The sequence below is a fragment of the Perca flavescens genome, chromosome 1 (assembly GCF_004354835.1).
Source record: "Perca flavescens isolate YP-PL-M2 chromosome 1, PFLA_1.0, whole genome shotgun sequence".
Classification (NCBI taxonomy): domain Eukaryota; kingdom Metazoa; phylum Chordata; class Actinopteri; order Perciformes; family Percidae; genus Perca; species Perca flavescens.
In genome coordinates, this window is record NC_041331.1 from 11,622,504 (window position 1) to 11,683,451 (window position 60,948).

The 60,948-nt window shown below is 43.1% G+C and overlaps 3 protein-coding genes across 5 annotated transcripts; 1 reads left to right on the top strand and 2 right to left on the bottom strand.

Annotated features, from left to right (window-relative positions):
* Positions 1-8,131: 8,131 nt before the first annotated feature.
* On the bottom strand, positions 8,132-20,454 carry rasl12 (RAS-like, family 12). The gene is made up of 5 exons (XM_028583476.1): positions 20,295-20,454; positions 19,761-19,817; positions 14,782-14,855; positions 12,802-12,977; positions 8,132-9,382 (listed from the first exon to the last, which is right to left on the bottom strand). The coding sequence occupies exons 1-5, from the start codon at positions 20,404-20,406 to the stop codon at positions 9,079-9,081; spliced, it is 723 nt and encodes a 240-aa protein (XP_028439277.1). The 5' UTR covers positions 20,407-20,454; the 3' UTR covers positions 8,132-9,078.
* An 8,551-nt stretch (positions 20,455-29,005) lies between these two features.
* On the top strand, positions 29,006-30,493 carry kbtbd13a (kelch repeat and BTB domain containing 13a). Its single transcript, XM_028577965.1, has one exon. The coding sequence runs from the start codon at positions 29,006-29,008 to the stop codon at positions 30,491-30,493; it is 1,488 nt and encodes a 495-aa protein (XP_028433766.1).
* Positions 30,494-33,098: 2,605 nt separating this feature from the next.
* ubap1lb (ubiquitin associated protein 1-like b) lies at positions 33,099-60,533 on the bottom strand. 3 transcript variants are annotated; one of them, XM_028584337.1, is made up of 7 exons: positions 60,446-60,507; positions 58,378-58,486; positions 58,156-58,261; positions 52,109-52,702; positions 41,999-42,202; positions 33,637-33,738; positions 33,099-33,516 (listed from the first exon to the last, which is right to left on the bottom strand). In XM_028584337.1, the coding sequence occupies exons 3-7, from the start codon at positions 58,258-58,260 to the stop codon at positions 33,382-33,384; spliced, it is 1,140 nt and encodes a 379-aa protein (XP_028440138.1). In that variant the 5' UTR covers position 58,261; positions 58,378-58,486; positions 60,446-60,507; the 3' UTR covers positions 33,099-33,381. The 3 variants fall into 3 exon arrangements, with proteins under 3 accessions (XP_028440138.1, XP_028440152.1, XP_028440145.1); XM_028584351.1 differs by lacking the exon at positions 58,378-58,486 and having other exon boundaries at positions 60,446-60,533; XM_028584344.1 differs by lacking the exon at positions 60,446-60,507 and having other exon boundaries at positions 58,378-58,524.
* Between the last annotated feature and the right edge of the window lie 415 nt (positions 60,534-60,948).

A 60,948-nucleotide genomic window follows, 5' to 3' on the forward strand; every position in this document is an offset into this window, starting at 1 on the left:
CCAGTCGTCTTTCTGTCCCACGCAGCTGAGTCAACACTGCCTCCTTTGGTGCATGGAGAAGGGGGAGATTTTTCTTCCACAGTAACGGGGTGGCATACCTTCTGACTCCGTTTACCTCAATCCTGTTTGTCTTCTCCTCAAGCTGTCGGACTGCCTCTGTGTCTTGCTTCGACCTAGTGATGAGCCGCTCACTCCGATACGGCAAGGTATCCAGCTGCCACAGTTTCTCCACATGGCTGAAGAGCTCAGCTTCTGGATGAGCACAGGATGTAAAAAGACACTGCTGCGGAGTGAGCCGTTGGCGCAGGAATTTTGATGGGCCTTGTAGAACCCACCCAAGTCTGGTGTGTACGGCTGCAGGTCCACCAGGAGGGCCGAGGCGCACGGTTCCACAGGAGTGATGAGATGAGGGTAATCTGACCCGATGAGCAGCAACGGCTGTGCCTCCTTGATGCTTGGCAGTGGCAGGTCCTTAAGGTGACGGTACCTTTCCTGCAGAGCTTTGACTGGGCACGTATGGCGGGCGAGGCCAAGTTCCTTTGCAGTGAAAGCTCTGTGGATCTGGAATGAAGAGCCAGGCTGTGATGCGGAAGACACAGAGAATGACACTGTAGCTCCGTGGATGGTACGAACCTCTTGTCGGACAGTGCGGAGCGCCAGGTCTTCAGATTCCCTGTGCAAGCCTAAGTAATCAGCAGCTTCATGCAAAAGTATGGTGCGTTCTGAACCATCATCCAATATAGCATAGGTCTCAAGTACCTTGTCGCCGCTCTGGAGGATAACACGACTCAACTTGAGTAATACCTGGCTGCTGCATGTCGGCCGATCTAAGTACAGGGTCTCTGAGATAGAACTCACCAAGCAAGTGCTTTCTCCAGTAACCTTGGGTTTATCCGACGCTGCAGCGTTTTGGCTGATATTGACCTCATGAAGAACCTCAAGGTGCTTTCTTTTCGCACTGTTTGCACTTGGCCTTGAGTGTACACTTTGCTGCTTGGTGATCACGGCCACATCTCCAGCACCTCTGGTTCCCCTTTATCCACTCTGTCTTCTGCTCAATCGACAAGAGTTTAAAGTTGCTGCACTGGTTAAGATAGTGCTGCACCGAGTCACAGAAGGGACAGTACTTCTTTGGCTTATCCTGTGTCGCTCCGATACAGATACAGTTGTAGCTTTCTCTGGTCTCTCCTGCTGACTACCATGGAGAATAGTAGTGGTCTTCTGGGACTTGTACTCTGTACGCCTGTCTCGGCGTGGGGCTTGCTTCTCTTGACCTGAATTGCTACAGTACTGACCTCCATCTACCTGTACACGAACCTCATATTCAAGCCAATCAGCTAGGTCAAGCAGTGTTGGGATTGGAATGCGGATGGGGTTCACAAATCTCTGGAAGTTGGCTCTTAGGTCGTGTGGCAACTTAGCTAAGAGGCGAGATACGTGTGAGCCACATCTTAACTCTGTCCAGCCCTGGCCTCCCAACTGGTGCAACATGCCCACTAATGCACGGACTTGGAGGGCAAATGACTTGAAGGCTTTAATGTCACCACTCTTGATGTTTGGTCCATCCATCAAATTAGAGATTCGCTTCAAGGCCAGCAGTTGAGGTTGACCCGTACATTTCGGTGAGTGCCCTCATGGTATCGCTGAATGGGAACAGGCCGTTACTGTATGAATCAGCAATTAGCAGTGCTTCTTCACACTTCGGGTGGTCAGTCAGTATCTGGAACTTAAAGCGTTCTGAAGCATCAGGTGGGAGGATGTTGTCCAACGCGAGCTTCAATCTTGCGAACTCACGTGGGTCCTCGTGTTTGAGGTCGGGGATTGTCGGCTTAGGTCCGCTATATGTCTCCACATGTGGGTGTCTGCCAAAGGGGGGTCGAGCCTGAGGCCGCTCTGCTGGGTGCAGGTAGTCATAATATCGATCATCTGGGAAACGCTCATTCCAATGCTGGTACTGACCATCAAGGCCATAATAGGTGTCATAGCCATTAGCAGAACGATAGCGATCCTCAGGATAGCCTCTCCGATCTGAAGGGTGATTCCTGCCACCTTCCCAATAGGGGGGGTCATTACGTTGGGCTTGCAGACTAGGTTGTCGATATGACTCAGCAGGGTAAATGTGGCTGTTGTCATAGCGACGATAAGTATCAACAGGAAGTGGGCGGAACTTGTCATCACGCCGATGGTACGTAGCATCATAGGGAGGGCTGTAGCTGTCATCAGGGCAACGATAGGCATCATTAGGCAAAGAACGAGTCCTAACATCAGGTGTACTGGATGTAGCGCCACTATGAGGATGATAGCTGATAGCGGACTGACGCTGAACAGCACCAGTTGGAGAGCAGTGTGTGTCTTCTTGGTGTTGCGGCGGCGGCAGTGGGTCTACTGTCGTCAAACCTCGAGGCATGGGGGACGATCTGGCTTCTGGTGTTCGCTGAAAGGCGTCTTTGTAGCAAGGGGTTGACTCACCAGAAGCTAATGGAGAAGATACTGCATGCTGATGACTGGACAGACCTGCTCCCTTTAGACTGTCACTAAGCTCTGTAATTGGGTCATGTTGGCGGTATTGTGGGGAAGAAGAGTCATCACTGAATTGCACCTGAAGAGCATTTTCACTCTGACGTGGGTCCTGATGACCACTATGTGCCGTCAGTTTACTAATGGGTGCAGGTGTGTATGATGTCCCATGATCCTCAAGTTGTCTGGGCCGTGACATGACATATGAAGGAGCTAGTGCAGGAGAGCTGGCGATCATGTCTGTAAGGCGTTGCACATCTTTACGCAGTTTGTCATTGTCCTCTTTCATGCTACGAATACATCCTAAAACATCCGCAGTGATAGCATGTCTGGCCTGCTCATCCACTGGACTGCGATGCCTGATAGGGTAACTGACCTCGTAGTCCTGAAGGTATGATGGCAGGTGGCTCTGTCTGCGTGGGCGGTCCACATCTCTTTCTGAGTCTCTTTCATCTGGCCTGAACATCTTGGACTGACGCAGTTGCTGGATCCGGCTCGAAGGACCAAAATTGTATGATAGAAGGTGTAAATATGGGTTAATAGGTGTGGCAGCAATCGCTTCAGGGTGTCGGGTCAGGACACTATTCCAATGTTCAGGTGAGAGTGTGGGGAGAAAGGAGATGCAGAGTCCAGGGTTGCAGTTTAGATGGTTTATATAAACAAATAGGCTTGTGTTTCTGTGCGTGTGTGGTTCTGTAACAACAAAGCACAGCAATACAGACTGTTTAGAAAGAATAGTTACAGACCAATAGCAAAGGCAAACCTAAGCTAAAACATAGCCAGCTACAAATAGCATGCACAGAGCAATGTTAATGGCTAACGATAGTAACTGGACTGCAATGAGCTATCAATTAAAGATTAGCAAGCACATGGCATTCATGTAACCTATATAAATGACAGTCATAAGAATTATAACAAGCATTTAAACTAAATAAACAACCGAAATATTCAGTGCACAGCATAGAAAACAATAGCTATTAAAATGTAGAACAGTTAAACAGACTATTACAAGCTAGCGGCTAGCTCTGAATCCTGTTGTAAGCTAACAGAAACCTAAATACATTCACGGCTAATAAACACTTACGGTGTGTTACTTAACACAACAATTAAACTCACATTTCCATGGACGCACACACGGAAAAGAAACTGTCCGTCAAAAATCGCCGCAGTCTAAACTCAAGTCCAGCTGATGTCTGCTCCTCCATGCTTCTCATTCGCTGCTGCGTTCAGGGGCCGTTGTCAGGGTGGGAACAGAGAGTGCACAGGCAGAGCGTGTGATCAGACACAGTTGATACATAATGGGAATGCATACTCAGGGCATGGCCTTTTTTACAGATCCGTCATGCCTTGTTACCACTGGGCAGGCTGGTGGTGGTGGTGGTGTAAGGCCGGTTACACACTGGATGCGTCGCACAAGCATGTCAGCTGCGTGGCGTGCGTGTCCGTTTATATTTCGGCTCCCATGTTCACAGGTTAGAGCTTACACACTGCCTGCGTGAGACGCGCGTCTTAGGCGCGGCTCGAGTCGCGCCGAAAACGCGTGCCTGCTAGAAATAGAACCGACGCCTATTTTTCACGCGACACACATTTTCCAGGCAAAATAGAATAGGAAAAGATGTGTATATGTCATTTAGACACACATAAATATAAATAAATTATAAATTATAATTTTCTGAGTAGTCTGGTGCTTTTCAAAAATGTAAATATATGCTTCCTTCCATTAAAGGGGTGAACTAATTATTATATAGGGTATTTCACACTGTTCCTTATGCTTTCATAATGGGGTATGTAACATTAATTGGGCTGAAAATGGCCTGGTTGATATTTTATTGGCCCTTATGCATCCCTGTGTTTTGGCCCTTTTTGTAACAAGAGCTTTTCCAAATATGGTATGTTCATGAATATTTAGATGAGCACTGATTGGTTGAGCGAATTGCCATACGCACACATTAGAGATGCGCGCTGATTGGTTGAGCGAATAGCCATACACACACAGAGACGCACGCTGATTGGTTGAGCGAATCCCCAATACACACACATTAGACACGCGACAGAATCTCATATTCCAGACACTGCAATGTTTCGTTACTAAATTCACTTCTGAGACTTTTTTATGCGAGAAATCAACTATATAAAGCTCAAATATGTGCCGTTTTACGAAAATTGATGGCTAATTGCAAATTTGGTAAGACGTGTTGGACTTTAGGAGCTCCACATTCAGAAGACTACCTGATCTCAGGTCAGTTGTGTAGCCTATGTAAATGTTGGGGCATGACCGTTCTCTTAATACACCCATGGGCGTGACAAAGGTATTTTCATAGTAAAGGGATGTCAATGGGATTTTGAGCTTATGTGTATGTCCTATTTACCCACCGAACTGTCGTTATTCAACTATGACGGTTTTCCATTCTATCACCCCTTTAAAGGAAACCCTACTTTCAAGGACATCTTTGAACCTGATTTCCACTGGTCATAATTTATTTAATCCTGCTAACATGACCCCTCTTTTTTGATTGTATTTCCTGCATGAAATCAGGACATGCTCCACCATCTCTTTTCCTCACACAGACTGCAGTGCCCAGTTGGGTGTTTTCCTATTATAAGAAGTGTACTGTTCAATCTACTGTGACCAATTCTCCATTTACTGATTACTTGCTCTTTTCGGTTAGCCCCACTGTTTCTCACTTCTACTTTATTTGTATGCATGCAAGTGTCTCCCTTTTTTCCCATTATCCCAATATTGTTGCCACTGTTTGGATATTTCCCTCCATGCTATGCTTTTCCCCTCTGATTTTAACAGTTTAATATTCAGTTCTACATTTCCTTTCTTGACCGCCTGCGTTGTGCTGCTAATCGTATTACAATATTTTCTCCAATGTTACCTTTTTGTCTTATTGTCCTCCTCACTATGGCCTGGGCTTGCTTGTACTGAATCATCTGTTGGAAATTATGAGTTCTTTTCACTATTCTGAATGCCTTGTTTTTATTTCTCACAGCTTCCTTAAACTTATCATCCAAACAGGGCACTATTTTCCTCTTTGTTTCCTTTACTTTTAGAAACGGATTCTAATGCAGCCAATATTATGCCTTGCTTTATTTTGCTGTCAAGTGCTTCTATATTCATTCATTGGTCTGATTCAGACAGCTATCACTCACCTGCAGAAATGTTCTCCAATTAGCCTTTTCAAGTATCCATTTCCCATCTGTGCCTTCGCTAATCAAGGAGGTATTAATATTTACCTTGCACCAGACTGGATAATGATCGCTTCCTATAGTCTCTTCCTGATACACTGACCAATCACACACTGGTGCAATGGTGTTAGATACAAATGTAAGATCAAGCATAGATTCTTTACCTACATCAATATATATTATTTTTATCTGTTCTGTCACTCCCGCACAACACGTTGTGCTCATTAAAATAAGCGCATCACATAATGTTCCTACTATCCTGCCCTTCTACATCCTCATGCATGTTTAAATCTAGCCTTTTGCAGGGATTATAATAGTTTACAATGATCAACTCCATTCCTTCAGCCCACACTTTCACTGCCACATTCTCCTGCTCACCCCTATACCTAGCACTCTTTAAGGAATACCTTGTTTTACAAAAGTAACAAACCCTCCTTCTCCCCCCTCCCTCCTATCTCGCCTCACTGCAAAATTCCTAACCAGAATTCTTGAATACTACTAACAATAAACTGTTGAAATTTTGTCCATTCAAAATTAAACTTCTTGCATTCCATTGCAGAATTAACATTATCAGTATGAACCCAAACATGCTGATTCTTGACTAGACTGTACCGTGAGCTCATCATTCAACTCTTCCCAATTTAGCCCTCTCATACCCAAATGATATTCTGCTGCTTTCACAATAACCTGATTCCTTTAGATTTAGTCTCACATGTTGCATTTATAACTCCAGCTATACAAGTCACCAATTTCTTCTTCTCTCTCCAAGCATTTTGTTTTTCTTGCTGCTCTTTTGCTGCCACAAATTCTTTGCTCTTCTCCCTCCTTCTGTCTTTTCTGTCCTGCCATCTTGACTGCCTCAGCATATGAAACTTTTCCCTTCACCCTTATCTGTTGCACCTCCACCTCTTTTTTTTAACGCTTCACAACCCCAGAAATCTGATCATATGAGATGTAAATACACCTAAGTGCAACAGGACATGTACAAAACAGCGTGTTTATCCCCAAATCACAGATTATTACACTTCAAAAAACAAACAATGATCAATACAACAAAATGAAGAAGAATTAACTTTAGATAGCCCTATTCTTATATGATTCAACAGGAGTTAGAAGGGAACAGTGTTGAGATTAACATGGAACATTCTGTATGGATCATAGTACAGTATTACAGGTATTTTATCTGCTGAACCATTAACATTTGGCAAAAAAAAAAAAAAAAATAATTTAATTGACAAAGCACATCATGGCTACACTTTTTTGTCATTTGTTTAAAATTTAACAAGCAATTTGTTGTATTTTAGCAAAAGTGTCGGAATATTTTCATCTGTATCTGTATCATCTTTTAGTCTAATTTGTATGTAGTCATTGTTTTCACCTTCGTTTGACTAGTTTATAACTGAACCCATTATTACTAAACCCAGCCATTACACGGTCACATCATGCGCCACGCACCACCGCAAGTAAATTCTCAACCTGTGGGAAACACTGCTTAAAATTACAGAAACATAACACAAACTCACGGTCCTCTCTAACGATTTACAGCCACCCTTTCTTGGCTTAAATTTACTCACCGTTTGTCGGCTAAGGCAGTTAAACAGGCTACACAGTGTAAACAGCCGTGCTTGGTCCTCCGGTAACATTAGCAGTTAGCAGGGTTAGCATGGCGGTATTAGCCAGGACCAGTCAGGATCACTTCATTGGCTGTGTGTGTCTCAATTGTTTTGCGAGTAACTAACTTGGGTAATGTTACTCTATAAAATTTGAGTACATAAATGTTGAAATGACTGAAAATGCCCGTCCCTTGTAGCCGTGATAAATTAGCCTGAAGCTAATGCTTAACTGTTCAGGAGGAAATTAGCCAACTCTGCATCCTTTTGGGCTCTAAGCTGTCAAAATCTTTCAAATATATCTCCAATATTTACCCAGGTTATGTTACGTCTCTGATCATGCAACTGTTAGAAACAGGCAGTTTTTTTAGGTCGGGTAGAATCTATCTCCGTTGATCCCTTTCGTTTGTTTGCGGCTTTCATGGCTGTACTAACGTTAGAGCTGTAGCGTGCTGGGTTTACGTTATTACAGGTATATCTGGCAACCCGTCAAAATGGGCAGTTGATAACAACACACATGCCAAAACACAAACAGAAATTCTGTCATGGAACGTACATTTTAAAGCATAAAATACTGGCATTGTTGTCAGAAAACATAGTATTTCAGCTTGGCATGTTACCTTAATATCTGATGACATATTGTGGTCATTTTCTGATTTATTACAGTAAATATATTACATATTGCACCTTTAAACTTTGACTTATACACAGACCAGAGTCCCAAACTGGACAGTGTCTGTCAGACCGTCGTAATGAGATACTGCCATACAGCGGAGCGATTATCCAATCCAACTTTATTTATAAAGCACATTTAAAAAAACAAACAGAAATGAGCCAAAGTGATGCACAGTCAAAAAGCAAAAAGTGTTATAGTAACAGAGAGACAATATTATATAAATAAAATAAATGAAAACGCAGGGATCAATATATACCCAGAGAGAAACAATCAATCCGGGGATAAGGAGAACTCTCATGCTGGGTTATAGTGTGTCTTTAGACGGGATATCAAACCAGGCCGAGGTGGGGGCCATCGACACATGGAGGGGCAGCTCTTCACTCAGAGAGACCTGGAGGGCACATATATAACTGTGACATATAGTGTGGAGCACAGCCATGTAAAGATTTAAAGCTAATTAAAATTAGATAATAAAAATGAATTTTAAAATGCACAGGAAGCCAATGGAGGGAGGAAAGGATGAATCGTCTTTTGTTCCAATAACAATGCACAGCATACTACAGGGCAGGGGGATTTTTACTTGAAATACTGTAACTTTATTTTCATGAAATTACATTATTCATCTGAGGTGTTTATGAATGAAATTAAAAGGAATGAATGTATTGAGATGAATAAGTGCCACATGCACATTCATAAAGGTTCTGTTCCCAACAAAAGACACAAAGGGCAGGGAAGAGTAAATCCTGCCTGCATGTGTGCTGAGAGACTCAGCAGAGATAACACTGATGACAAAAGTTAATCGACAGGAATAAATTATAGAATTAAGAAATACAGAATGCCTAAGAGCCTCACTGCATTATTTTGCATTATGTTTTAATATCTTTATGTTTTTATATTTTAAATTGTCACCTGCCAAAGGAATTTTGTGTTTTCCATTTTCCACCATGTATTGATGCATAGAAATGCAGGAAATGAACTGTTTTTGATGCTCCCCTTCATGTTTTAACAAAAGTTGGGTACACCGGAGCTTGGTACACTGTAAAGCTGTTCATGTTATTGTGTCCACCCTGTGTCTGCGGGCAGTCAGAAGATCTTGAAGCCTTTGAGCAGAGTGAGTGTGGCAGCCTTGCGTCTGCTCTGCGCTCTGGAAGTCTTCACGGTGAGCAGTGTGGCAGTGGCGGTGGTGGGGGCAGGCAGCTCCTTGTAGCAGGTGGGGGGGCAGGATGGGACAGCGCTGATATAGACAGCTGGAACCACACACCCCCCCCTCCTCACCGCCTCGTGGAAGACACGCTGCACAGACAGGAAGTCCAGACAGGCCGACACCTCGAAGAACACACAGCCGAAACGAGACGCCAGCAGCTCGCCGTCACAGCGACTCACCTGCCTGACACGGAACACACCGGTCACTGACAACGGTCTCAGTACTGGGTTCATCACTTCATCGTTTTTTATCAATTATTTTATTATGTTTTGGGAGTAGAGATTGAAAAAAGCACAGACGGAAGCAGCACATCCTGAGTAATAACACTTTTTAGATTACAATGCAGTTTTTCCACCATTATGAGTTTTTTTTTTACGTCAAATACCAATGTTTTTCAAGAGAGATATTTTTATGACGCCTACAGTTTGGGTAAAAATGTTTGGAGAAGCTATGTTTCAGGTGTGGTTAGTTAGGCAATTAAAACAATTGGTTAACTTTTGGTTAAGATGAATATAGTCTGGCTCTCCAGACGTACAGTGTTACAGTCCTCCCCCTCAGTGGGATCAATATAACGTCATTATTCAAAACTGAAAAAAAGAATTTCAGAGGTTGAAAGTCAGAGGCAAATTCACTGCTGAATTGCTATCTCAAGCTCCGAATCACAAAAGATATTGCACTAATTATATTACGGTGCAAACACGAGGTTTTGCAGCTAAGTGAAATTTTCGCATATGTGACCAACAATCTACAAAACATTTCCAGTGGTCGCACCTGATGATCATAATCATAATCAGGAGATACCTACTTCAATCGAGTAACTGGACCGACGCTGTCTGGCCATGAATGAGTGGTGACTGGACTGCGCAGCAGGAACAAGAGTCAGCATGAACAATGGTAAGACCAGACTCAAGAACGCAGTACAATGACCTGAACTGAGTTAGGAACTGGTACACGGACATAAACTTTGGGGACATAACATATTGTTAAAATACTTATCCTATATGCTGATTAACTGAAATAATATTTAATAATACATGGCCTAGTATTGAATTTGAAATTAAATTATTTCCAGAAGTCAAATATATGAGTACGGAGGAAAAGAGGATGTAGAGCATAGAGCTATTGCCTAAGGTGTTAACCCTGTGACGCCTGAATTTATTCACAATTATATAAAAAAAATTATTATGTGTGTTTCTGGCTCCAAGCTGATGCTAAATTAAGTTGAGATTGTTAATTTGTCTATAGAATATATAGTATAGATATAAATTTAGGTATGATGCAAATTAGCGACAACAGGCATTCATGGTAAAATTCTTTACAAAATGGATAAAATTAATAAAACACATTTTCCCATCTCAGATATGTAGATTTTATTCATGTCACAAAGTAATTGACAAATAAATGAATCTTGACAACAGCAAGAAAGAAAACACTCTCCTACTCCCTAACATTGACAGTAGTCTTTTTAGGGTTAGGGTTAGGGGTTAGGGTTAAGGGGTTAGGGTTAGGGTTAATCACGCTTCCGTGAACTGGATGTAGTTCCCACTCCGACCGGTCCTACAAGAAACCAGTGCGTGCAAAAGGTTCCTAGGTAGGTATCGAATGTAAACAAACCGGCATTGGGGGAATACACACGCTATCTCGCCTGCAGTCGGAATGGAAGGGGTTTGATGCAAATTAGAGACAGTCGGCGTTGAGGGGTTAACATTATATTTATGACTGATAAGATATCCTGCAACCAATAAAGTTTAGTTTAGTGGCTGGAACTCATTATTCTTTAAGTTCCAAACCAAAACGTTAACTCAGCTAAACTTTTGGGAGTTATGATTGACAATATGACTTGGCACAAACAGGTCCAGAAACTGGTAACTAAAATGGGCAACACTTTGTCCCTTATTAAAAGGTGTGCAAAAACCTGACACCACAAACAGTTAAACAAGTAATGCAGTAGTTATAGTAATTATTAGTAGAAGTAGTTATGTCTTAAACTGATGAAATTATGTAGAAAGCACCCAGAGAGCACATTCAGTATACCACCTTCTAGTTATTATTCCAACAAAAGAAAAGCAGCTCAGACTTGTTCTCGGGACAGATGTGACAGATGTGTTTAATTACACAGAGCTTTGACCCCAGCCTCTCTTTACTCTGCTTAGGGCCAGGACACACACCGATGGACACGCACTGATGGACACACACTGATAGACACACCGATGAACACACTGATGGATACGCATCGATGGACACATGCAGATGGACACACACAGATGGACACATTGATGGACACGCACCGATGGACACACACTGATGGACACGTATCGATGGACACATGCAGATGGACACACACAGATGGACACATTGATGGACACGCACCGATGGACATGCACCAATGGACATGCACCGATGGACATGCACCGATGGACATGCACCGATGGACACATACTGATAGAAACACTAATAGACACGCACTGATGGACATGCACTGATGGACACACACTGATGGACATGCACCAATGGACATGCACCGATGGACATGCACCGATGAACACACACTGATAGACACACCGATGGACACACTGATGGGCATGCACCGATGGACACGCACCGATGGACACACTGATGGACACGCACCGATGGTCACACAACGATGGACACACACCGATGGACACACACTGATGGACGCACCGATGGCCACGCAACAACGGCCACACACCGATGGACACGCACCGATGGACACGCACCGATGGACACGCACTGATAGACACACTGATGGACGCACCGATGGCCACACACTGATGGATATGCACCGATGGACACGCACCAATGGACGCACACCGATGGACACACACTGATAGACATACTGATGGACGCACCGATGGCCACACACTGATGGACGCACCGATGGACACACACCAATGGACACATACTGATAGAAACACTGATAGACACGCAAAGATGGACACATTGATGGACACGCAACAATGGACACGCAACGATGGTTATGCACCGATGGACACGCACCGATGGACACGCACCGATGGACACAAACTGATAGACACACACCGATGGACACACGGATGGACACACGGATTGACACGCATTGATGGACACACACAGATGGACACATTGATGGACACTCACCGATGGACACGCACTGATGGACACGCACCGATGGACACACATCGATGGACACATGCAGATGGACACACACAGATGGACACACCGATGGACACGCACCGATGGACACGCACCGATGGACACGCACCGATTGGACATGCACCAATGGACGCACACCGATGGACACACACTGATAGACACACTGATGGACATGCACCGATGGACACGCACGATGTACACACACCGATGGACACACACTGATAGACACACCGATGGACACGCATCGATGGACACACACCGATGGACACGAACCGATGGACACACACCGATGGACACACTGATAGACACGCTTGGATGATGCTTTTCTAGACGCTCTGAGGTCTTTCTAATTATTATGTTGATCATATTACACACACACACACACACACACACACACACACACACACACACACACACACACACACACAAACAAACACACCGATACTCGCCTGTATCTGTCCATGTCCAGTTTGTTCCCCAGCAGCATGATGGGACTTTTGTTGTGCAGGGCAAGTGTGTGCAGGTACAGCTGGCAGCCTTTAAAGCTCTCCATGTTGTTGATACTGTAGACGACGAGGAAGGCGCTGGCCCACGACATATACCGCTCGCTGTTCACTGGACCCTCCTCACACACACACACACACACACACACACACACACACACACACACACACACACACACACACACACACACAAACAAGAAACACACTGCACTGTTCTCTCCTCCACTTGCATTGGGTGCTCACATTTTTAGATGAATGTCCAATCACTGCTGATGGTAAATGTACTCAGTTAAAGAAAATAATTGCTCAGTGTGTGCCTACATGTCCCAGGATGCATCGGGTATGAGCTTTCGTCTCATTTGAAAAACCACCTGGCTGGTCTTGGTTGTTTATCTCTGGGATCCTGCAGGTCTCAGCACACCTGTGTCCGGGTGAGGACTCCTTACGTCCCCCCGGGAGACACTAAAGGAAGTGATTGCAGCAGGATGAGGCTCCACCATCGCTGTTTGCACTCATCTTTTGGATGGCAATTTGGGTGTTTGCAATATAAGTGAAGAGAAGAAGGGAGCTGTGTGTTTGACAGCATGTAGAACTCCCCATATTGAAAGATATTTGAATATGAACTTTAGGGTGAAACGTATATACTAACATCAATTATTAAGTCTGATGCACACAGTCCCAAGCATGCCTCTGTGTTACATATGTGTAAACTGTGACAACAAAAGGTGGAAGGAAACTTCAAATAAGGTGGCGGTCCTTGTTAAAAAGCATGAAACTCAGAATACTGTTTGAAAGGACTCAGAAAGTTATGATTCCTCTCTGAAAGGTTTGCATGCGCTGTCCCTGCTTCAGTGAAACTGGAGTGCAGCTGAGGTTCTGTGAGACAGCAGTGTCTGTGTTTCACCAGCAGGTGGCAGGCCTTACTCTCAACTGCCTCTGAGCTTTGGTTCTCCTCAAGGTTTTTATTACACCTTCTATGATCTATGATGCACGCAAAAAAAAAAACACCTTGCTTGAGTCCAAACGATCAAACAAAAGTCAGGACATTAATCTTTATGTTCTGCTGTTAGAGGTTAGCGAAGGTTAATGAAGGTTAGTGAAGGTTAGTGCACCGAGGCTAACTCCTAATTTCCACCGGTTGCAGAACGGCGGCGGAGTCAATAGGTTTCCATTAAAGTCAATGTGTGTATTTCCCCTGACTGCAGAGTGGCTGTGTTCCGACTCCGTTCCAGAAGATACGCAGAGCTTTATATTTTTGCCGAATGCCGGAGAGCTCCGCAGCAATTCAGCACAATTCAGATTGCGCGGGACAGGAAGGCGAGCACAGAAATGAAATAAAACATCTGGTTAATTTTCCAAATAAAATACACCGTGCTCACGGCGGATCATATTTCCCTGCACCACACCTTGAAAACACAGCACACAGTTGTTTCCCCTGTACTCCTCTGGATGGAAAGAAACTGTTGTTGGTTTTGTGGTTCTATTCTACGTGAATTTGCGAGATCTCGTGGGTCCTCGTGACTTCAGCTGTCAGTCATGGCCGCAGCCGTGCCGCAACAAATCCGGACCTGGTGGGTACTGACGGACGGCGGAGACCGGAGCCTTTCCGCAATCGGTGGAAATGAGGAGTAACGCCACCATAAGCTCTGTATGGACAGGATAGGCCCTCACAGCAGCTCAGGAATATCAGGATAGGTATACTGACATGGGTGGACTATTAATAACACACCAATGCTTTTAAAAAATATTATTATTATTATTGTGTTTGTTTTGGATGATAACATATATGTCATTTGTGGTCTTTAATGTAAAAATGCACACTATATAGCAGAGTAGATATGGGGGTGAATCTGTGATTTGATTTTTATTTCTTTCTTCTATCTTTAATGGCAGTAGCAGTAGAGTATGTGTGTCTCCAACACATACCTGATCACAGGTGTCCATCACTCTCACTGTGACTGGCTGCTGGTCCACCATCTCTTCTGATGAGTAGATATCCTCTAAAAGGCAGCCAATCACACAGAGAAGAGACTGTTTTCGCACATACATCTCCATGTGTTTCTGCACTGTCTCCACTCCAAACTGTGTTGCACAAACATGTGGTTTCACCTGCAGGATCCGTGACATCACAGCTGGCTCCAGACTGAACCTACACTACAGGGTGCTGTGGAGGTGGGGGAGGGGGGGCGCCCAGCTCACAACATGATGTGCAGATGTTAAACTGTACAAAATCAATATTTCATTTATAACTAGGTCCTTTAACTTTTGTAACTTATTGTGGAAACCCCATATAAGACACTAATTATTATTCCAAGCAGAGTATTTCTGTCTTCAGTGGACGAAGGAAGCGCTGTATGGCTGATCCTACAGCTACTCATCAGTGCTACAAACAGGAAACAGGAAGTCAGGCTCCATAGTAAATGGTGCAGACAACCATGGGGGGGGGAAAACCAAGGCACTCCATGTTTAGGTGAGATTATAAATGTATTCCTCCAGCATATGGGCAATCTAACCCAGCAACATGTATTCACTCAAGGCCTTCATCAGCGTCTGAAAAGTCTTCTCAGGCAGCTGTGGGTGGCTTCTACAAGTACATGTGTATATATGTATGTATATTATATATTTGTATTTGTTTGGTATTCTTAGGAATGGGTATATTTTCCCCTACTGTTAATCACTTGTTGTAATCATGTCTTATTGTAGCTTGACATGTCTTTGGTCAGTATGCGTGTATGGCCACGGTGTGGTTGTAGCGCCCTGTGTGGCCCATATGTGGCTAGAAGCCCTTTGAGATGCTGATGAAGTGGGTTGGTGGGTTAGATATGTGGCTATGCTGCAGAAATACATTTATAAAAGTTGTTTTTTCTATTTGCTTTATTTTCGATATACAGTATATACAGTATCTCACAAAAGTGAGTACACCCCTCACATTTTAGTAAATATTTCATTATATCTTTTAATGAGACAACACTGAAGAAATTACACTTTGCTACAATGTAAAGTATTATGTGTACAGCTTGTATAACATTGTAAATGTGCTGTCCCCTCAAAATAACACACAGCCATTAATGTCTAAACCGCTGGCAACAAAAGTGAGTACACCCCGATGTTAAATTCCCATTTTTATTTTTAAAGGCCAGTTATTTCATGGATCCAGGATACTATGCATCCTGATAAAGTTCCTTTGGCCTTTGGACTTAAAATAGCCCCACATCACCACATGCCCTTCACCATACCTAGAGAGTGGCATGGGGTACTTTCCATAAAATCATCTCTCAATGCAAATCAAACCAGCTTTTAGGCTAACCCACATAAAACCATGTGAGGGGTGTACTCACGTTTGTGAGTTACTGTATATTGTGTGTCTATCTGTGCTTTATATTTCCCTGTTTGTTTGTGTGTTGTATTACATGTTTGGTTTTTGTTGAGTACTGGTTGTTGTTTTCTCTTTGTATAAGGGGAAGACTGAATGAGTCTTTAGGCTTCCTTCCTCTCCTGCACTAACATAGTTTTTTATTGTATGGGCTGAGGTTTTCTATGGTTGTCTGAAGCACATACTATCAGACCAACTTCCTGTATCCTATTTTTACAGTATGTTACAGTATGTCTTAAAATATGTCCGCAGGAGAAGAAAGTAAAGAAAATATTGTAGGCAAAATACCTAGACGTACCAGCAGTAAGGTCATGAGATGATTACTGGAGAAGAAGAAAAGGAAGAAGAAAACAAGTTCTGCTACAGGAGATTGTATGAAGCTCAACAGTGTGGTTCTGGAAGTAAAAATTCCGTTCATTTTCTCCATAAGGGTTTAGATTATCAGCCGTGAAGTCTAAACCATCCGAGGTAGACTGACCCCGAGCTGTGAGGATGTGAAACTAAAGTTACTGCTCCTGTAGAAGCTAGACGTCTGTATGAAATCAACCTGGTTTTAAGAATAACAAGTTTTATTCGGGAGAAGTACTACACTTCCCTCGAGTCTCTAATTGGTTCAATTCGCTGTTATCATGGAAATGTTTACCATACCCGCAAACCTGCAAATGGCTAGAGTGAGCTGCTACCAGAGGTGGAAAGTAACGAAATACATTTACTCACGTTACTGTATTGACTAGTTTTGTTGTGTATTTTGTATTTTTCAAGTAGTTTTTTAAAATCGGTATTTTAAAATGTACTTGATTACGTTTTGAGTGAAGTATTGTATTTCGCAACTTTACAAATCCCATCCGTTACTGAAAAAAAAGAATTGCGCCCGGAACCACTACAGTGACGAATGATCAGCATCTGGGCTGCCTACCAGGCGCGAAGTCTTTCTGTAGGAGATTGAGAACGAGATGGAGGTGGATCAGGCGAGCGACGACAGTTCAGAGAAATGTTAGCTGAAACATCGAATTCTGCTGCCCAAAACGACGAAAATCCACACATTTGAAAGACGGTTTTTCATTTCAATTCAAGAGGGCTAATAGTATCATCATGCAATGCCAGATGTGCCTGCCAAAGGTGATTCAATAACTCCACACCTAATCTGCGGAAGCATGTTTTGGTAAGTATTTGTGCATTGGTACTTCAAACGAAGGTTTATGACTAACAGCAAATTGCCAATTAGCAAAAAAAATGTTTCGTGGCATTGTTAATTTTTGTAGCAACCCGTAGAACAACGTATGTAGGACACCGGCTAAATCCCCCCGCCCAGGGCTGGACTGGGACAAAAAAATTGGCCCTGGCATTTTTGGCCCAGGCAGCCCACACCCACCGTGATTGGTCAGACACATTCCCTGCAGACAGTCCTCTTAAAATATGCGTGCGTTCTATGATATGAGTTGCCTAGTGTTCAGCGTTCATGTGATAGTTTTGGATCCTTCAAGAGGGGTGTCAAGATTTATCGCTTGATCTTACACTTAAATAATTAATTCATTCTTAGAGTTATGATTTGTATTTTTATATATTTTTATTATTGATATTTGATATTGTATTGTTATTATTGTTATTATTACTCTTTTGCTTAATATTGGCTTAGCAACTTTAACTTTAACTATTGTAAGATTCATATTTTGTCGCTTTGGACAAGTGTCTGCTAAATACAATAACCATAACCATAACCCTTCCCAAAAGCTAGAATAAAGCTGAGAGTAGTATATGCTCTGGAAAAGAGCACCAATACAAGAGAAGCTAATTAAGCTATTCAAGGAACACTGATGCTTGTATCAACACTGATTTTATAGATCACAGACTTTTCAGCTACCCAACAGGCTAACCGCTAGCATTTTCAATGTAAGCTTAAACAGCCACTAACTTTAATGTTACAGACAAACTGCTTGTTATCGTTATGACGTGTGCGCACACACACACACACACACACACACACACACACACACACACACACACACACACACACACACACACACACACACACACACACACACACACAGAGCCTCCCTCCCTTCGAGTCCTACTCCTTACCACATCGTCCTCTAGCCTACTATCTTTTCCTCACTCGCTCCCGTGGCCCTGTCGCCTCCTCCTCGCGGCTTCTTCCCTGTCATGATGCTGTTTCTCTCTTCTCTCTCCTCGGCTTCAGGTAATGCTGATGTTGAAGCAGCTACTACAGCCCCAAACATGTCCAACATTTTGGAGGAATCCGCCTGTAGATTCTTAATATTTTTCTCCTGTAATTTCTCTGCACTTTAGTGGTCGTTTGTCCATTTTAACGTGGATGCTAAACTTCCAGCATAACTATTACAGCTCGTGTGTCAGGGCTGGGAGGCGTGGCCATAGTGGGATTCGTAAATTTGCGGCCCGGAGTGGGGAAGGGAGTTCCTGGATTTGATTGGGTCGGGCCAGTGGCAATAAAGAAAATTAACAAATGGGCTGCTGTGAATTCTTTATGGGTCGGCCCGGCCAAAAAATAAAAAAGGCCTATTTATATCGGCGATTCAGCCCAAAAGTGCGTCGGCCCACCGGAAAAATGCCCGGTGGCCAGTCCAGCCCTGCCCCTGCCCCATACAGTTTACGTTTATTTTATTTTTTTATGTAACTAAGTAAATTTTACTTAAAGGATCACGCCGACTTATTGGGAATTTAGCTTATTCACCGTAACCCCCAGAGTAAGACAAGTCGATACATACCCTTCTCATCTCCGTGCGTGCTGTAACGCTGTCTGACGGCTCCAGCATTAGCTTAGCCTAGCACAGATCCTGCAGGTAACTGGTTCCAACTAGCCTACTGCTCCGAATTGTTACAAAAGTGACAAAATAACGCCAACATGTTCCTATTTACATTTTGTGATTTGTATAGTCACAGCGTGTACAAAAAACAACGTAACATGAGACACAGCCGTCTTCTAACAGTAAACAAACCGGGAACTATATTCTCAGACAGGCTTGCTGGGAGCATATCACTCCGCCCAAGTACTATATTCTTCTGCCTGAGAATGTTTGAAATGAACTACTTATTACTTTTACTTGAGTAATTTTTCAGATAGGTAATTTCACTTGTACTTGAGTAATATTTTATCAAAGTATTGGTACTTTTACTTGAGTACAATATTTTAGTACTTTTTCTACCTCTGGCTGATACCAATGAAGTTTCTGAAGTTTCTGTTTTCAAAATGTTTATTTGCGCACAATCAAATGTTTTACGGTCACAATTCCTCTCGTAGTTGGTTGGCTTGGTTCCAGACTTAAAACTCTTTCTATCAGCAAATTTTGAAATGTCAAAGAAAGAACTGAATGGGGAAAACACTTCCGGAACCAGAGCCGTTAAAAAAGTGGGTGGTCACAATATAGAGCTCTATTGCATTGTTTGGATTTGCCTCTCGTGATGCTTTTTGCAGGTAAAGTACCTCAACATTGTACTGCGGTACAGTACTGGAGTTATGTATCGTCTTGTTTAAATGAAAGCAGAGAGAGCTCACCTAGATGAGGGTCATATTCACTGATGAAGCGCTTTGTGAGGAATTTGACAGTCAGTGCTGAAAAACAGAGACAAGCAACATTAATGTGGAACCTCAGGGGCCCGGGGTCACTGAGGGCCCTGGGAGAACCAACATTCACATTCAAATGAAACTCTGGGCCATGTTGACTGAAAATAAACAGCACACAGAGGGTCTGACCTTTGACAACCGCTTCCACTCAAACTCCAGAAAATAAAGAAGTGCCAATAGTTTATAGCTGCAAAGCTTAGAACTGAAATAAAGATACAGCCTGTTAATTCTCATGAAACCGTCATTTTACTGGTTTGTGTGAATGCAGTCAGCTGCTTACTTTATCGAAAATTATGACTTTGATAAATAAACACAAATGTCTAAAACATCAACAGGAAAAATACACTTCTACTACTACTAATTCAGCTCACTCAGTATGAACTACATTCAGTCCAGCTACAGTTTGAAGGTAAGGCTAAGGTTTCTTGAAATGTTTGAATATAAATGTCTAAGTTAAAGGCAGACCTGATTTCCCGGAGCCCTTCACACCGAGCAGCACCAGGTTACACTGGGCTGGACTTCTGTCAGCAGCTGCAGCAGAGTTACACTGCTTTACCTTCCCAAACATCAGCGACATGATGATGGTCCAACAAAGTTCTTCATATAACGCCACTTATTCCCCCCCCCCGCCATTAACTGCTTTCTTCAATAAAACAAATGTCCGTACAGACGGATGTGGCTGAAAAGTCCTCTCCAGATCCAAGTGGACTGATAGTGCCAGATGATGTGCTGTGGTCAGTGGGAGTCTTCTGCTCCTGAGGAGGGGTGGGCCACTCATGCATTGACCTCTCCATTTCAGGAAGAAGTCTTCAAACCAAGCTTGTAAAATCTGAACTGTAACTTTACTGAAGCACCAGCCAATCCCTGAGCTCAAACGAGGATGGCTGGGATTCTGCATATAAGGCCAGCTGCTGTGTCTCCTTTTGTTCCCTAGCGCAAGCTGTTCTGGGACTGAGGAAATACATCACCCCCCCACCTCCTCCTTTAACAGGGGGAGGTGGGGGGGGGGGTATACTTCAATAAATAAATAAATAGATTTTCATTTTAAACTTTTATTTATTTCATGGGACTTTTATTTCATTAAGTCAGGGTGGTTCGGGGTCAGATCATGGGGGTCAATTTTTGTAAAAATATGTGTACGTAGCATCGGTGATGTCACCCATTGATTTGTGGACTGCCGTTTTGAAGCCTTGAATTTGGCAATAGGGGGTTGCCATCTTGGTTTTTTCCAACCAGATGTGATGAGTTTTGACGAGAGGGTGGAGTTGGGAAGCATGATGCAGCCAAACCAGCGTTGTTTATGGTTGCTATGGCGCTGTACTAAGCCGAGGCGCGGGAAGTCATTTTCAGCAGGGGGTGCGGGGTGCTGTTGGGGGGGACAACGACTCTACTTCTGCCTCCCCCCCTCCATGAAGTAGGCTACATATGGTGCGAACTAAATGGGTACTAAATCACATGCCAATCACTACTGGTCAAAAGATTCCTTTGCAGCGGCCCGGGTTTAAATCCGACCTGCAGCCCTTTGCTGATGTCATTCCCTCTCTCTCCCCCTTTCCTGTCTATCCACTGTCACTATCGAATAAAAAATAATTTAAAACAAAAGATGAATGACTAGTCCAGCTGAGCATCAAGTATGCCTTTCCAGTTCAATAAACCAAGTACTGCCATCTGACTCACACATCACAAGACAATGTTACAATTAATTAAATCATACCAAAGCGTTGTATGGCTCAAGACTATGGCAATATAATATTCACTAAAAATCACCCAAGCAGAAAGCACAATAGTAATTCTGAAACGTGATTGACTGAAGATACAACAATGCCATCACACAACACAGCTGAGTGCAGGTTGTAAAATAACAGTCACTTAGTCAACTGCTACTTCACAAACTGCAAAAGCCAACATATAGGCTACTGCACTTGACAACTGTCTCATACAGGCCTATATAGCAGCATCACAAAATGATGATGCAATACGTCTGATATGCATGGCATTTCAATAAACTAAACAAAATATGTACATTATCTGGTCACACGGTCACAACAGATTATATTAGCCTACTCAATTTACAGATAGCATAATAGCTCTTACCTTTAGAAGTTCTAATTTCTTGTCTTTTTCTTTGCAAAGTCGCAGATCAAATCCTCAAAGTCCAGCTCCCTCAGCAGTTCACTAACCCCTACTACACATGCGCTGCTGTGTGTTGGGAGCACTTTACAGGCAACACAACAAATGTCTCCGGTGGACAGTGATCTAGAATCCACTCCCGTGGTACAGTTTCACCGTTGTGAAGGTGTCGGGTCAGTGCCTCGTTAGTGAGAGAGCGGGTCTTTCTGCCGCCAGCCTCGTCCCCCCTCCGAGATGCTGGACATTTAGCCTGAAAGGCTAATATCCCTCTGGGTATAACTTCCTCCCGGACGGTCTCTGTAATCGGTCCCCGTAGTGCAGGCTCTTCAGAGATGATGGTACCTGAGGGGCCGTTACCTTGTTCTGTAATGCTGATGATCAGACTCATCTCTGTCTTTTTCCACAACAACTTCGCTAAAGTTAACGTTAGCCACCGTTAGCTGTGGCTGAGTGTAGCTGGTAGAAGGCAGCGATTCTTCCAAGCTAACGTTGGCTAGCTCCTCTTCGTCATCCCCAGCTCTTTTTAAAAAGCTATTTATTCGCGGGTTATTTTTATTGCAGCCGCTTCTTTCTCTCTCTTCTCCACACTTTCACTCGCTGATGCAACCCAATCTGACCGGGGATCAGTTACAAATTAATTCCACTCTTTCAATCTCAGCTCGTTCTTAGAAAGCTGATCTCGGATCAGTGCGATGTAAACAACCTGCTCTATGCCCACCCACCTTTATCTTTAGCCAATCTACACAGTGCATGCAGCCTTCTCCCAATCATTACATTAAACAACTTGTATTTTATTCTGATTGGATAATTATCACCATAATGATTAATGCCCATTGGGTAATACGGGTTTGATCGCAGTTTGCCAACAAGGGGTGCTGCCACCAACAGGGGGTGCTGCAGCTACCCCAGCACCCCTACTTCCCGCGCCTATGGTACTAAGCTAAACGCTAAAGAGGGAAAGTTGCTGCTTTTCAAACCTTCTGAAGAGAGTCATCCAGCAGGTAAACACAGACATCTGGGTACTGGAGACATCCATCTGCATGTACGGCAGAACAGACCTTCTGCACACCATCTCTCATGGCAGTAACTCAGTGCATAGGGAGTAGATTGCTGGTTCAAGTCCCCGTACGGACCAAAGTACTTAGTGTGGACTGGTAGCTGGTACCAGTTAGCTCCTGGGCACTGCCGAGGCAATCTTGCGCAAGGCACCGAACCCCCAACTGCTCCGGGCGCCTGTCCAGCAGTCGCAGCCCCCTCCCTCTGATCACTCTTTCCATTAGTGATGTATGTGTGTGTATTTCAGGCCTGTGTATTATGGTGCGTTCTTTTTGTCTTTTAATCGCGACTAGTAGCTCGAGTGTGACGTCACATCCATGTCGGAAAACAAATAACTGCGGGTTGTGGCGTTCTTTTTGTCACACAATACTACGAGTCGGAGAAAAGATGGATTTTTGTAACATTTTTAGTAACATTTAGGATTCTATTCACCCAGTTATTGACATATTACACAAATATATTTCACAGTTTGATACATGAAAATTACGTTTTGATTAACGTTAGGCTACTGCTCTGCTTTCTGCTCAAGACTTGGCTTAAAGCCATTGTTGTCATATAACAACCGAGCGTCTCTAGCCTGTCAGTCTGAGCTGCACAAGCTACAAAATAACTAATTAGGCGGTATTTAACTCATAATTAGACTGTAGCAACATACCTATAGGTAGCAGTATACAGTGCTCTGTGTACGACTTCTTCATTTGGTTACAACGACAAAAGTGCTTGAAATTGTAGAAAACCACAATGTTTACTACGTGTGATGCACAACGTAGCCATCTTTGAAAGTGAACTCGGGGTCCTCTGAGTTCAGACGACTTGACGAGTCGTATATACGACCTCGGTGGCGTTCTTTTTGCAACTTCCGGTTCGTAACTCCGGAAAACGACTCGTAAATCGACTTCGGTGGACAAAAAGAACGCACCGTTAGTATAAGGTATAATTATTAAGTTACGAGCTAACTCTAGCGGTAGCTAGCTAGCTTGGTTGGCAGAATGCTGAACAAGACATTTTAGGCGACCAAAATGTTCCAAATAACTTTGCTGAAGTGAAAACACACAGTGAGAGGGTCAAAGTTTAAGATGAAAACATGAACAACAGCCAAAAACAAGTTGGTCTGTTTTAATGTCATGGTTAGCATTAGCATTAGCATTGCTAAGCCTCTGTCCTGATTGACAGGTCCTGAAGCATCCCTTGCTTTATTGTCTATTTTAAAATAAATGGGACCATCATTTACTGAATGAACATCATGCTGTATTCAAGAAGACTTAAAACTAGCAATTGAGATAAACTCATTATGAAAATGTTTACTTAATGAGATAATAAATCAAGTGATAAGTAGATTCATTTTCTGATAGACTTCTTTTTGGAGCCAGTGGAGTTGGCCCATGATGAAAGTTAGATTGAACGCAGCTTTAAGGAGCTCCAGCTTTAGCTTCACAAAATATTATTGCACCTCTTAAGATTAGGTCTAAATGCTCAAGGAGAAAGCAGCTGTGTTCACGGCTGTAAAAGAGAATGTAGGAAAGTAGAGTGCTGATGGAAAAAATATTATCTCTAAGCAAGAGATAAGTTTTGTTGTCATTACTTATATTTCCTCATGGGGATGACAGAAACTATGCACTATAGCTTTAACTTTTACAAAGAGTGTGAGATGCTGAGTGTGAAATGTTTTTATCTAATTTTACTAATAAAGTTGAGTCAATTACAGCCTCTACTATGCCTGATGCCAATCTGATATCCTTTACAACATAGTTTAAACCAGTTTTAATAAATTCTATTACCTTGACTGATTGATCTGCAACGATTATTATGAGCAAATATTTTGTAAAATATGGGATGGAGAATAGTATCAGGTATAAGAGTGTCTTCCAGCCTCTTGATGTAATACCAACACGTTTACTAAAATTAATGGAATATGTTGGGCCCTGTTTGCTTTCTGCTTTTAACAGTTCCTTGTCAAGTTGTGTCCACTGCCAAAAAAAAACAACCTGGGCTGGAGTTTCCTTTTATATCAAACATTTTAGAAAACTATACCGTCCAAGCAACTTCTCTCTGCATTGGAAAATACCCACAGACCCTGAATGTTGAGTTCACTAAAGATGCAGTAGGTAAGCCTTATAAAACTAACTTATATTATATATTACTTACTCATATTTGCTGAAACTGACCCTATGTTCGAGTAGAACTACATGAAGCAGGTAATAAAAAAAAAATCTGGCTCCTCTGGCACCACCTACAGCCTGTAGTGCGATTTGCAAAAGTCAACCGCTCCCTGTTCAGATGCTCCAATCGGGGGGGGGGGGTCTAACTGCGTGTCAATCACTGCTCATGCACACACATTTCATAGCGTCCTCCCCCTTCCCCGCGCACAAGCTGCAGATAGGTTTCCTCCCCTTCCCCCCTCTTCACGTGTGCTCTATCATGCACAGCTCTCCCTTGTGGGAGGAGGGGCTTAGGGGACCGTTTGGGTTTGAGTGGAACGGGGAGAGGGACTGAGAAGTTGTTGATGTTCAAATCTCATCATGCCTGGACTATTGCAACAGCCTCTTTACTTTACTGAGACAAAATTATATTGATCATCTCCAAACTGCAAAGAACTGTAAAGGCCTCTTTCTGTGTTTGGGAGGGTTCAGGTTGAAAAAAAAACAACGGTAGTTACCCTTTAAAGGTGCTGGCTCCCGTATGTTTTAGAATAACTTAAAGGTGCTATAAGCGATGTTGTGTGACGTCACTTCTTGTTGACGTTCTAAGTATTGTCAAACAAAACGGAGGCTAACTCGCCCTTCCCTCCTCTAATGTTAGTCGTTGTCGTTGTCTAGGACAGCTCTCCTCTAGCTAACTTCCCTCTTCACGCTTCTCTCTCCTCCACCCCCCCCCCTTCATGTGCACACGCACTAACCCCACAACCCCCACCTAACCCCCAAATCTTGTCGGTTATTGTCTGGAACACTGTTTGCTATGTTTTGTGGTGCAGAGGGCTAAAATAAGGGATTAAGCCAGGATTTACCAGTTATCCTGGCTCAATTCAGCCTTGACTCGGTTTCGTAAAAGCAGAGGCACCTAAATTACCATGGAGATTTATTCTGTACAGCTAACCTGGTCCCGACCAGTGATTACATTTTTTTTTAATTAAGGATGATGTTTGTTCCACTTCCATGTGCATTGTTTTTGGCATTCTTAGCACACAATTTGTGTTGTCCAGTAAACTGGGATTATAATTTTGGAGGATTGTACAATTTTAACAACATATCCTAATTGTACAATCCTCCCAAATTATAGTCTTAGTTCACTGGACCAGTAACTATCTAGTGTTGTAGGCTACTGTACATTCATGTTACAACAGGGATGGGACACCTCACTGGTTTTTGACCTTATATTTTGCTGGGGGGAAATAACTGATGAATATACTCTGTTACATTCATGTTTACAGTGTGCATGGAATTTATCACTTAATTATCTTTGTAGTTTCTAGATTTTAGAGTCCAATTTCTTCAGTGTCTTTCTTTTCTATGTCCATATATACGAGGGAGCAAAGCATATAACATGTAAAGAAGGAACCTCTACCTCTGTTAAATAAAAATTAGTAGCCTAATCCTTGAATGGTATGGTTATCACGGTTTCAATTCAGAGCAGTGGTCAGTTAATGTATAAATTTAGGCTGCTTACGCATTCAGTCGGTCCGCAATCAATTTTTTTTATACAAATAATGTGTTTAATTTTTATCATGCTTCCATAAGAAGCTGCTGCTCACTCTGAGTAAAGTATGTACAATGGGTATTCTCCATTTTAGCATCAGTATATCTGTGCTCAATCTCACAGTCTGTTAAAGAAAACTGTGAACGCGAAAATCCAAATAACTTCAGCCTGGCTCGACCTAGTCGCTTGGCCTTCGTGAAACGCACCTAGCCAGGATGCACAGATTAGACTAGGTCAAGCCTCACTTTATCGGTTATCCTGAATTTATAAATTCTGCTTTTGTGAAACAGCCCCCAGGTTGGCACAGTTTGTTTTAGCTGCCGTTTGTGGTGCCTGGGCTGTCTACAGAGACTGTGTTTTTTTACAGTGTGCTCCGGGGACAGGCAGCTAGGGGCCTAGTGAGGAGATATTTGCTGTATGTGACAAAGCACCTTTAATTTTAATTTTACTGATCACTTTTTTTGTGAAATTTTAGGCCTGTTATTTTGGACAGGACAGATTTAGGACCCTATCTTGCACTCTGCGCAATTGCCTTTGTACACCGACGCATGTATGATTCCTATTTTGCACCCGACGCACAGCGGACTTTTCCCTCCACAGACGCACGCCGGTAAATTAGGGATTGAATTTGCGCTCCCGGGGGCGGTTCAGCGAAAAGAGGAGGCGTGTTCCGGCACATACGTTCCCTGGTGCTATTTTGCAGTTTCAGAAAAGAAAAAAACCTGGTCTAAAGTCAGTGGCGCGTTATATAGATGCTATTTTAGGGGCGCATGCTTGGCCATGATCTAGCGTGTGCACAACGCGCATACGCTTTGCTTCTCTCATCTACACGGACGCATGCAGTTCCCATTTTTGCAAACCATACATAATTACAAAGAAAAATATTACTGAAAATGCTCTTCAGGTGTTTAGATAGATCAGGAGGCACTTTACAGTACAGTCCTCAAAAAGTCGCAGCATTCTTTGCGGATTTCCATAAATCATGGATGTGTTGATGACATAAATGAGGAAATATTAGAGGACTTAAGGAGATGTGGTGTTGAACTACGGTGGGATTGGACACTCCGGCAGATTCTGGTCCGGGAGTGGCAATGCGCGATGCTCTCCTGGTGGAGCGGGTGGATGGAGATGGAGTGGGGGGGAGGAGGAAGGGGCACAACAGGTGCAGGTGGTGCGTTTGGAGGCCCACGCTCCATGGCTGCAGCAATCCTCTCCAGACTTGAGGAGATGCGCCCGAGAGGCCGCAGCAACATCGCCACCCGGCCAAGACGGGCATTTATTACTTTGCCGCATCCCGGACAGCTCCCGCTGGCGTGCCTGCTCTTAGAGAGAATGTGAGATGACGCTCTGATTGGTTTATTGCACGTTACGCCCAAACCACACCCAGCTACTTCAGAACAACCCATTTTAGATTTGCGTCGGGCGCAAGAGTCATTTATCCCGCCGGTATAATAGCAACAGTGCCGGAGATCCGCCCACAAAGCTACTTGCGTTTCACGTTTGATACTTGCGTTTCAGATCGTTAAAATAGGGCCCTTAGACTTGAAAGAGGAGAGAGAGGGGGGATGACATGCAGCAAAGAGCCGCAGGTCGGAACTGAACCTGCAGCCGCTGTGTCGAGGACTGAGCTGTTTATGGGCGCGCGCTCTACCATGTGAGCTTCCCTGATTTTATGTGAGTGGGAAAACAAACACTTTTTAGAGACATTTTTTTTTAGATCCCCATTCTTACTTTTTCCTAAACTTCATTGCTTTTTATACACCAACTTGTTATTATCTTGTTTAACCTGATGTTTTAATGACTTGTCTGTTTTATTTTGCTGCCTTTGTAACTTGGATATTAAAAAGTGCTCTATAAATAAAGCGTATTATTATTATTTATTTTCAGAGGGTTAAGGTTAGGCCTGCATATCTGCATATCATATCTGTTGAAATAGTGGCACAAATACTTTGTGACCTAGGGAAATAACTATTGTTACACTTTGACTGTTCCTGCCACTCAAGGACAAATCTTCAGCTGCTCCACAAACAAAGAGCGATATGAATCCTCAGCACATTTACAGCTCCCTCCCATTATCCGGCTCCTCTTTCTCCTCTGGCTGCATGTCCTCATAATGTATTTGAACTGTGTCACACGTCTGCATACTATGTATAGAGTGTGTTCTCAGAGCTGTGCTGTCAACTAGCATCAGCTCTAGACAGGAGCTGTCTCACAGGCAGTATGTGGTGAAACACCCCGATGTGCAGTATTCCGGTCACAGCTTTCTTGTTGTGAGTGAACAGTTCAGCTGGGATGTCATGAAGATCCTCAGCAGGGAAATGATGGAGTCCAACAGCTGTCCACAGCCAGGACACTGGAAGTCAGCGGAAAGCCTGAGGGTCAACATTGACGATAGCTCGTTCATTGTAGAGAAAAGCCTTTTGGCTGAGAACTGTGAGTACTTCAGAGCATTGTTCCAGTCAGGGATGAGAGAGTGCCAACAGGGAGAGATCCAGCTGCAGTGTGTAGGGCTTCTGGGCTTTGTGGTCCTGCTGCGGGTCCTGGGCGGGGAGCAACCTGTGCTGAGCAGCGACCAGATCGTGGAAGCCATCCAGTGTACGGCTTTTCTGCAGGTGCCGGCTCTCACCGAGCACTTGATCAATACCATCAATTCTGAAAACTGCCTACTCATGTACCACACAGCTGCCACCTACGGGGTGTGGGAGCTCTCCCACAGTTCCGCCTTATTCATCAGAGATATGTACACTGACCTGAAGGAGGATGTCCACACCTTACCCAGCAAGCTGCTAGAGTACATAGAGTCCCTTCTCCCGAGCAGCTACATGGCAGTGTGCAGCCACTCGCCAACCACTGAGCTGCTGCAGGACGTCCAGAGGAGTGTCTGCTACCTGGACGAAGACAGTGGACAGTGGAAGTTCCTGACACATCTACCTGCCAGCACCAGCACCACCATGGCAGGCGTGGCCGTCCTGGACAACAACCTTTACATCATCGGAGGAGTGTATGATGTAAGCAAGAAGGTAGTAGAGACGGGTTTCTGTTACAACCCTGCAGCCAACACATGGTCCACCATCTGCGGCTCCCAGCAGCTGCGCTACAACTTCACTCTGATAGGTCACAAGGGCTGCCTCTACGCTCTCGGAGGGGAGTACAACAGGAAGGCCCTGTCGTCTGTGGAGAGATACAGGGTGTCTAATGGAAGCTGGGGTTTTGTCTCCCCCCTTCCATCCCCTGCAGCCTCAGTGGTGTCGGCTGTAGCCATGAACAGAATCTTCATCTGTCTCTGGAAAGGTAAGGGGGCCACAGATATACACGAGTATGTGTCTAAACGGGACCAGTGGCTTCTGGTCACCACGCTCATCCGTACGCACAGCTATGGTTTTTATATGGTAGCCCATAAGGACAATCTGTATGTGATGCGCAATGGGCCCTGTGAGGACTTCTTACTGTGTGTGATGGACTGCTACAACCTAAGTTCAGGCCAGTGGACGGCCGTGTGTGGCCAGTACGGGAACAGTAAAGGCTCTCTGCTCACTGCTGTGGTCAGAGGAGATTCTGTGTTCACACTCAGCCGTCAGGTGACCACAGAGTATACTGTAGAGGATTACCAATGGAGAGTAAAGCGTGAGATGTGCGGTTTTGGCAGGATTGGATCCATATATACATTTCTGATGAGGCTGCCTAAAGCCACTGTCTCCCCTATAGGAAATTTTACAGATCTGACTCGGGACAAAAACCTCAGAGACAGTCCCACATTCTCCCCACAATGCTCTGATAACCTGTAAGAGCTGCTGAAAGAAGGAACGGCATTACGTATTTAAAATACGAACTATGAGTAACTGTATTCCATTACAGTTTAAATTGGTGGTATTCTGAATGCAGTTACTGTCTTTAAAATGGACTTGGTGTCTGCGCAGTACCTGCACCACACACCAGACGACAATGGCATAGGAGACGCACAGCCAGGATACTGTCTGGAATGTGTTTTTGGCATGAAAATGTAAAGAACTATTGACGAGTTAGGGCCCTATTTTAACGTTCTGAAACACAAGTATCAAACGTGAAACGCAAGTAGGTTTGTGGGCTGATCTCGGGCACTGTTGCTATTATACCGGCGGGATAAATGAGTCTTGCGCCCGAAGCAAATCTAAAATGGGTTGGTCTGAAGTAGCGAGGTGTGGTTTGGACGTAACGTGAAAATAACCAATCAGAGCGTCATATCACATTCCCTTTAAGAGCAGGCACGCTTGTTCCATGGCGGATTGCTATTATAATGGCGGATATGCCTGGCGCACGCCAGCGGGAGCTGTCAGAGATACGGCAAAGTAATAAATGGCCGGGTGGCGATGTTGCTGCGGCCTTTCGGGCGCATCTGGAGAGGTCTCCGACTTGGAGAGGATTGCTGTAGCCATGGAGTCATGGAAATGTTGTGTAAAACACAACAAGCCACAAAGAATGCTGCGACTTTTTGAGGACGGTACTGTAAACACCTAAAGCGCATTTTCAGTAATATTTTTCTTTTTCACGCCACATTATGGCCAAGCATGCGCCCCTAAAATAGCATCTGAATAACGCGCAACTGACTTTAGACCAGGTTTTTCCTGGTCAGTGGCGGAATTTTTTTCTGAAACTGCAAAATAGCACAAGGGAACTTTTGCGCTGGAACACGCCTCCTCTCTTTTGCGCTGGAACACGCCTCCTCTCTCCGGCAGCACAAATTCATTCCCTAATTTACCGACGTGCGTCTGTGGAGGGAAAAGTCCACTGTACGTCAGGTGCAAAATAGGAATGATACATACTGATACTGATCCAGCTCTGTGTCATCTGAGTGTGGGCAGTGTGTGCCGATGAACGTTTTTTGGGTTTCCGCCGTGGCACAAGCGCATGGAATTCTCCGTGGAGCAGGGCAGAACACTGGAGGTCCGCTGAGGTCCACTGGATGATGCAAAACGAGAAGCAAGAAAACGTTCATCTGCACATACTGTCCACACTCAGATGACACAGAGCTGTTTTAAAATCATCAAAGTATTTCTTTAACTACATTCATAGCGACCCAGACAAATAGGTGCAGCACCTGGGCGTCAGAGCTATCACATACTTTTCAAAGTTATTACCTTAGACCCCCCCCCCACACTTTAACCATGTCAAAAATCAGTGCATCGGTCTTACAACTCTTCAGAGCTCTGTGTCACTACTTCAGTATCAAATCTATTTTTTATATTATTGCTTATTGAGGGAATGTCCAAATCAATAAACACTGTTCCATGTTTTCATGTTTCCACTCTACTACCATGCACCCAGACATGCTCACATAATACACACAAGTGCGAAGCCGCCTCAAACCACCTCTAACGAGCTGTCATTTAAAGATATATCTAATATTTCTATACCTGTCGACCTACCTAACAACTATACCTATATCCTATATGTTGTGCATATATTGAGTTGTGTACTTACATTATCCCAAATGTTTCCAACAATGTTCAAACACAGAGAAATCTGTCATTTTAACCAATGACAGAGCGTGCCGTTTGGTCGCCTGTCAGGTGTCATGTAATCTGACCCATCTAGTTACTCTAACAACTGTCAAGCAATAACAGAGAGTTTAATGATCCGTCAGGAAACAGAACATATCAGACCCTCCACCCCCGTTCCCACCATGAAGTAAGTCTCCCAGCAGTAGGGAGTAACGTTACAACAAACCACTTTCCCCCTGTTGCTGAAAACAGGACACAGACATGTAAAATATATTGTGATATTGTGTTGCTGGCTAATGTTAGCTTGCTTGCTCGCTATCTAATCAGCTACCACCACTAATAGAAACAAGACAAACATAATTATATACATATTGTATATTTTACTAAATGTTGGTATTTTTTTTGTCTGTTGCTATATTTTTGTAACAATGTCTCTAACTGACAGTAAAAAGTTTGACTCAGATATCTCAGATATCTCAGTTCTGTAAACGATAGATCTGTAAAAATATTCCTACGAAGCAGTTAGCGGCAGCAATTATTTGGTAACTAAAAGAAAATGATGGACAAAACTACAAAAAAATAGCAGCCAACTTGTGATAAAGTGGAATAATCCTTTAAAAACCAGCGGATCAGTTTGGGTGATGTTAAAGTGAATAAATAAGAATATGTTGATGTTTATGGAAGCTTTTTCTTTGTGGGAACTTGATTCCTGATGGACACTGCTCCTGTTTTTCTCAGGAAACCAGTCATGGATAGGTTTCCCAGACGGGTTCATCCCAGGGGAGGAGGTTATATAAAACCAGAACACAGAGGAGGACAAAACAGAAAGCTGCAAATAGCATTCAAGCTGTCACATGAATGATAATTGCCGTGGTGGATTTTCATGACACTTGTTTAATAAATCTGTCACAATTACAACTACTCAGATACACAGATCACACAAGTTCAGCCACTTTCAGACATTGTTAACAAACAGGAACCAAACTGCACATCATCATCATCATCATCATCATCCATATAATGTAATATATCAACAAAATACTTTCCCTGAGTGAAGGCCACGTCCATCTCCAGCTCTAATAATATTAATGTGTTTACTCTCTCTCTGTGCCTTATCAACAGGCTGTTCATATTCTCCTATAGTAAATAACACGATTAGCTCTGTGTGTGTGCATGCGTGTGTGTGTGTGTGCTGATCACGCCACACGCATCATCAGCTCCTCCAGCGCACGCTCTCGGTGGTTTTCATGCACCAGCAGCACTTCTTTGATGGCGTTCTGCTGGAAGCCCATCTCATTGAACTGACTCAGCAGATGAAGGAACTCCTTTGCCTCAGGAGAAACACACCATTGTGTTTTTTTATACAACTGTATCAATAAAAGTGACTGCATCAAAGGAAAAGTGTAAAGTATTGTTGTCTCTATGAAGAAGAAAGACTGTGCATGTCTTACCTTTGTTTCACAGTTTTGAAACATCTCCAGAGCCTCTTCTACCAGAGCCATGTCATAACCCAGCTGACAGAGATGGTCACATGCCACCAGGTAGCTCAAGACCTGCAAACACACACAGAAACATCCAATCATGTAGGACACAGCAACACCATGTGGCTCAAATAGGCTCAGAATCCAAAAGGAAAAGAGTGTTCAAATCAATGTTGTCATTAAAGTAAAAAAGGAAATGTCCCACAATGGATTATATGGTATAATCAGGAAAATGTCCTCTCAGTTTAGAATAGATCTTTATTGTCATTGTTTTCAACAATGAAACACAGTTGTGCAGCTCTCATATGACAGAATCACAGACAAACAGAAATAAAACATTTAAATAGTAAAATATAAAATAACAACAAAATACAAAATTTAAATAGTAAAATATAACAATCAAGATAAATAAACACGATGAGGTGGCACATACAGTATATACATAACGTTATTGCACTTCCAGTTTTGGGGTTTATTGCAGACAAGTCTTTATAGAGAACGGAGGTGGAGAGAAGGGTTTGTGCTTTTGACTGCCTGGGGGAAAAAGCAGTTTTTTAGTCTGTTGGTTCTGGATCTGATTGTCCTGTATCTATTTTTCCAGAGGGCAGGGGGGAGAACATGTGATGTCCAGGGTGAGTGGGGTCCTTTATGATACAGTTGGCTTTCTTTTGGAGTCGGCCAGTGTATATGTCTCTGAGGGGGGGGTAGTGTTGTCCTGATGACATGCTCTGCTGCCTTCACCACCCGCCGCAGGTTCTTCCTGTTCTCCTCTGTGAAGCTGGAGAACCACACCGTGCAGCAGTAGGTCAGGAGGGTCTCTATTGGTGACCGATAGAAGTTGGTCAGCAGGTGTTGAGGGAGGTGAGCATGCCTCAGCTTTCTGAGGAAGTAAAGCCTCTGTTGGGCCTCCCCCACCTGATGGGAGATGTGTGTGGTCCAGGTGAGGTCAGTCGAGAGGTGCACACCGAGGACTTGAAGCTCTCCACGCTCTCTACCTTCTCCTCGTGAACGTAGAGGGCAGAGTTCTCGGTGCGCTTGCATCTTCTGAAATCCACAATTACCACCTTAGTTTTTGTGGTGTTTAAGTCCAGGTTATTGTGAGAACACCATTTTGTAAAATGCAGAATCTCCTCCCTGTAGGCTGACTCATTATTGTTCGTTATCAGTCCTACTATGGTGGTATCAAATTCATCAAATATTTAAAAGTTCTCATGCAGAAAAATATCCCCTGTGACTGTCATACTATTATATTATCTGATTATCCAGACTGATCTCATGAATTGGCGTATGTATGAAACGCCAATTTGTATTCCGTTTTTGCCTGTTATCAAAACGCATAATCGCATTTTTGCGTGTATATCAACGCAAATCGGCCGCCATTGACCTACATTGCGAGTCAATTCCCATTTTTTTTTTCAATTTCAGTTTTTTTTTTTTTTTAAATAAGCCTTACCCAATGTTTCTTTCCAAAACCCAACCATTTATTGTTTTTTGCATTCACTGTTGTGATCTAATATGCCTTTTGCATCTGTTCCTTCCACTTTCTCATATACTCCTCATGATCAGTAGTTCCAGTCTCAGGGGTCAAACCAAACAGCAAGTCCACAGGTAACCTAGGTGATCTTCAAAAGAGAAGGTAGAAGGGTGAAAAACCTGTGACTTCACATCGAGTGCTGTTATATGTATAGATGAGTTCGGCCAACGACTCTCGACAATCTGACTTCTGCCTCTCAGTAAGCGTTCTCAGCATTTGCAGTATTGTTCGGTTTAGCTGCTCCACCTGCCCACTGCCTTGGGGATGGTATGGTGTTGTTCTTGACCCCATCACCCCACAGTTTTTCTTCTTGCTGCGCAAACAACTGGTTTTCAAATTCCCCTCCCTGGTCATGATGAATCCTCAGGGGGAATTCAAACGTCAGCGCATACTCAGTAAATATCTTATCAGCAAGATTTCGATGTGGTGGGGTAGGCTTGTGCAAAAAGTGTGCAATGATCTACTATTACCAATATGTACTCATATCCACCTTTACACTTGTCTAAATGTAGAGGGCGGGACCCCTCTAGGGTGGCGGCAGGGCAGATTGCCTGGACCTGCTGGACAGTCCCGATTACAGTCCTCCCTCCCCTGCTAACACTATTTCATGATCCGTAGGATTCTGCACATTTACAGTAATAGAGGGTTTTTTGCTGCTCTTACTTACTTTTACAAGCTTGTCACACAGTTTCAGTCCTTCAGTCCAGCGGTTTTACATCAGGCTCGAAGAAAAGTGTTTTATCTTCATGTGGGAATCTTATCTTACATGGCACTCAACTCTGACTGACGTGCGTTTAGGTATGTCGATCCTCTCCTTTTTTGTCTTGACGTATACTCCATCCAATCCACTTGCTTGTTAGTGACTTGCTCTACAACAGCAGTTACTTGCTCTACAAAAGCCTTTGCAGTAATGTTGGACTGTTTCAGTTCACTGTCTATAATGATCTTGATTACATTAGACCCAATAATTGGTTGAATAAGCGGACCCCCTTCATTACTAGTATGGGGACAATAACTTCTGTATTGGATGCAGCCCCTGAAACTAATCTGAAAGTTGCCTCAACCCAACCCGTGTATGGCATACTTTCCCCATTTGCTGCCTTTATGTCAAAATCTGGGGTAAAATACTCAACCGACATATGTTAAATCTGTCACATCGTGGGCTTACTATAAAAGTTCAAGTCTGTGGAGAATAAATATCTTCATCATGTGTCTATGCGTTTCTTCAATAACAAACCAGTTCACCTTTGTTACAAAGCCCTGTGAAGCTGAACGCAGCTGTATGATGCTAACCTCAGACAGACTACTGCATGGAACGACACAGCCACACTACTGCTGTCCCTGGGTCTGATGAATGCAAGGTGCAGCAAAATCAGATCTGTGTGACCGGCGGCTCAAGTCCCCCTGAATTTCATCTCAGCCCCCCTAAAAATTATAATAATACATTTCTTTTTTAAATACATTTTAGTGCTTCAAGTTAGAGTTTGCAAACTTGTCTGTTAGTGACAGAGGACAAACAGTTACAGGTTCAAAGGGCTTGAAACAGGTTTAATATCCTGTGTGTCTGTCGCCGATGCTACGCACCTGTAACCCAGTCAAGGAAAGGGTTAACACTTTTGACAGACACTGTATCCATGTCACATTCTCATTAGGGGCTGAGCCCCCCTAAAGGTCTGATCCTAGAATCGCCCATGGTGTGGAGGAAAGTGGAATGTATTAAAGGGGTTAAAATGTATCAGAATCTCCTCTTACCCATCAACCCTGCCATGTGGCTTTGGGATTTACTCTAAGCAGAGGTGAGGCGGGGTTATGGGAAAACACAGAGCAGGCTGTGGAAACTGTCTATTTTTACACTGGCTTAAAGTGGCTTAGTATACTGTCGTTTAGTTTCATTCCCACCTTCAGTTGGCTAGTTGCTACAGTTATATATATATATATATATATATATATATATATATATATATATATATATATATATATATATATATATCAATGCCTTCAAAAATATGTGTTAATATTTATGTAAACCACCCAACCCACTAACTGGCTAAACTAAACTTTATGAATTAGAGCAGCACAATTGTCAGGAATGAGGACAGAGACAGACTGAGCGCAGTGGAGCGGACCAAGCCTCAAATGACAACTGATAGCAGCAAAGAGTAAAACAGATATAAAGTTTGAAAGCAACACAATTGCTCACAGAGATTTTGGCAAAATCTGGTTGGTTTAACTGAAAGAGTGCACGCCGACAATCAGCTGATAACAATGCAGCTGATTAGGTTTGGAGAGAGAGAAATGTGAAGCATAGAAGTCTTCCTGAATGAACTTACACTGAGCTTCACATCTACCAGTGATTCATGAGGAAAGGCTCAGTGTGTGTGTGTGTGTGTGTGTGTGTGTGTGAGAGAGATAGAGAGAGAGAGAGAGAAAAGAGAGAGTGGACAATATATCTGTAAGTTATTAATGGCCTAACTTGTTGGCAGCACTGCTTTGTCACCTTTAATATGCAGTGTCATCCGTAGTTGAAAACATATCCAACAAAATAGAACAAAAAGGTTAAAAGGAGAGAACATAACTAATTTCATTAGAACATTTCCTTGATTTACATGCGAGAAAAGGAGTAGGAAGAAGTATAATTTATTTAATCCTACCACCTTCATAAGTAAATCATTACTTACCAAAACTTAATATAATTATAGTTTGACATACTTATCACACCCATAGTAACCTAATTAAAGTTAAATACACTATACAATTACACAGCTATAAACATAGAATCTTATTCAGTCCCTCCAGGATTTCATGATGTCGCCATCGCGCTAATTCACGCAAATTCAACCAATCACTGCGACTTTTGTGCGACTCGCAATTTTGACCAATCAACGCAAATGTTCCGCAGATTTGACCAATAACTGGAGTTTCCCGCGACTTCAACCCATCCCAGCAGTCCCACGTGCCAGACTTTGCATCAGTATGTGACTCTGAGAGCCAATGACCAAGCGGGAGTGAGAACGGATTGACGTCACACAACCCGGTCTCACGCCAGGTCGTTATATAGTTACGTTATTTTGATTTATTAATTCGTGTACAGGTTACGATTTTGACGTTTTTTTTCGCGGCAATGAAACGATTATTGAACGTGTACAGGTCACGCTTTTCGAACTTGCTCTGGGGGACGCAACAACGGGGAAATGAGGCGCCACACGCCGGCCACAACAATGGGACAGGGCCGCCTACTCGCGGGACGCAACAACGGGCGCAGGGGCACACAGCAACGGGGAAATGAAACGCCACAATAACGGGACGGTTATGGTTAGGAAAAAAGAAGAACGGGGAAAGGAAACGTCACACGCGGGACACGCCGACAAAGGAACTGCGGGACACCGCCGACAAAGGAACTGCAACACGCGGGACGCGATCCCCGGTCTCCCGGGTGAAAGTCCTGTGTTTTCTGACCCATCCACCACCCTGACCAACCTCCTTGCGCGGCCTTTCGCCTTATCAATACTACTCGCTAACGTCAGCGTTCTGGGATCTCGAAATATGCTTCCCATTAAAATGCTTTCAATTTCGTAATCGCCACACGAAAAAAACGCCACTTAAGTGTCCTGTCCACGACTTAATAGATTACATAACGTAACTATATAACGAACTGCCATGAGACCTGGCTGCGTCACATGTATGTTGCCAAATAAATTTCCTTGTAAGACGAGACGTGTGTAACTCAAACATCTCACATTTACCAACAAAACGTAAAGCGAAAGATCACTGTATACTGTTTTTTCACTATGAAGTTGCTAAAAGCTGCTGCTGTTTCAATCCTATTGGCTCTCTGCAGCAGGCGGGGTCTGCTGCTCCGTTTCCCCCACGACTGACGCGCGCGCACACACACACACACACACACACACACACACACACACACACAATCACACAATCACATACGGTGGATGCAGGAGAAAACGGAGATGAGACGTACAGGATGACCTAAATTGAGGACAGCTACGCTCGTTATTGTAAGTGCAATAATAAGTTAAAGTCCAATAAGTACTTTATCAAACTGTGTGAATATGTCCCATGCCAGGATAGGAAATTAACTAACAATGTAAAGATCAACCAGCCACTGACACATACTGTATGTTCAAATTTGATTCATTCATTATTTTTTTGTCTTAAATCTACCAGCCATTTTAATATTATACCAACATTTGCAGCCTCCTGAGCCTTTTTGGTAAGGTTACTAAGAAAACTAGAGTAGTTTTATTCTCCCCAAAACAAGTTTCCTTTTTATTTTGAAAGAACTATACAAAACAAATCGCAACTTTCTTTGCAACTTTCTCCGTCTCCCGCAACTTAATTGCAACAAACATACAAAAGACATCGCAACTTTTATTGCATTTTTTTTTTACAAAAGCAAAATCAGGCATTTTGGGCCGTAACAATCTCAAAAACAGGCCGCGAAATCCTGGAGGGACTGTTTAATTGTCTTGAAGAGCAATGAATAAACATTTACACGTGCATATATAAAGTTAGCACAAAAAGTAAGGAAATTTGTGTTTGGTAGATTATTTAGAGAAATAATCAACCAAAGACAAATTTCAAACAGAGGTGGTAACAATGCTTTTTGGCAATAAATCTTATACTGTTGGAAAGCCTGTTTAGTTCCCTTTCAAATGGTGCCCCATTTGAAAGGAACATGCATTTGTGGGATGAGCAGCAGTGCTGAGTATGTGGGTTGCGCCCATGAAAAATTTGCCAAATCTTCTCTGCCTATGACAAACAGCTTATTCTGCCATTGACTCGTTTGGTGTTTGGTGGATTGGATGATTGAAGTTTAAAGAAACATAGACATATTGGCAATTTAACAATTTGGCAGAGAAGATATATACAAACATATACACACACCTACATAAAGTACATCTAGTGATCAAAGTCCTTCTTCGTCCCTGCATTTAGTGAGGATCATATCTTTATAATTTTGCTTAAACTGGATAATGTTTAGACATTGCTTTAGTTTCACATACAGACTGTCGACAATTTCACTCCACACATTGAGATACATTGAAGAACATGTTTTTTTAGTTGTTGAACACTTTTGTTTAGTTTTTAGATTTAATTTCCCCTAAAATTATAGCCTCCCCCTCTTTCATAGAACATTTTCTGAATACTTTCTGGTAGTACAGTTGATTATATCTAGCTTTATACATTACCTAAGCTGTTTGAAATTCGACCAGATCGAAGAATTTTAGCATTTTTTACTTAAGTATATTAGTATGATCACGAAATCTGACACTATGCACTATTCTTATGGCTTTTTTTTCTAAAGTATAAATAGTGGCTGTAGTGTACTACTAGTGTGTGTTTCCCCTAATCTCCACACAGTAATTTAAATATGGCAATATTTAGCCAGAACTGTAATGCTTCTTGATAGTTTGAACTGTATGTGTCTCATGTGACGTTTCCAGCTTATTTTGAAAAAGGCATTTTTCCAGACCCACAATACAGAGAAATCTAGTCTCATTAATTCCATTTAAATCCATGCCCCTTTCACTACTGATCCACCTTTCTGATATTGCAATTATATTAAAGGGCTGTTTAAATTGACTTAGCGTAATGTTTTATGTTGTGGAAATTGCATACATGCTTCTGCTGTTAAAGCTCCATTGTGTAATTTTGAGTTGATTCTTAGCAAAAAAACCTTTGTTCTTTCACAAATATGTGCTCATCCATGTGTAATTAATTCCAACTAATCAAAGCATTCTAGTAAGCGTAGAATCTGCCATTCAGAATCATTCAGCCGACTCGCTCGAATGTATTCTACCATGTTGCGCCTCCATCTTTAAAATACGTTCAACGTACCCCAAAGATGGGACATACCTTCGCGTTTTGCGCTTTTTGATGTATTCTGAGGTTTGCGTAATTCTGCCTATTTGTGTAAATTCAAAGTTTTATAGTTGCTTGGATAACTATAGCATGGTTGTAACCTGACTCCGCCAGATGGAATGCTTTGCATTTGCTCGGCATATCCATCTGGGAACTTTCCGTTGGAGAACTTTTGGGAAGGGGCGAGGATACAACGGTACAATAGCATTAACAGGGACCCTACAACTTTAGTTTTCAGTGACAACAAAATTCTATGGGGATTGATATTGTTTTAGAATATGCCTACTATAGAGATAGGCTATATTATTGGCAATGAATAAAGAGTTGTGATTAGCTTGCTAAGTTAACCATTTCTTGTATTTTGCTCGTTCACTCTAGATAGACTTTAGTTTTCCATAGCAAACCAAAATATCCCCTTTCCTTTACCTGAAGAAAACGTAGCTAAAGTTAAGCAGGTCATTAAAAACAACTTACAATTTCATTCTGTATCACTATGTGTAATCAATCTTCCTTTCACCATTAGCGTGTGTATCGGTGTGTGTGTTTGTGGGGGGGAGGGTGCATAGCGAGTTCAGACCAAAGAGTTGCGACGAGACAAGATGAATCCCCGTTACTTGCAATGCGCCGGTCTGCAACGCTCTAAAAGGCCAGTTCACACCAATACAACGAGACGGTGCGGTGCATCATCTTGGTAGCACAACGACTCTCTGTACTTCTGTCTAACTTTCGACTTTTCGGCTATTATTTTGTAGCTGGATATATATCATTAAATATGAATGAGGATACGGTTATTGATACATTGAATTGTTATTGTTCTTATTATTATTTAGGGGGGCTTAGGAACATTTTGGGGTAGCTTCAGTCCCTTAAATTAGGCCTAACGACGTCCCTGCTGTACTGTATGTGTCAGTGACTGACCTGATCCTGGCTCTGGCCTGCCCTCTGCAGGGCGATGATGGCAGTACGGAGGGGGTAACCCCGGGCAGTAATGGCCCCCAGCAGCTCTCTCTCCTCGGGGCTCAGAGCTGACAGCAGCTCTGCTGACGAGTCGGAACCACGGGAGCGGAGACCCAGGGGGCGGAGGCCTGCAGGGGGGGTACTACAGCAGTCTGGGCCAAGAGGCTGTAAGGAAACAGAAACATGTGGTGAGCACCACTGTGGCCGTTTTTGAAATCGCCTTCTATATACTACAGACGAATGCAGTAAGCAGGATGCAGTATGCAGTTATGCTTTTTAACTCAGAAAAGGCAGATAACCACAGGTTCACGTTAATCTTTTAACCAATATTTGTGTTGTGTTATTTAAACAAATGATCTGGGCCTCTTGTCCAGGAGTGTCTTGAGAGAGCTCCAGCTGACAGGGGGGGTCTGTGAGGATGGACAGGCCGGGCGGCCAGCCAGTGACCCCAGCAGGCACTAGCTGGCTGTCACGTCAGACTGTGAAACTTCTCAACTACTAAAACATCGGAGCAAATTTGCAATAGCCATCAATTTTCGTAAAACTGCCCACCTTTGAGCTCTACACAATTGATTTCTTGCATAAAAAAGTGAATTTAGTGATGAAATTGCAGACGAAAATTGTAAAACGTTTCCAGTTGTTGGCCATATCAGCAAGCCGCGGTTGTTGTGATTGTTGCTGCGCTTTGCATTGTGGGATACAGTAGGCGAGATAGACTGGTCCGAGGCAAACTGGAGATTTTCTCCGAATCAGTCCGACATCCGGGAATGTTTGGCATACTGCAGATTTAGCTTTTGTTTACATACTGCATGCTAGATTTTGGCCAAATCAGTACACAGTATAGTATGCAGTTTCAAAAACGGCCGGTGTGGTACATATCTCAGATTGTTCCTGTAATGCTGACAGCAGCTTGGCTGAGAAAGACACTTTCAGAGGACTTCCTCCTGCTAATCCTCATGAAGCTCTTAGAACCTGGCTGCTGAGCTCTTAGAACCTGGCTGCTGAGCTTCAGGCTGTCATATCCCGTCTTACAATATGACAGCTGTTTTAGTCTGTTGTTTTTTTACAGTGCAGTCAGCATCATTAGGACAGGAAAAATTTTCATTGTATATAGCACAATAGATTTGAAATGATACAATAACTATAATGATAAGGTGCTCGCCAAGGGCAGAGCCAGATGTTGTAAACATCCAGGGCTCAGACCAGACCTCTAGGGGTCCCGGGACAGGCTCTGCCAAGAAAATTGATGTACAGCACCAGAACACAACTAAAGAGAGACAACAACTGTTTGGTGTTTTTATTAATTTTATTCCTGCCCTATGTTTTAAAGGGTAATTTCAATTTTATTTTTTTTTTAAACCTGGACCCCTATTTCTCCATGCATGTGTGTCTAATAGATTGATGTGAACAAAAGTCTTTGAAATTGGTCCAGTATTGAGTGAGAACGCAATCTAACAAAATGGGGCAATTGTGCACCCTCGATTGCTGTCCACTAAAAGTGATTGTTTTTGCCACTGACAGGCTCAGACTTCTTGTATGAAGACACTGTGGATGTAAATACCTCACAATAAAGTACAATGCTAACTACCTTTACTCATGTGATCCAACTGTTTTGGTGGTTGAAATAAGTGTACTAAAGTCTTAAAGTAGTGTCACTCATGTGATCCAACTGTTTTGGTGGTTGAAATAAGTGTACTAAAGTCTTAAAGTAGTGTAATATATAACTAGAACTGCAAGCAGTTATAAACGGGGTCCAAGCCTCCCCGGCGCCTGTCCCCCCTGGCGCCAGCTGCCCCTGACGACGCTAAGGGCCCACGGAAGCGGAGACCGCGAAAGGAGAACCCAAAGCACGATGGCGGCGAGTCTGTAGTGAAATGCAATTGCAAATTTCCTCTTCATCGAGTAAAAGGCCAAAACACTTATACCTCAATTATAGCACCACCTAACAGCTGATCATCACCAAATCTGGTGGAGAGCCGCGGAGTGGCATGTTGAACAATAATCTCAAATTTTCTGATGATAGCATTTACTGCAGTAGAGATATTTCCATTGCAAAGTATTCCCATTTAAATGCATTGACTTATATGCCAAAAGGCCTCTACGTTCATTATAGCGCCCCCTAACAGCCGATTTTCACCAAAGTTGGTAGGGAGGCTTGTTGTGGGATGTCAAACAACAGTACCAAGTTTTTTGATGATAGCATTTACTACAGCAGAGATATTTCCATTGCAAATTATTCCAATTTAAATGCATTGACTTATTTGCCAAAAGGCCTATACCATTTGATTCAGCTGGATCCAGTGAACGCGTAGATGTATGGTTTTTGAATATCGGGTGTACGGTGTGGGAGTTATAAGGCCAAACACGTTTTTTCTGCAATAGCGCCACCTAGTGGTGTAAGTGGCTGAATTTTTTTGTCCGAGGTCCTTGCAGTGATCTGGACCAGTCCTGAAAACGGCACCCCCGACCATGTACGGTTTAGCTGTTTTATCGGCGGAAGAATAATAATAAGAAACCTTAGGAAAGCAATAGGGTTCCACAGCCCTGCTGTGCGAACGGCGTAGATTCTTCCAGCCTCGGGCTTGGACCCCTAAATAAGATAGTAGATAAATGTATACTATGTCTTAAATGAAATATTAAAGGTCCCATGATATGCTGCTTTTTAGAAGCTTTTATATAGGCCTCAGTAGTCCCCTAATACTGTATCTAAAGTCTCTTTCCCAAAATTCAGCCTTGGTGCAGAATTACAGCCACTAGAGCCAGTCCCACAATGAGCTTTCCTTAGAATGTGCCATTTCTGTGTCTGTAGCTTTAAATGCTATTGAGGAGGAGAGAGGGAGGGTGCAAGGTGGAGGGTGGGGGTGTGGCCTTGACCAACTGCCACTTTGCTTGTTTGCAAGCCATGATATCTCTCTCTCTCGCATGGGTGGGCCAAATTCTCCTCAGGGCGGGCAAAGGAGAGAAAGGGGAGGTAACCTTGCTCCTTATGAACTCATAAGGAGCAAAATTCCAGATCGGCCCATTTGAGCTTTCATTTTCTCAAAGGCAGAGCAGGATACCCAGGGCTTGGTTTACACCTTTCACCATTTCTAGCCACTGGGGCACCGTAAGCAGGCTGGGGGAACTCATATTAATGTTAAAAAAAACTCATAAAGTGACATTTTCATGCCATGGGACTTTTAAAGTAGAAGTGTTGTCTGTCATTCTACTTTCACCATAGAGGGACTCAATAATGACTTCATCCTGTATATCAAGCTTCATAGGATGTGTGCACATGAAAAATGAGTTGCTACAGGTTTCATTTTCAATCCAAATATTTATTCTATATGAAAAACACAGAAAAGGTACAATATTTACATAAATCTGGGCAGAGGATGGAGGTGGTGACTGCTGGAAAGATGTTACTATGGCCCTAGTGGGGATGGCTGGGGATCTGTAGGATACCAGTTGCTGATGGCTGGGGATCTTTAGGTTACCTGGTGCAGGCAGGATGGCGATGGAGAGATGAGCATGAAGATTAATGAGCACTGGCAGCTGTCAATCATCTGTCAAATAAATACAAAAGGAGACAATTCATTGTTCTCAGTCTCACTACTTTTCTCCCTTCCTCTAAATCTACACATAACAATCACACATACAGCACGTGTACATGTGTTGTATGTACACTATGTAAATAAAATTATATGAAAGATGTCTCATGTGCACAGAACAGTTTGATAAAACAGTGGCCAAAACATATCTTTTCAGCTATACTATTTGTAAGTGAAGCTGATTTTTACACAACAAAACCTTTGCAAAATGTAACAAGTATCAAATCCAGTCTACGCGTTGCGCACAGAAGCAACATCTGGCAAAGATCGTCAAATTTCTGCATCATTTTTTGTAAAATAAATAAACTTACCTGTCTTCAAATGGATCTTTGTTGTTGCAATATTCATCTTTGTCGAATGCATAAAACCAGACATCCTCAGAATTATCTCCACTCTGTCGCTTTTTTTGGCCCAAGTCGCTTTTACTCTTCCTCATTTTCCACTTTGCCAAAGATGTTAGTTTGAAGTCAAGATGAACCCAGCCAAGATTTAAAACGGTGGTAGGTGATTTCCTGGTTAGTTCTACAGAAAATGGCGACACGGACGGACAAGCAAGTTCACCAATTATACTTAAAGAGGCTGATGACACACACACTTCTCTGTCTCCTTATTGGCTGTGTAGGTGACGTATGACCTCGCAATAGAAATGACCCGGAAGCTGAGGTTCCGCTGATTGCAGAGACATTTAAACCATATGTCTGCACCGTAATATTGCTGAGATGTTATATAGCATCGTTGTAACGTGGGGGAGCGTCCTGAGACCCCCACGAGGACAGAATCAAATCATTGAAACATGTGTTTCTATAATCTACAGTACGATGACATAAAACACATTGTGTGAGATGTTTTGCTTTTCATCAGACCATTCCTTGGTCCAGCACCGTTCTTGTTTCGAGTGTCTTAGTGAAACTTAAACACATGCTGGAACTCTCTTCCTCAATAGTCAGACTGCTATTTGAAATGAGTGAATGAAACCGAAGCTCCATTCGTCCTTTATGTTCAAATGTTATTTTTTCTTTTTTCTTTATTATTTTTATTATTTTTTTTAAAAAAATGAAGAAAAAAAATGAAAAAAAGGGGGAAAATAGAATAATGAAATGATATAAATAACGTAAAAGAACTAGGTAGGGTGGGGTATTACATAATGGAGGAGGGAGGTATATGTCTGGTAATGTACACGGCTTGTAGTTATATTTTTGTTGAATTTAGAAACGTTAGAAATGGAGACCAGGTGTCTTCAAAGGCTGACATTTGCTTCTTTCTGTGTGCATTGTGTTTTTCCATTGAGATGTATTCTGAGGTTAAATTTGTCCAGTGATTGATATGGCAAGATGTCTTTGATTTTCAGTTTTGGAGGACTACTTTCTTAGCGACAGCTAGAGAAATAAACAACGGATTCCTGAATTTTTGCATGGTTGTGGATATCGGCGCAATTGCCTTTGTACACCGACGCATGTATCATTCCTATTTTGCACCCGACGTACAGCGGACTTTTCCCTCCACAGACGCACGTCGGTAAATTAGGGAATGTATTTGCGCTGCCAGGGGGCGGTTCAGCGAAAAGAGGAGGCGTGTTCCGGCGCAAACGTTCCCTGGTGCTATTTTGCAGTTTCAGAAAACAATTCCGCCACTGACCAGGAAAAACCTGGTCTAAAGTCAGTGGCGCGTTATTCAGATGCTATTTTAGGGGCGCATGCTTGGCCATAATGTGGCGTGTACAACAACAAGATACACTACTCTCATCTAAACGGACGCAGCAGTTCCCATTTTTGCAAACCATACATAATTACAAAGAAAAATATTACTGAAAATGCGCTTCAGGTGTTTAGATAGATCAGGAGGAACTTTACAGTACAGTCCTCAAAAAGTCGCAGCATTCTTTGTGGCTTGTTGTGTTTTACACAACATTTCCATGAATCATGGATGTGTTGATGACATACATGAGGAAATATTAGAGGACTTAAGGAGACGTGATGTTGAACTACGGCGGGATTGGACACTCTGGTGGGATCTGGTCCGGGAGTGGCAATGCGCGATGCTCTCCTGGTGGAGCGGGTGGACGGAGATGGAGTGGGGGGGAGGAGGAAGGGGCACAACAGGTGCAGATGGTGCGTTTGGAGACCCACGCTCCATGGCTGCAGCAATCCTCTCCAGACTTGAGGAGATGCACCCGAGAGGCTTCAGCAACATCGCCACCCGGCCAAGACGGGCATTTATTACTTTGCCGCATCCCGGACAGCTCCCGCTGGCGTGCGCCAGGCAAATCCGCCGTCATAATAGCAATCCGCCATGGAACAAGCGCGCCTGCTCTTAAAGGGAATGTGAGAGGACGCTCTCATTGGTTTATTGCACATTACGCCCAAACCACACCTAGCTACTTCAGACCAACCCATTTTAGATTTGCGTCGGGCGCAAGACTCATTTATCCCGCCGGTATAATAGCAACAGCGCCCGAGATCCGCCCACAAAACTACTTGCGTTTCGCGTATGATACTTGCGTTTCAGATCGTTAAAATAGGGCCCAGAGTGTTGGAGATGATGGGATTCTGTAGCTCAGGGTGGTGGACAGTGTCCCAGTGACCGCGATCCAGAATGAGTGAACTGGTTGACAGAGCCACATGGCGTGCAGATAGTTGTCTGTGCTAGCTAAGGTGCATTGTGAACAGATACCTGTGTTTGCTAGGCCCATTTTGAACATTTTACTTTGGGTGATGTGAGTTCTGTAAATGACTTCATATTGTATAAGCTGTAGGTTTGTGTTAGCAGTCACGGAGAAGGTATTCTTACAGATTTGTTCCCAGTAATCAGGGGTGGGAGAGAAGGCCAGGGGTCCGTTCCAGGAAGGAGGTTTAACAAACTCTGAGTCTAACCCTGATGTCTGAGTTGATTTACCCTGAGATGGGAAACTCAGAGTTTTCGGTTCCAGAACAGCTGATTTGAGTTGGTTCAATCAACTCAGAGTATGTTCACGCGCGTGCACCACCACAATATAAAGGCAGTATGAATGGAGCCATGATACTACAATTCACCATGGTAACAACCACAAACAAATGTATTGGCGGAAATACTCTGCGCACAAACAACGAGTTTGAACATGCATTTCGTTAAAAAAGCAAGACAGCGGCTGCTGCTGCAAAAGAGAGAGAATTGGTGTGGGAGAAAATTGCTGCTTGAGTCAATGCGTAAGCATTAACAGTATATTAATTTCATATTTAATCACAGTTAACTTATAATATTACTGGTGAAAACTGGAATTGTATTACTGTGAGCAAAAAAGTAAACTATAGGCTACTAATCCCATTCTGAGGTTGCAGCACCATGATCATTAACAGAACTATAATTTATAATCATTTTATTTTTTTTAATGGCTCTCACTGGTTTGTGTCCAGGGAACACTACAAAAAATGTTTAAAAAACGTTTCAAAGCGAGTCACACTTTTCTGACGGCTCTGCATACAGTGGCTTTACTATTACAGTATGATCCGTATACACACCAATAAAGAAAACTGCCGTTTGTAAAAAATGTAATGCGACACAAAGAATCTGCTGAGATGTTAAAGGTCCCATGGCATGAAAATGTCACTTTATGAGGTATTTTAACATTAATATGCGTTCCCCCAGCCTGCCTATGGTCCCCAATTGAAATGGTGATATGTGTAAACCGAGCCCTGGGTATCCTACTCTGCCTTTGAGAAAATGAAAGCTCAGATGAGCCGATCTGGAATCTTGCTTGTTATGAGGTCATAAGGAGCAAGGTTACCTCCTCTTTCTCTGCTTTGCCCGCCCAGAGAATTTGGCCCACCCATGAGAGAGAGACATCATGGCTTTCAAACGAGAAAAGTGGCAGTTGGTCAAGGCCACACCCCCACCCTCCACCATGCCCCGCCCTCTCTCCTACTCAATAGCTAGAGACACAAAAATGGCACATCCTAAGGAAAGCTCATTGTGGGACTGGCTCTAGTGGCTGTAATTCTGCACCAAGGCTGAATTTTGGGAAATAAACTTCAGATACAGTATTAGGGGACCACAGGTCTATATAAAAGCATCCAAAGAGCACCATGTCATGGGACCTTTAAAGCCTGTCCACGATGGTGGATGTTAGTGATATGAGGATGGATAAGGTATCTACATATCTGATGGACTGTGAAAAAATGTGGAAATGAAAATACATTTAGTCAGGACTCAATATCAACTCATGATGTAAACTCTCTGTGAAGTAATACAGATTTTTCATCAATGGGATCGTCGACAAAAGGACATGACATTTTTGAGAAAAACACGTTTTGTAATCTGCCTAACAATATGTTTTTTTAGTCATTCAGATAACAAACTGCATTAAAAAGCGCCTGATACAGACTGAATGAATGAATGAGGAAATGAGTGAGAAGGAATCTCGAGTTTCTCTTCTTCTTCTTCTTCTTCTTCTAATCTTCTTGGTGATAATTTTCAAGTCAGTATTTAATAGTGAGAGAGGTCGGTAGCTAGAGGGGTGAGATGGGTCTTTGTTGGGTTTTAACAGTAATGTCATGGCTGCTGTATTCATGTGTGTGGGTATGGTGGAGGAAGTTTTAATTTCAGTAATTACTATGTTGAATAATGGTGATAATATGTCCCAAAAGTGTTTGTAGAATTCAGCTGGCAATCCATCTGGTCCGGGAGATTTGTTACTGGGAATTTTATTGAGGGCTTTGGTACGTTCACTGAGGCTAAGAGGTTAGTCTAGAATGTTGGTTTGTTCTGCAGTTAATTTTGGTAATGTCACACGGTTTAAGAAGGTATTAATTTATGATGGTATCAAAATATGTTGTTATATGTTATATGTTTACTTTATTACTGTATTGAAAACCATTATATTTCAGTTGCTGGATTTAAAAAGAAAAATGTCTGTATAATATCGTAAAGTTGTATTCTAAGTTCTTTTAATTCCTTTTGTCTTGATTCACTGGGATGGTGGGATATTTAATTTGTTAATTGTTAGATTTTTTGTTCTAATGTATTTTCCAATTGTTGTTGCTGTTTTTTTCCTATATGAAGAGTATGACATAATTTTTTCTCTGATTACAGCCTTCCCAGTTTCACACAGCAGTGAAGGTGAGGTGTCTGGAGAGTTGTTCATTTCCAGAAAGCATGCCCATTTTTGCCTTATAAGAGTTGTAAAGTTGGGGTCTTCTAACAGTGAGGTATTGAAGCACCATGTAGTTGAAATTTTGGCATATGTTTCAGTGTTTATAGACATAGAGACAGGGGAGTGTTCACTGATTACAATTGGGTGGATTGTGTTATCTGATATCTTGGGTGTGAGTTACTGATGATGAATAGGTTGATTCTAGATGAACATTGGTGAACTGTTGAGAAATATGAATATTCCCTTAAAGATGGGTTTCTCATTCTCCAACTGTCGCTAAGTCCATAGTCCCCCATATATTGCTTTACTGGGTCAGTGGAATGCCAGTTTCTTAAGTTGCCAGAGGTGCTTGAGTGGTCAGTTGTGGGATTGATGACAGTATTGAAGTCTCCTGCTATGATGAGATTATTTGAATTTGATAATATGGAGAAAAGATTGTGGAAGAAAGATGGATCATCATTTTTAGGGCCAGTGTAAATGTTGTATGGTTAAAAGTAGCATAAATGATGATGAATCTTCCGTCTGGGTCCGTAATGGATTGGTTAAATGAAAACTGAATATCTTTATGTTATTATAAAGTCAATAAATCGTTATAAGTTGAAGAGTATATTTTGTCAAATTGTCTGTTAAATGTGTTTCTTGTAGGAAGCAAATATCAGCCCTTAGTTTTTTTAGATGTTTTATTACTTTAAGTCTTTTGGATTGGTTACGGAAGCCGCGTATATTCCATGTTATCAAGTTAAGTGGTTGCATGTGTGTATGTCAGGTATATCAGAGTTGTGGGGTAGTACGTGGGTTATGAGACATGTGAAGTGATAAAGAGAGAGAGAGAGTGAGGAAGGGGAGAGAGGGATAGAGGGGTTCGGGTGAGGGAATATTGCGTGTGTGTTTTTGCTCGTCAGTTTGTCATATCTCGCATAACATGTTTTCCAGTGTTTTTGCTTGGGGTTAAGCTGAGAGGTAGTAGTGATGTAGAACATAAATACAAAACTAACAAACAGACACTGGACAAGGGGACTTTTACACAAATAGACAAGGATAAACAAAAAGATGAGACCTAAACAAACAATATGCAAAGAAAGGCACATGCCCCCTTATCAGAGATTGATAGGAGGGAGAGACAGAGAGGGAGAGAGAGAGAGAGAGAGAGAGAGAGAGAGAGAGAGAGAGAGAGAGAGAGAGAGAGAGAACAATAAAGTGGAGAGCAAATAAAGAGAGAGATCGTGTGGGCTCAACAGAATGTAGACGATGGGCTTACAGAGGTGTAAGAAAATATAGCATAGTTGTGCATCTATTCAGAAAAGCCAAGGTGTTATTTCAGGGCTTCGGAATAATTGTTAAATGTTTGGCTCTTACCGTGTGTGCTGTGGCGTGGCTGTAGGTGCTGGGCAGCCCATCGACGGTATTGGCTCTGGTAGTGGGGGTCCTGCGTGAGGTCGGGCTCTTGGATTGGCTGTCTGTGTTGGGATCAAGTTGTCGGGACGTGTCCAGCCCTGACAGGGAGCCCTGTCGTAGGTTCTTCCTGCGCTGGTGTGGCAGGCTGCTGAGGCAGGCCGGGGGGTGCAGGAGGTCTGGGACGAAGGCTCTCTGTGCTCTCCTCTGAGCATGTTGACATAAAGCAGCAGGACGCTCCCCACCAGAACCGCCTTTCACCGAAAAAAGGATCGTGGCTTTCTCTGCAGCGCTTTCTCCCTCATCTTCCGAGTCTGAGATGGCCAGCTTAGTGCGCAGTACGGCGGGGTTGAGGCTGTGGGAGCGCTGGCGAGGATTGGGCTCCCAGTAGTCGGAACAGTGGCGGCTGGCCAGGCGGCTCTGCTGCGGGCTGCTGAACATCATCCAGTATGGCGGACAAGATGGCTGCAGTCCTGATGAGGAGAGCTGCGGCCGATGCTGGCTGATGAAGCCGCTCTGCAGCCCAGTTAGTACCCAGTTCTCCAGATGGAAGTCGTACTGTCACATGGACAAACAACATGTTATTGGCACAAACTGTTCTCCCCAGCCTACTACCTTGTAGCTTTCTCTTTTCTCTCGTCAAATATACATTTTTCCACGTGCTTTGTGACATTGGCCTTAATGGCTCCACTCCAGGAATCTCACTAAGTCTGTTGGTCGAGTTCTGCTCTGAAGCATAGACTGTAAAAATTGTGTACGTAGCATCGGTGATGTCACCCATTGGTTTGTGGACTGCCGTTTTGAAGCCTTGAATGTGGCGATAGGAGGTTGCCATCTTGGTTTTTTCCAAGCAGATGTTGTCGGTACACGATCCGTTCTGCCTGCACGATCCGTTCTGCGCATGCGCAAGATTTTACGGAGGATACGACCTGCACGATCTGTTCCACGCTAGCCTGTGGCTAGCCTCCATCGGGAAGCTAACGTTAGTTTAGCTAACAGCTAATTCGGCTAACCGCTAGCTGACAGCTAGATTCAGTCTAAAATAACGTTAAGTCAAACTTAATGGGAAAAGCAGGCTACAGCTAAATTAAGACTTTACAGTAATAACAATAAAGACAAGTATTGAGTGATTGTATTTTAAATGAGCACAAGTAAAGTAGAACTGACGTAACAGCTGTTATATATGTTAACGTTTATTTTCAAGTTTTATTTTGAGGCTCTTTTAAAGTTATTACATGCTGTCTCAGCTAGTAGGCCTATGATGCAGCCAAGCCAGTGTTGTTAATGGTTTCATGCCGCTGTGCTAAGCTAAACGCTAAAGGTTCAACGGAAAAGATGATTTTCAACCCTTCTGAAGCGTTTCATCCAGCGGAGATTCATCGGCAGGTAAACACAGACCTCCGGGTACTGGAGACATTCATCTGCATGTACGGCAGTACAGAAAATCTGCAGACTTTTTCTTACAGCTACAATACACAACTATTAATGAACGTCTGTTAAAATAAGTTGATACAAAGCTAAATAAGTCAGTTGACATTAATTAATGTCTCTCTTTATTTCTCAGTATGGCTATGTTTAATAAATGGTGTAGTCTGGCAACATTTGCGCGCAGAAGCTTGAGTGATGCTTTTAACGTCACCGGTAAGAGAGGAAACGGCAGAGTCTGAAGAGTCCATCCTGTTTATCAATCCCCTGCGTCCTTTACTTGATGGATTAAACACTGACTGGCAACTGCATGGAGGAGGGGTGGGGGTGCAGCATCATCAGAAACCATGCACTATGGCTTTAAGTTACCAGCTAACCCTAGTGCTAGCTAGCTAGCCTTGAGCCAAGACATTTCTAGGCAACCAAATGTTCCGATGAACTTTGCTGAAGTGAAAACGCACAGTGAAAGGGTCAAAGGTTAAGATGAAAACGTGGACAACAGCCAGAAACAAGTTGAGGTACATTTTAATGTCCACAGTGTTAGCATGGTTAGCATTACTAAGCCTCTGACCTGATTGACAGGTCCTGAAGCATCCCCTGCTTTATCATCTGTTTTAAAATAAATGGGACCTTTATTTACTGAATGAGCATCATGCTGTGTTGAAGAAACTAAATCAAGTGAGAAGTAGATTAATTTTCTCATAGACTTCTATAGAAAAGGACTTCTTTTTGGAGCCAGTGGAGTCTCCCCCAGTTAGACAGAATGCTTTAAGGAGCTTCAGCTTTGGCTTCACTTCTCGGACCTGGAAGCTTCCTCCATTATTTTACAGTTTATGGTCTGAAGTGATGTATCTCTGTCAACATCTGTTTATGATGACGGATGTCTAGATGGAAAGTCAGAGGATCATCAAAGTTAATAAAATTCATCCTGAGGGGAACATGAATGTCTGAACCATATTGCATCACAACCCATCCAGCTGTTAAGATGTTTCAGTCTGGACCAAAGTGGTGGACAGACAGACAGACAGACAGACAGACAGACAGACAGACAGTTGACAGGCAGGCAGGCAGGCAGGTATTAGAAGCCATGCAAGCCTTCAATAAACCTCACAGTGGTGGGGCAGTGGTGGCCTAAAGGTTAGAGAAGCGAGCTTGTGACCGGGAGGTCGTCGGTTCAATCCCCAGAACGACAGGATAAAAATCTGGGTGGGGAAAGTGAAAGAGCAGCGCTTGACCCTCCCTCATTACCACCACTGAGGTGCCCTTGAGCAAGGACCTCAACCCCAACCGCTCCAGTGGCCAGCAGATCAGACTGTGGTTGTACTGGGCAGCTTCCAGGTATGAATGTGGAACTGTGCGAATGTGACAGGTCGTCGTTGCAAATGAGAAGTTGTTCTCAATCAACTTACCTGGATAAATAAAGGTTAAATATAAAAATTAAATAAAAACACTGATACGTAACTGCAATTCTTTGAGCCAGATGCTAAGCATGCAAAGTTTGTGCTTTGGCCAATGCTGTAGGCAAGGCCATGGATTCATTCAGATCGATGACAGTTGAGACACAAGTCCTAATTTTACAACTTATTTCTTTGTCCATTTGTGTGCAGCAGAAACAAGTTGTGATCACAACACTGACACATCATCAGGTTTTAGATGGCTATGTTGAACTTTTTACAAACAGTTGCTTAAACAGCTACTTGTTTCCATGGCAACATGACCATTCAGTAGCAGTCTGTGTTTTTGTCCACCTTAGGAATTAGGAATATTCTCTCTCTTTCTGCTCTGTCTTTGGTCTCTACCAACTCCTGAGAAAATATTGGACTCTTTAGCTCCTGAGGGCTAGATTTATCAAGCCGTTTGTGCCTGTTTCCAGGCGCTAATTGGTCGCAAAGACGGACGTAACCGATGCGGGCTATTTACAATCAGGGCGCACTTAGGTAAAATCGCAGATTGTCTGCCACAGCAAGAAGAGACAGTCAGTAAGAGCGCGCCTCTATTCTGCGGGGGGGAAATTCTCCGCCTCTAAAAGGCAGGTCCAAACCAGCCGCAATCCAGTTTCCTCGTAGACCTTTATGCCGCTGGTGAAATGGCAACAGTAATTTGAGCAAGACGAAGACATAGGCGAGGCTGAAAATGTTTTTAACATAAGAATCACACCAGGGCTCGACATTAAGGCTTGTCCGCTTGTCCGGGACAAGTGGATTTTTTGTAGGACAAGTGGAAGAGAAATTTACTTGCCCCACTGGACAAGTTAAAACTCAAACAAAACAAAATGCCACTCATTTCGTCAATGTTACAGAATAGAACCAAATACATATTTTACCCCACAATCCCGGGCAGCGGGACGGCGGACCGCTAACGTTAGACCCAGCCCGCTGTTCAGCGCATTCACCGAAAGCGAAGCAGCATGAAAGCACGGCGAGCTAGCCGGTGTTAGCTTGCTAACTCCACCTTAACGTTACCTCCTCGCCACATCGTTCACAGAAAACAAGCTGAAAACAGAAGTCACTCGTGGCGATAGCAATGTGCTTTGTGTGGATGAAGCATTATATACGTTATTATGTGCCACTCATTCCGTTTATGTTACTTTACCGATTTGAAACAAATACATTAACTAACGTTAGACCCAGCAGCAGCGGGAGAGCGGACCGCTGACGTTAGACCCAGCCCACTGTTCAGCTCCTTCTCTGTAAGCGATACAGCATGAAAGCACCGCGGAACCAGCAAGCCAGGCAGCCGGTGTCAGTTAGCTAACGTTAGCATGCTAACTACGCTTTAACGTTACCCCGTCCCCACATCGTTCACAGAAAACGAGCCGAATAAAGCTGTCACTCGTTGCGATAGAAGTGTGCTTTGTGCGGATGAAGCGTGAAGTTAATTTGACTCTTGACGGCTGGCTCTCTGTCTCGTAACGTTACTAGCTGCTCCGCTACTCGTTTGTAGCGGATTAAATATCAGGTAATAATCAACTGTAAAGTAGCTACACCTTTTTAAAGGATCCCTTGGTAAGTGAAATTGTAGAAAGAAAAAAAAACAAAACACGCTGACACCAACATTTAGTGGCAAAATCCATTGTTATGTCTACAAAATTATTTTAGATATAGTATAAGTTCAAGTCACCACTACCTCTGGTCAAAATATTGAATTAGTATCTCAATATATTGACTCAGTATCTCAGAATATAAACAAAGAATATCAAAGTAATGAGAAACTATAAAATATTGACTTAATCTCAATATATTGGCTTAGTATCGTAATATATTGACTTAGTAACTCAACATATTGGTTCAGTATCTCAATATATTGGCTTAGTAACTCAGAATATCTCAATATATTGACATAGTAACTTAGAATATTGACTAGGAATCTGAAAGTAATGAGAAACTTTAAAATATTCACTTAGAATCTCAATATATTAACTTCTGCACACCGGCGTGCAAAGTATAATTTTGTATTATGAGTCTGGAGATCCTTTTTTCTTGTTGAAGGGGAAATCTGTTCTTGGGACACATTTGTTTCTACTGTTTAAACTGAATTGTATTAATGTTGATAGTGTTTGGATGCTTTCAATGGTTTCTTCAAATTCTGCATTAGCAAAACACAAAAGAAATTATAAAATGATGAATCTTTACCCGGACAAGTGACTTTTGTTCATGGACAAGTGAAACGTAAATGTACTTGTCCGAAGGACAAGTGCCTCAAAAAGTTAATGTCAAGCCCTGCACACTTTGTCAGTGAACACAACATCATTTAGCGTTACAGATCAAGCAGCCATGCAATATTAGAGCTACTGGAAGAAATCAAAGATGAAATTGAATCTCCCACTTAGCGTTCACATCCCATTCCAGCAGTTGTTAAACTCCTCGCTACATAACAAATATTGGCATCAGGATTGGGAATATCGCAGTCTACACTCAGCCATATCATAGCACAAGTACCGCTTCGCTACAGCGCAATTTACGGTATAGTGGGCGGAGAAAGACGCTGATTGCCTGATGGGTGTCAGGGTTGATAAATACTACGCAAAATGTGGAAGCATAGCGTGCGCTATTACCGAACTCGCATAAACAGACGCAGCGCAAACTGCGCTAGTGTTAGTAAATTAGGCCCTCTGTGTTCCCCAGCTCGTCTCTAACTGTGTCTGTCTGCTGTCTGCTGCTGAGCAGGTAGAGTACAGAGGCTTTATTGCTGAAAACAGCTGCTGCTGCTGTTGCTGCTGGAAACAACGCTATGAGAGTGGTGAGAGTGAACCAGAACAGAAGCTGTGAGTTGAACAATGCGCTGAAACTATAAAGCCCTGTGAGGGTTTTCTGGGTTCGTCACTATGAGCAATCCTTTCATATTTCCCATAGTAATTAGATCAATTGTGAAGCTTTAAGGGGTCAGGTCCAGTGAATTCACCTGTCAATCATGGACACACAAATTCATATGAAAAGCAAAGTTATTTGTTTCTGCCTGTAAAGCAGATAATGAATAGCAAGTGTGTGTGTTTGTAGGAGAGATCATCAGGAGCACACTGTGAGTCTGTGTGTCACATACTGTATGCACACATGCACACCTACTGTACACATTCAGACCACACTCACCTCTGTATCCTGCAGTGTGCTCAGATAATCAGGGACAATAACTTCCACGTCTTCTTTGACTTCCTGTGAAACACTCTGTGGCACCTTCAGAGGGACATCGTCCATCCTGCTCCCACACACACACACACACACACACACCGTTTGACTTTTGATTCTTGTAACACAGTGAAAGTAGCAGGACCAGACAGTATCAGTGGGCGGGACCTCAAACTGTGTGCTGACCTTTTTAGTCTGTAGAGGACTGAGCACTGCTAAGGACAAGGGCAGACTGCAGCGTATCATCCGCCCTGCTCAGAAGGTGATTGGCTGCAATCTACCGTCTCTCCAGGACCTGTAGGCGGGCAGGAAAGATTGTAGCCGATCCCTCTCACCCGGGACACAAACAGTTTGAACCCCACCCTCTGGCAGGAGGCTGCGGCCCATCAGGACCAAAACCTCACGCCATAAATACAGTTTCTTCCCTTCTGCAGTCAGCCTCACCAACAAGGCCACCGCCCTACCCGTGTGCGTGTAGCAACAGTGACCGAGTCAGACTCAGCTGTCTGAGGGGCAGGGCTCCAGCTGCATGTGGGGTTGCACAGGAAGTTCTCTAACAGGTAGGGAAGCCGTTACAGCAGTGTCTCCACTGGGCCACCATACAGGGCATCCAGACGACACTTTTAATGTTATTTTACTCCAACTCCAACAGTGTGTCATGAGAAGCTGAATTCCATCCTAAAAGTAGAGACATTTCTGTCCTGTACACTGTAACCGCAGATGAAAGAATGTTGTGTTCTTGATCCTGGGAATAAATAAATATTATAATGATGTATAATGCTATATATCAGATCATCACAGACTGTAAACAGTGAGAGAGAGAGAAGCTACTGTTTTTAGCGTGATTATGTGCTAACATGGTGAAGGAAGGATGGAAATGTGAATATCAACAGGAAGGCTTCCACCGTTTGGCACTGAAACAGCCAATCAGCATGATTCCCTCTCTGATGTCATCTGCAGCTTCAAACTGTCCTCTCCCACTAGTCCTCCACACACCACTGAAGAAGAGCTCAGCTGACAACATGAGTAGAAGATAAAGGAACTGTCCAATTGCACACGGTACACCAGGTGTTATTGACTTTGTGCACGCTGAGAAAAGCTGAAAGCTAAATCAGACTTACTATATATATATATATATATAAAGCCTGTCTGCTCACACGCTGGCCTTCTATATTGGTCCAGTGGGTTACACAATGCTGAGATGTGTGTGCAGGGAACATGTGTGTGTGCAGGGAACGTGTGTGTTAACCAGAAGGCTACTGTATGTTTAGCTGATCACATGTCGGATCGTTGAACACCACAACAGCACCAGGCCAGATGGTCCGGGACGTCCCACAGCACAGAGGACAGATAAGCTCATTGTGTTGTCTCTGACGTGCAAAACAGAAGCTGCACAAACAACATGAAACGCTTGTGACCACTCCCCGTTTGGCCCGCACAACTTCACTAACGGAAAGCAACACACGGAAGACACAAACACTAGACATTCTTCTCCTCTATCCCCATTGTATACAGCAAGTCCTGCAGTAAACCAAACATGTTCCACAAAACTAAATGTTTTCCTGAATCAAAAAAGAAAGCTGTATTGTGAACTTAAATAACAGTGATTATCCCAATTTTCACTGTTGTTTGTGTTTTATTTTATTGCGTTTGGGGTATTTCATTCTATACATTTTTTAATTGTGGTGCTGACTTTAGGTTTGCCTTCGTGAACCATTTGTGTGTGTGTGTGTGTGTGTGTGTGCGCGCGCGCCTTTTGAAATAAAATACAATGTATAGCCGTGGTCCTGCTGCACTCCCTGCTACACCCTGCTATGCTGTGCTGTGCCATGCTACGTCCTGTAACGCCCTACAGTGCCCTGCTATGCCATGAACTACTACGACTTCTATTTCTAGTCACTGTTCCATTATCTTTATTGTGACTGTTATTGCCACTGTTCATCACACCACCAACCGGCACCGTCAGACACCGCCTACCAAAAGCGCGGGTCTGTCCGAGGTTTCTTCCCAAAAGGGAGTTTTTCCTTGCCACTAAATGCTTGCTCTTGGGGGAATTACTGGAATTGTTGGGTCTTTGTATATTATAGAGTGTGGTCTAGACCTACTCTATCTGTAAAGTGTCCCGATTTGATACTATAAATAAAATTGAATTGAATGGAATTATAGCACAGCCAAATCTTTCAATAACCTTTGTGTTCCAGTAAGTTGTAGACTTGTAGATTTGAATGATGTAATAAAACAAATGTGCGCTCACCTGTGTAGTGTAGTGTTGTTGTTGCCGTCAGAGCGTTAGTTTCCTCTCAGCGGTGTGTGGAGCTCAGACTGACTGCAGTTCAGATTAGAGAGCCAGTAATCTACTGACTCCCAGTAACCTGCATCAGGTGATCCACACAGGAAGTCAACAAAGAAAGCAGAAGGTCCCACTGCTGAATACAGGAAGTGATGTAAGGCTGGCTGGAGTCAAACACTGTGATATTCTTTGATTACTTATTAGGGTTCAAACCCTGAAAGGGTATAACTCTATTGAGTTTGTGCCGTTAATTATTATTATTAGTATTATGTGTTGTCTAATGCCAAATTACCGGAAATAGTGTGCAATGGCTTCACAAGAAAGTTAAGCCCCACCGGCCACATGGAGGCATGTGCTCTATAAAAAACAGAATCATCCGCCATGATGGACCTTTGCTAATACAAGTCATCCATAAGTCCATGAACAGTTGGTCCAATCATCAACCATTTTGGAAGAGACATCTGACA

Coding starts and splice junctions, on each gene's coding strand:
- rasl12 (XM_028583476.1), bottom strand. CDS start 20,406: ATGTCGCTGATGTTTGGGAAGGTAAAGCAGTGTAACTCTGCTGCAGCT. Junction 19,818..20,294: donor GAAGGGCTCCGGGAAATCAG/GTCTGCCTTTAA, acceptor TCTGTTTTTCAG/CACTGACTGTCAAATTCCTC. Junction 12,978..14,781: donor TGATGGACACCTGTGATCAG/GTATGTGTTGGA, acceptor TGTGTGTGTGAG/GAGGGTCCAGTGAACAGCGA.
- kbtbd13a (XM_028577965.1), top strand. CDS start 29,006: ATGAAGATCCTCAGCAGGGAAATGATGGAGTCCAACAGCTGTCCACAG.
- ubap1lb (XM_028584351.1), bottom strand. CDS start 58,260: ATGGACGATGTCCCTCTGAAGGTGCCACAGAGTGTTTCACAGGAAGTC. Junction 42,203..52,108: donor GCCACGCCACAGCACACACG/GTAAGAGCCAAA, acceptor GTTTCCTTACAG/CCTCTTGGCCCAGACTGCTG. Junction 33,739..41,998: donor CAGGCCAGAGCCAGGATCAG/GTCAGTCACTGA, acceptor GTGTGTTTGCAG/GTCTTGAGCTACCTGGTGGC.